Raw genomic sequence first — 72,089 nt, 5'->3', positions numbered from 1 at the left:
TCCTTGAAGGTGAGGGTTGTGCATGGATCTTTTCTATGTTTAGTAGACAGCAAAGTGTCTAGAATGCTGTAGGTAGAAAATTGTATTTCAAAGTATAAAACAGGTGCTCTGTTTATCAAAATAGTAGAGAAATCACACAGATGAATTCTATAAATATACAAGCAATATATAGAAAATTTGCTACATTGTATTCCATGATAGGCTCTGGAATAAACTGGTTTTCTGTACTCTGTAAATATTCACTCACTAAAAAACAGAAATGTAATCCTTTATTACTGTTAAAATACATAGAATACCTTCATAAAATGTATTTGTGGACCTATTTTTTCCTTAATTTCTTCCATACCTGCATTACAAAATGGCTCTAAAAGTTTCTAGATGTGTAAAATATAAACACCATCTATTTCTTTTGTTGAATTTGTACTCTAGATTGGATTTAAGTCCCTATTTCATCTTAAGGCTTAGGGCTAGGAAAAGAATAATCTCAACAAATTGTCATGCCTCATTTTTAAGGAGAGCTATGTATTTATTAAGAGAAATGTGTATTGGTCTAGGTAGCTAGGAACCTTCCAGAAACAAAATAAAAAGAACAATTCCACAGCAGTCTCAAGTATTAACATATATCTAAGTGAACAGTAGCTGCTCTTTATTCTATAGTATATTTACAAAGATATTTTTACAAGCTATTTCTCAGCTATTATCATCCTCCAGAGTAAAGTTCTGGCATGCCTATTGCTCATTATATAGATCGAAGTTGCTCAAACTCAGAATCTATTGTTTGTATAGGTTTCACCTGGCTATCTTTACCTCACTCAGTAGCACTGAGGGCTGGGAGATTTACTTCAAATATATAAATAACACACACACACACACACACACACACACAACACACACACTCACCACACACACACACACCACTAACTTTCACTATTGCTGTAAAAATTAAGTCCCTTTTGTCTCTGACCCAAGAGTATCACAAATCATCTAGCATCCATGAAAATGTTATTAACTTGCAAAGGGTTAAATTTCTAGCTTCATACAATTCTAAATACTCATATGAAGAAAAATATATACCTAGAGTTTTGGTGTGCTTCTACATTACCAAGCTCTCAATTTTCATCTTTTTTTAAAATACATTTTTAATTGTAAGAATACTGTAAGTAGGGGTTACAGTTACATGAGCAAGGTAATGAGGACATTTCCTATAAAACATCAGTGTCCAAATAAGCAACACAGAATGGGATAAAGTCATTGCAAGCATATATTTGATGAGTTTATCACATCAAGAATATACAAAGAACATCATCCTAACAACAACAAACAACCTGATTTTACAATGTGCAAAGAACTCAGATGTTTCTCCAGAGAAGACAATTAAAGTGTCAACAAGCACATGAAGAAGGTGTTTAACATTACTAATCACCAGGACAGTGTAAGTCAAAACAATGAAGAATATGACCACTTCTTATGAATTAGGATAACTACAAAAAACAAAGTAACAATACTGACAAAAGTGTGGTAAAATTGGAACCTTTCTAGGGGAAACAGTATGGCATCTTTTCAACCAATTAAAAACAGGATTATTCATGCCCATAATCCTAATCACTCAGGACAGGAAGCTGAAATCCAAGGATAGAAGTTCAAAGCTAGCCTGGGTAGAAAACAGGAAGTGGACCTGTGGTTTAAAGTAGTTGAACACTAGCCTTGAGGAAAAGTTCAGAGACAGTGACCTGGCCCTGAGTTCAAGCCCATGACAAAAAAAAAGAAAGAAAGAAAAGAGAATTGTCATATAATACAATTATTCCACTTCTGGGCATATACTCTAAAGATCTAAAAGCAAGGTCTTGAGGAAATCTTTGTACAATACTAAAACATGGAGGCAATCCAAATGGCCATCAATAAATGAATAGATAAAATAAATGTGGTTTATACATACAGTGGTATATTACTTCAACTTTAAAAAGAATTACGTTGTGACAGATGCTATATTATGGATGAATCTTAGGGACACTGCTAAATGAAATAAGCTGTAAAATCGAATTTGGAAATTCTTACCTAAAAGACCATTAGAGACTGTCACCAATGTAAAAGCAAAGGAGTCTTTATTGCAAGCTCTAGCTTGGTCCTCCGCATACCAGGTAACTGGTGATGCTAAGAGACCCCAGCCCAGGGTTATAGTACTTTTTATACACTTTTTTAGGGAAAGCAGGGACTTTGTATACATCATAGCATCTTACAACAAATTATTACACGTCGCTGGAAAATCACAATACAATTTTATAGTATGATTGGCACACTACAAAGCAGAAACAGGTTGTTGGTTAGATCAGAGGGCTGAAGTACTTTAAACTGGTTGGCTTGCACCACAGGGAGTCTCAAGGAGGTGCATGCTAAACTGCAGGGTTCCTTTCTTAAAGAAACACCACCTGTGGCCTGACTGCAGAGGGTGGATGGTCACCATGCCCTCCAGCACCTGCCTGCCTGAGGATTTTGTCAAGAATTGTTTATGTTCCTAGTGCCCAAGAATTGCTTCTGTTCATTCCTAGGCCAGGCTCATGGTCAGCTACATAACTCATACTTCAGAAGATGACAGCTACCTCAAATTGGAGTCACTCAGGTCTCAGGTTCCTCAAAGCCAGACATAAAAAGAACAAATATTGCGTATTCTACTTATATCAGTTACATAGAACAGTCAAATTGACAGTGACAGGAAGCAAAATCATTCTTGATGGAGACCTTGAAGCAGAGGAGAGTGGAAAATTATTTTAATGACTATAGAATTTTAATCTTGGAGGATGAAAAGAGTGTGGACATTGAACTTGTACAATATTGTAAATATACTTACTACTACTATGTTGTATTCTTAAAATGACTAAGAAAACCTGGGAGAGGAGAAGAAGGAGAATGATGAAGGGGTAAATATAATCAAGGTACATTGTATGCCTATGTGGATATATCAAAATAACTAGATAATGCTAATACAAAGTGTAAAAAAGATGATAAATTTTGAGTTTGCATTTGACCACAATTACTGAAAAAAAGAGCAAAAAAAAACAACCACAGATTTGGAAAACAATTTAAATTGCCAGTAAGCAATAAATCTGAGTTCAATACTATGTCTCACATAAGTGTGTGCAGCTGTTTTTTAATGTAATGGGAGAAGGTTCAGGGATATCACCCCTTTTGTACAAAATACATAGTCAATTTGCTGTAATTTGGATATTATCGTACACATTTTAAAATATAATAGCATTTGTAGCATCTGAGATATGTTTCCTCTTTTTCTTAAGCTTCCAAGTAGTTTCTAGTTGCACACAAAATGCAGGATCTATTCTCCTTACAAAACAGTAAAACATTACAGGTGAGGGCTATAGCCCTTCATATACATAGCAAAACATCTCAGGTGCCTACCATAATATCCACCCTTCCTTTCTGAATCAAAAGAGACACCTGTCCATTTAACTGAACTCCAGGCTAAGTAAAATAATGATACCATTTCCAAATAGTGATAATATTTAGATAACAATACAGAGAACAATGTTACCTGATAGCTTCTAGAATATTGTCTTAAAGGACAGTCCACACATGTTCTGTATTTCTTTCTTTCCTTCTTTCTGTTCCTTCACCTCACTTCCTGGAACTTGGAAGTGATTACTGGCATTTTAGCCATCAACTTGGGCCAAGACAGTGAGGGCTATATCCTCACGTTGGGGTCTGCCTCCATCTTCTTGGAATCTTCATACCTTTACTGTCTTCCTCTGGGGTTTGGACAGATAAGAGACTAAACCATTACTAGTTGCATTGTTATGATACATTTGAGTTGTGCTTTCCTTAAGATATCTACACTGTGGATATGCACTCACAGAAAATACATAGTATTGATTTTTAATATATATATGTATTTACATATTATCCTTTAAGTAGTTGTACAAAGGTTTATCACTCAACAAGTCAGTTATTGGTCCTTTTATGATTTTTCTTTCATTTGTTCACCAAAATAACATTACCAGTTATATAGTGAACACATTGTTCTGCTACTAAGAACTTGCTTCTTCTGCAGGTTAGATTCCTAATTATATGCTTACAGATGCACAAATACAATCCTCGGCCTGAATTCAGCTCAGAATGTACCTTCAGGAGAAATTACTTCCCACAACAAAATACAGGACTATGAAGACAATACAAGTACTTGGGAATTGTGGCTCCTACTCCACCTGACTTTAGAAATATAGTCCAGTTATTTCTCTGCCCTAGATTTTACCATGCTGGCTCAAAGTAGAACTGAATCTGCCTTCTGTAAGTAGAAATCAAGTGGCATTCAAGGTAAGTGTGCAAGTTTAAGTCAGAGGGCTTTGCTGCTTCAAAACAGAGATTTAGACATTCAGTCTCTCTGTCAGCATAGTGTTTCATGGGAGACCAGCGCCCTGTGAGTAACAAGTGTAGATGTGCCACTCAGAGGCAGTTAAACCACTTCAGCTGGGTAATTATGGATAATGGGTGATGGTTGGAATTGGCTCCAACATGGTGGGGATGAATGACTCAGCAAAAAATACACACCTTGTTCCCATCAGACTTCAGGTGCTAATACGTTGCCTGTTTCTGACTATGGTCTGGGGAGTATCCCTCTACCTCCCATCCAATCAAAAGTGTTTTCCCCACTTGTGCTGTGAGATGGGACATCCAATAAGGAAACTTCCTACTCATGCTCCGAGACTGGGAAACCAATCACGAGATGCTATGCAGCTCAAGCCCGCCCCTTGGCCAATCAATCCAGGAACAAGCCCTAAGGGGCTGAGTCCAAGGGCTCTACATATAACTCAGGGATGTGGGCTTCTTTGGATCAGCTTTTGGCTTCTCCTTTTGCTGAGGGGTCTCTTTCACTGCTCTCTTTTTGCTTTGAAGAAAAGCTGCTTTAGGGGGGAGATGGGAAGGAATGAAAAAAAAATCAAAGGAACATGCTTTAAGGGGGAAATGGGAAGGGGTGAAAGAAATCAAGAAAACAAAAACTTGCTTTAAAACCTTTTTTTCTAATGTATTTATAAGGTGATTTTTTTTTTGTTTTGTCCTTCCCCCAGGGTATAACCCCTGTTTTCACTGTTTTTGATGTTGATATAATTTGGGGAGAGGAAGGGAAAAAGAGAAATTGTTTAAATAGGGATACAGTGAGATGAGATGTACAAGACGCCAATTCGAAAAACAAACTTTACAACTTTTGAAGGGGGGGTGAAATGGGGAGGTGGGGGTGAAATGGGGAGGTGGGGTTGAAATGGGGGGAGGTGGGGGGTGAAGTGTGGGGAGGTGAGGTGGGGATGGGGGAGTGTATTCTTGGAGATGGGAAGGCAGAGATGGTAGGGGAAAAACAAAGGAGGAGACAATGCTCATGTCATTTAACCCCTCTGTAAGGTATTTTCACAAGAAAAAACTTTTTTTTAAAAAAGAATTCGAGAGCAGAAAAATTCTTAAAGAAAACAAACCTGAGACATAGACAACAGTACCGTTTGAAGATGTTGGGGGGAGGGAAGCCTTGGCCTTCAGGCCTTGGGGAGGGCGTGCAGGGGGCTGGGCCATGGCGGCAGTGTCCATGGGCCGCCAAGGCGAGGCTGGAGGGGCCAGGCCGGTGGGCAGCAGCCAGAGGGAGGGCGGGGCGGCGTCGCAGGCGCCGGGCCAGACGCCCCTCCTAGGCGACCCAGCGCCAGGCTGGGCACCCCTCGCGATGGGATGCCGGGCAGTGGTGGCAGGGTCCCGGCAGCGCCCGTAGCCACTCCACCCCTCGGGCCTGTGGAAGGGTGGCCAGAAAGGGCTCCCCCGATGCCCGGGCCGGTGACCCGCGTCCTCGCTTCCTGACGGATGCCCTTTGCATGGCGCCCACAAACCTTAGGCGTGGGAATGCAAGTTTCAGCATTGCATTGTTCCGGAACAATCCCCTCCACCTTGGACACATCTGAGGAGAGCGGCAGAGACCAAGCGCTGCTGAATGAATGGGCTGCTAGCGGATGGGTGCAGCGCACGGAGCCAGGGTCTGCGGGGCTCAGATGGCGGTCGCTGGGGCAGGGTGTGGACTCATGGTGGCAGGGCCATGGCTCTAGGTTTCTAGCTTTTTGATATAAATCCTTGTATTACAGTTTTGTTTTCCTAAGGCAATATTTTCATAAAATTTATTTATTATCATAAATATTTATTATTATAAAATTACAAAATTTATTAAAATTGAGATAAAAAAACAACTGTAAGCTTCGAATTGTGGGTAAAGGCAAGTTTCTCTGAAGTCAGAACAATGGCAGAAACTAAATGTTTAATTCAACCACGCCGGGCGCCCCAAGCTCTGGCGCAGGGCCCCTCCGCGGGTACTTCAGGCCGACCCCGGACCTCAGCCCATGGTCTCCAGGTGCGGTGTGCAGGTCTGTGATTGGAAGTGGGCAGTAAAATTCACTAAATGAGGTTCTGTGGTTGAAGATGAATCCTAACCAGGCTAATGTCTGCATTTTCTCAATTCTTCTCACTAGAATCTCTAAAGAATTAGGAAAAAACAAAAACAACAAGCACCCAGTTCTAGGCTAGCAAAGGGCCCAGGAGTTCTCAGCTTTTATTTTCGTATATGAATCTAACAATGAAAAAATAATGCAGCAATCTAGTATCTTTAAGGTGTTAAGTTCTGTAGAATGTTGTTTATTTTCTTCCCCTTGTTTTGAGAGAGAAGTTGGTCTAAAGCCAGAGGATATGCTTTCTTACCAGATAGATCAGATCCGCTGACACTTGATTTCTCCAAATGGTCTCATACTCAAGGAACCTCGGAGATCTTAATTTTGTGAATTACTCAGCCCAAGAATTTAGAACTTAATCTAATAGAATCTCTCAGCAATTTGCTGAATAATTTTTATTAATTTTTTAAACCAAAGACAATCTATATAACACCTGTGTATTTAAATTAAAGCTGGCTCTTAAAAATAAAACTGCTTTCAATACCTAGATCCACTCTGCTCTCTTTCACTGGTTGGCTACCACACTCTACCTCTCCTTTGCTCTACAGGCAAGGATTAATGACAATATCTCTTGCTTTGCCCTCATTACTTTCTTTATCCTATCTTATTCATGGGGCTTGTCTGAGGCAGAATCTCCACTGATCCCTTTGTAGATTCAATGAGGGTAAAAATTCTCTTTAAACTACTGGGTATTAAATTTTTCTTCAAGCTACAGTTTTTCTATATAAAATGGGGTTATAGAAGTACAATAATGAAGACCAATCTTACAGATAGATAAAAGGTGAGAGTTCAAAGAAAACAAATGCCCCTCTGTAGCACGTAGTAAACTATTCACAAAGTTCATCATTGCTATAAGGCTCTCCATTATACAGAATAAAAATTTAGGCTCAGACAATTTTTTAACTAAAATTTTAACTAAAATTTTAACTAAAATTAAGCCTTGTAAGTAGCAGAGCCACAAGTGAAATCCTTCCAACAAGAATCTAGTGCTACATTGTTTCAATAAGAATGTGTTACCATTTTTTTAAACCCAGAAGAATGTAATGAGCACCCTGTAGGACTTCTTAAAAGCTGCTTAACTCCCTTAAGAGGGAATAGAAGACTGCCAGGCAGGCAGGGCTGACTGTAAGATGTGGGAAGTGTTCTCATGCTCTTCATTAGAGGGCTAGAAAACATGTTGATCTGCTAGCTGCCTCAAGCAATTCAGAAAGTGGCTTGCATTTTCTAAAACCTGAATCCAAATGTTCACCTTTCCCTTCTCACCAGGAATTCTCCTTTAGGCCTCTTCCTACCATAGTGTCTTGGCAGCTTGGAAATGCTCTGCCTCAGAAATGTGGCATCAAGAGTGTGCCCTGTGGTCAGCCAAGCAGCTAGGATCTGACTGATTCATCTATAGCTCTGAAAATGCTGCAGCCCACTCTGTGCTCTTTGCTCTGTGCTCAATATGTGTGCTCAAGTCCACAGCTACATAGCTCCTCTTTCTAGTAGCAATAGGAGCAGAAGATCAAGGCAGGTTCTTTATATGAAGCAGCCACACACAGCTGTTGGTTTCATAACCACCCGCTGAGGTGAATTTGCCTAAGGGAACCAAGGCAGTATGTGAATAAGCTGTTTTCACCTCGAAGCTCATAAGCCTCCATTCCAAAGAGGGAGCTGCTGACAAAAAATTCTGTCTGGGAATGGACCCTGTAGGAGTTAGAATCTTTTTGTCTCAAAGTGATTGCTTGAAGTAAAGCAACCAAGAGTGGCCATCATCTTACAAAAAGCTATTTTAATTAAAGTATATCCTGTTACTAGAATCATTCTAGGGACTTGAGGCATGGATTAACTCATAGAGCACAAGCTGAGTAAGATTTTTCTAAAAATTTCTGGCCTGGTTGTCCTGGTTTAGTTGGTTGCTCTGAAACTGTTAACCCCTTTGAAAATAGCCAGCTGAGCTTTCAAAATAGACAACTGAGCAAGACTGTGAACACAACTTCTGATAAGGACAAGTAGTAACTCATTAAGGGTAAAACCTGGGTAGATTCCTACTCAGAGTGCTTGCTTAATTGGCTTCCTGTCAGTAACATGCCCTTTGACAGAACTAAACTTTGCCATGCAAAGTTCTTTCAAGTCGATGGTCTTTCTTTGGATATTGGGGTACACTATGGGAGTATTCCCAATAATTTGGGGACTTATCCAGGGTCCTTGTTACTCAAGGGGATCCTGGGAACCCTTCAGGAGGAGACACATCCTACCTTGTTGAGGTAGCTCACGCTTGGGTTAAACACCATCCCTTGTGGTTAATGATGAACCCAAGATGGAAAGTTTATCAGCAATGTCAGGAAGGGGCCCAAGGAAGCACCCCAATAAAAAGTAACCTCATGCATTGACCATGAGAAGAAAAATTGGACTAGAACATATTACCTTGTTCATTGGGAATTTTCATGGGCTGAGTGTGTCTTAGGCAGAAAGAGAATTTGAGTCTTGACCTGCATTTTCATTCTCTGGCCCAAGAAAGAAATGTGGGAGCTGGAGGAAGACATTTTTGACAAATCCCCAGTAAGGGGAGTGTTGAATATGAAATGGTTGCACAAGAAACTTACAATAGGGAGGATTAAGTGCACCAAAAACTGAAATCACAAGAGACCTGCTAAAATAGGGAATAAGAATTGTAGACCTAAAGGAACCCAAGAAAAATGGATCCATAGTCCTGCTCCTGATAATCCACTAGGAGAATGTTGAAAAAGATCTAAGAACACTATAAATGATTTTCATTTTTGAGCCCTATGATGTGCACTTCTCCAAACAAAAAGTTAATGTATCTGTGCTTGCATGTGTGTGTTAAATCCTATATCCAGAAGGGAGAACTCAAAAAGTCCTACTCACTAAACTCCTTCAGCTGACCCATTTTGACTCTGAGGCCTGGCTCGATCCTCTAGCTGATCCACAGATGTATGGCATTGGAAAATGTTTCAGAAGCAGACTTTCAGGGTAGACTTAAAATTTAGGTTAAAAGCCGGGTGCCAATGGCTTGCACCTGTAATCCTAGCTCCTCAGGATCTGAAGGTTGGGGTTCAAAGCCAGCTCAGGCAGGAAAGCTCTTGAGACCCTTGTCTCCAATTAACCACCAGAAAACGAAGTGGTGCTGTGGATCAAGTGGTAGAGCATTTGCCTTGAGCTAAAGAACTCAGGAACAGCACAGAGGCCCAGAGTTAAGTCCCACAACCAACAACAACAACAAAATGCGTGGGTGAAATGGATTTAATATTCTGTCCACCATTACTGTTAAGATTGTGTGGCACAGAGGCCAAAAAAACAAGTGGTCCACTTCCCACTGTGATGAACCTCTGACACCCAAGGGCATGGAGTGCATGATCTATCGGTCAAACACAGCCTGGGGAAACTTGTAAGACCCTGCTGTTGCTGTTCGCAAGAGTAAGGATCTAAGACAAAAACCCCATCTTCCCAAGGCCAACTATACCTCTTGCCTCTCTAGGTTGGGGGGACAATTGGCATTTCTGGGAAACTTATCAGGATGAGTGAAGGCAGATCCTGTGAAGATGAGCAGTAAGCACTAACCATAGCCAGGGGAAATATCTGATGGAATTGTGGAGGACCAGTGTTGGAGACCTTCTGGCCAACTAGAGAAGAACTTATGCTTTGGTTCAATTGACCATCCCTTTCACCCTAGCATTTCACCCACCTGTCCATTCTCAAACATTTTATACTAGGTAAGGAGAAACTCCTTCCCTAGAGGGTCACTCATATCTCATATTTACATGGGTGCTATTCAGGATTCCCCAAGAGTTTCCAAAACGTTCAAAGCCAGAAACCAAATAGCAGCTTATGAATCAGTTTTATTCTTATGATTACTATAAATAAAAATGTAATTTGGGGGCTGGTAAAGTGTTTAACTAGCATTCATGAAGCCCTGGGTTTTATTCCTCAGCACCACATACACAGAAGAGGCTGGAAGTGGCATTGTGGCTCAACTGGTAGGGTGCTAGCCTTCAGCAAAAGAAGCTCAGGGACAGTGCCCAGTACTGGCAAAAAAAAAAAAAAAAAAGGTTTGTAAAAAGATTTTTTTTAACCCATAAACTAAATGCTCTAGTAGGATGGCATGGGAAAATTTGTTCTAGAAATGTTATCTGACCAAAGAAACATAGGTCCCATGGTTTCCCTTATTTGCAATATCTAGTATAGGTATGAGTCAAGCGGAAAAGGTCAGATAATGTGATGTTAGGAAAACGAACCCTTAAATATGTATTTTAAAGTTTTCGTTTCTTTCATGCATGTGTTTCTAACGCATGTATAAGATTATTTCTTTGTTGCTTTGTATGTCCCTCCCCCACAGTGTAACCCCGCTTTCACTTTATTTGATGTCAGTACAACATGTGGAGGAGATGGGGACAAACAAGTCGTTTAAGGATTCAGGTGGACCTGTTGCAACAATAAGAATTACAAAATGTCATGTCAAAGCAAGCTTTACAATGTCGGTGCGGGGGGGTGGGGGTGGGGGTGGGGGAGGGGGGTATGATTGGGTGGGGGGAGGGGGGAGGCTGGGAAGGGAGGTAAAGGGTAAACAAAGAAGGAGGCTGCAATGCTTGGTAAGAAATGTATGCATTATCCTGCCCATGTAATTGTAACCCCTCTGTACAGTATGTTCTCAAATAAAATAAAATAAAATTTAAAAAAAAAAGGAAAAAAAAAAAAAAAAGAAATGTTATCTGAAAAGGGAAGAGTTTGTGTTGATTGGAGGCCAAAGCTGCACAAAGGCCTTAGAAGAAATGAACATTGGCAAGTAAGTGAACTAAAAACTCAGATGAAGGGCTAGGAAGTTGGCCCAGTGGTAGAGTGCTTGCCTTGCATGCATGAGAACCTGGGTTCGATTCCTCAGCACCATGTAAGCAGAAAAAGCCAGAAGTGGCGCTGTGGCTCAAGTGGTAGAGCGCTAGTCTTGAGCTGACGAGCTGAGTGACAATGCCCAGGTCCAGAGTTCATGCCTCATGACCGAAAAAAAAGAAAATATTAAAAACTAGGTGTTGGTGCTCACACCTGTAATACTAGCTACTCAGGAGGCTAAGATCTGAGGATCACGGTTCAAAGCCAAGCTGGGCAGGAAAAGTCCATGAGACTCTTATTGCCAATAAACCACTCAGAAAACCAGAAGTGGCGCTGTGGCTCAAGTGGTAGAGCACTAGCCTTGAGCTGAAGGACAGCACCAGGCCCATAGTTCAGCCCCAAAACTTACCAAAAAAAAAAAAAAAAAAGCTAAAGGGGTTTCCTACCAGGAGGGAGGGAGTCTAGGGGGTTTCTGTTTAGCAGGAAAGCAGGTTTCCCATCTAGTTGGGAGAGAGCTTGCCTTCTAGTAAGGAGGGGGCTTCTGATCAAATTGATTCAGTTTCATAATGCCCAAATAATTGTCTAATGTTTGTCAGGTATTGACTTGTGAAAACATCCTGCATGGGGAACTCCAGTCTTAATGACCTTATGGTGACCATGCTTGGCTCCAGGGCCTCAATCCACCTTCTAGTTAATCCTACGGTATGGTTGCAACTTCAGTCTTGAAGCAGACACTCTGTGTATGACTTCCAATTTTGAGTCTACCAGGACTGAAATTGAGACTGGATAAGCGAGGTAAATACTGTGGTTATTGTGTCCACATTCTAAGTACTGCTATGACTGTGTGGCAGAGAGGCCACACAAGTGGTCCTATTTGTGCTGTCCTGGATCTCAGACCCCATGGGCATGAAATGCATGATAGGTCAGTAAGACAACTTGGAACACCCTGTTGCTCATCTCAAAAGCAAGAGTCTATTTCAAAAACCCCTGAAACTGACCAGCTCTATTCTTCCAAGGCCAACTATACCTGGGGAAAATTTGACATTTCAGGGAAACTTACCTGGATGTAGTGAAGGCCAACCCTTTGAGATGAGCAATGAGCATTAATCATAGCCAGGTAAAATATCTGGTGGTATTGCAGAAGACCACTGTTGAAGATATTACTGGCCAACTGGAGTAGAATCTGTTCTTTGGTTCAATTGGCCAACCCACACCTGACCATTCTCAAACACCTTAAATTAGGTAAAGAGAGACTTCATACTAAGTCATTCAAGAATCGTATTTACAAATATGCTATTTAGGAGCCCCTTAAATTTTCCCAAAGAGCTTAAAGCTAGAAACCAGAAATAGCAGGTCAAATTAGTTTTATTCTGTTGATCTCCACAATCGATTATTCCAATATGTGCTTTTATTTATCAGCAGGGTTTGTTAATTGGAAATGCCACCAAGCGGGGAAAAATCTAGGAGCCACTGGTAGGATTGAATGGGAGAAATTAGCTCTAAGTATAATACTTGAAAGGGAATCTGTGTGGTGGTTGAAGGTCAATGCTATAGAAAGACTTACAAGGATTGAATACTGGCAAACAAGTTACCAAAAACTTAGATGAAGCTGAGAATAATCCTAGATGCTTAAGTGGCTGAGTTTGAGGATCTGTGTTTAAAGTCAACCGAGGCAGGTAAGATGAAACTTTCCACCAAACCAGCAAAAAGATAAACTACTGGAGTAGTGTCTAAAGTGGTAGCCTTGAGCAAAAAAAGAGATGAGATCAAACCCAGGACCACCCTAGAGTCCATTAAAAAAAAAAAGTTTTGTGTGTCTGTGTGTGGTGGCAGATCCCTTTACTAGCTTGATGATGGAACAAGCATTTTAAAAATGAGTCATGGTGTCAATATTTACCTCTTTAGTAATTGTTTTCAGAGTAATGTGTGGATGGGTTCTTTATCTCTTGTATAAGAGGTTTTGTTCAGTGACTGAAAAACTGCCTTAACCAAACACTCTTTAATCAAAATACCTTTTGGATACTGCTGAATAGGAAAGTCAGCACATTAGGTAGGAAGAAAAAGTAAAATAAGATGGGAAAATTGTAGAAGTTAAGTCTTGAAGTGCTTGACTGATATAAGCACTGCCCTTGTAAAGGTAGTCACAACCTTACCGATGCTATTGGAGAGAAGTGCTAGGGGTTGGAGTCATGGCTCTAGTGGTAGAATACCAGCTGGGTAAAAGTTGGTTATTTTTCTTTTAACATGGCCAGGTGTTCTGGGGGATGATTATTAAAGCTTTTGACTAGTTTGCAAGGGGTCAAAAGTTAGAGCTATCATGAAAGATGATCCCAAAGTTCAAATTCGGGGAGCCAGTGGTGAGCTGCCCATCCAGTGTGCTTATTCAACTTGGACATGCAGCAGACAGCAAGGCAAAGTTTACTCCTGCAAAAGGCATTCTGAGTTGGTGTTCTCAGATACCTTAATTTCCCCAGGTATTTCCAACACAAATCTTCCATGCCATTCATGAGGGATCCTAGGAGCCCCTCAAGAGGAGAGACATCCTGCCATCCTGTTGAGGCAGTCTCCTGTATGAGCTAAACCTGCCATCCTTTGTAGCTGATAATGGACCTGAGATGTAAAATTAATCCACAACATTAGGAAGGGGTCCAAACAGGCACCCTGAGAAGCAAGCAACCTCATGCATTGGCCTTGGTAAAAAAAAATGAAACTATGAATACTGCTTTAGTAGTTGTGTGTTTGCAGTGTCTGTGTGTGAGAGAATTGCTTCAGATTCAGACTCTTAAATTCTTTGTGACTAAGAGTCTTAATCTGCAACTTCATTTGTCCAGCTGGGTAAGAATGAAATGCTGGAGATGGAGTCATCTCTGAGGAAAATCTCTAGTACAGAGTTAAGAAAAGGGGTGAACAAGAGGTGAAATGAACCCCAAGATAAGTATTTAAATGTTTTTTTCTTTCTTAACGATTGTTTCTAACATATTCATAAGATCATTTCTTTGCTTTGTATGTTCTTCCCCCACGGTATAACCCCTGCTTACACTGTATTTGATGTTGATATACTTTGTGGAGGGGAATGGCAAAAACAAATCGTTTAAATCAGGTGGACCCATTGCAAAAATGAGATGTACAAGTCGTTATGTCAAAAAAACAAACTTTACAACTTTTTTGGCGGGGGGGAGGGGGAGGGAGATGGGAAGGGATTTGGAAGAGGAAACAAAGGAGGAGGCAACAATGCTTGATAAGAAATGTACTCATTACCTAGCCCATGTAATTGTAACCCCTCTGTATGGGATTTTCACAATAAAAAAAAAAGCAGTCTGAAGTGCAGAGTGCACCAAAAAAAAAAACAAAAAAAAAAAAAAACAAACTACTCCCATTTCAGCATGTCTCTGTGATTTGAGAATTATAAACCTAGGAAGCCCAAGAAAATTGGAGCTAAGAAGGCTCCCTCAGACATTCTTTATATTGTTGTCTTTTAGGGAGAATGTGGGGAAAGATACGAAAACATGTTTTAAGGCTGATTTTTATTTTTGAGCTCTATATTGAATGTGCATTTGTTAAATCTTGTATATCCCTGTCTCTGTGTAAATATCTTCAGAAGTATCTGTTACAGGCATTCAGTAATTAACTGACTTAATAGCAAAAGGTTCTTGAAATTTTGTTATTTACAATATTACAGGTCTAACAAGTTATTATTACTATTACATTAAAAAAAACTTCATATAGGATTACTTTTTCCTGGATATTTAAAAGAATGTTATATAAGTTTGAAAGTTTTATAAAGGGAAAAACCAGCAAGTACAGGAAACATGGGAATGATGAGTACATGTTTTTGGAATAGTTCTATAATAAGCCAGTCAAGATTGTTTCAAGGGCTGGGAAGGTAGCTCAATGGTAGAATGCTTGCCTTGCATGCATGAGGACTTGGGTTCAATACCTCAGCACCACACAAGCAGAAAAAAGCCAGAAGTGGCGTTGTGGCTCAAGTGGTAGAGCGCTAACCTTGAGCTGAAGAGCTGAGGGGCAGTGCCCAGGCTCAGAATTCAGGCCCCATTACCGACCAAAAAAAAGTTTCAAACAGCCTTGGGTGAGGAAAATGGGGTGGGGCGAGGGATGATTTAACATCTAACAATTGTGTAAAACTAACAAAATTTTTAATGGGAGGGCTGTTGTCAGACCTTATCAAGCATGAATGTCAGAACTTAGAACGCCAGAACAAGGTCAGCCTGGATATGTCATAACCTTTTTTTCTGTATGTTTTTTATTGCAAAAATGATGTGCAGAGGGGTTACAGTTACATGAGCAAAATAATGAGTACATTTATTATTATAAAGATAAACTCTGTTTATACCCTGGATCTTCCAGGGTAATTGAAGAGGTGGGAACCACATGACCTCAGTTGAGCCAGGCCTACTACTTAATCAGTCAGCTCAAACCTGCCAACTACTAATGAGCAAAGTTGGATCATCAAAGGAAAAAATACAATCCAAAAGCAACTTTATTTAAGTCCTAGAAAGGTGTCTGGTATTGCAGAGGACCAGTATTCGAGACCTTACTGGCCAACTGGATTGGAAACCACACTTTGGTTCAACATACATCCATTTTACTCAAGCTATTTGAGAATGGCCAGGTTGAAAAATGCTAACATCAAGTAAGGAGTGAGATTCATCCCCAGAGAGTCTTCCAACTGTCATATTTGTGTAGATGCTATTGGGGTCTCCCAAAGAGTTCCTAATCAAAACCTGCTATTTGATTTCTAGCTTTAAACTGGTAATACCTATAAAATGTAGATTGGGTTAGATCCATTAGTTGATTGGATTAGATTTATTATCAGCAGAGCCTTGGTAATTATACTAGACACCATCAAGGTAATAACAGAACAACTAAGTGCCACTAGTAGCATGGCATGGAAAGACTAGCTCTAGGTATATAGGCTGGAAAGGGAATTATCTCTGTGGTGATTAGACACCAGTGCTGCACAAAGGCCTTACATAGATTGAAAGCTGGCAAATGGTGAACCATTTACTAGCTTGTTGATCAATAATTTGGAAGACAAAGGAATGGTGCTGTCCACATTTGCATCTAGCACTTGTTTTCATATCAGTGCCTCTGTTGGTGGCTGTAAGAATGAGGACAAAACAAACACCCATTTCTTAAATATTCTCCCTTTGGATACTGCTGAATGGGAAAGTCTACATTCTCCTTTTCCTATGAAAAGATTATAATTTCATCTTCCTTCATCCTTTACAAACAAAAATTACTTATCTCAATTCAGATGATGGGGAAACCCAAACCCACTTGGTTGTTCTCCTTCAGAAGTCTCAAGTGTAATCCCAGGACTAAATTATAATGATGAATCCAAAGTAGTATTTCATTTATAGACTTTTAAAGAAAATAATCTTGTTATTTGTAATAACTACTATCAGTTTAGGAAAAAGCAGAAAAGGTCAAAAGCCATGAACATATGACCATATAAAATGATATTAAGTAAAATAAACCCCAAGATAGGGACACAAATGTTTAAATAGGGATACAGGTTGACCCATTGTTACAATAAGATGTACAGGACACTGTGTTGAATATGAACTTTACATCTTGGCCGGGGGGGGGGGGGGGAGGAGGAGTTGACGGGTGGGGGGTGGGTGAGATTAGTTGAGGACTTGGGGAAGGAAGGGATGGTAGGGAAAAATAAAAGAGGAGGCATCAATGCTCAATAGGAAATGTACTCATTACCTTACTCATGTAACTCTAACCCCTCTGTGCAGTATTTTTACAATAAAAAATGTATAAAAAACAATACTGACAGATTACTTATGGGACCCATGCTTTTCCTTACTAAATCTCCACAATCTAGGTTCCCCAGATCTTCCTTTAAGGCCAGATCTGTAAATGTTTAACTACATGATTTAATACACTGTTACTTTGTTGCCTGTGGATAAATTAGAACAGAACAGAAAAAAGTGTAATGATGTGATCCAATAGAGAAGGTTGAGCAGATTGGGAGACCAGACATCACTCCCATCTCCCTTTAAACTCCCTTTTAACACTAGGCAAACTCAGTTTGTAGGAATGCAATTTAGCATAGCCAATATGGAGGACAGTAAGGAAGTTACTAAAATACCTAAAAAGAGACATACCAGATGATTTGGCTACCGCACTCCCAGGGCAACATCTGAAGGAAATAAAGCCAAAATACAAAATGATATTTATAAAGGAATTTCTGCATATATAGATTTATTGTGATACTGTTATCATTAGCAAAAATTTGGAATTGATCAATTGTCCTAGAATCCATTAAAAGTAGTGATGAACTAGTCCATATATGTATATATGTCTCTGTATATATATATACACATATATGTATATATGTACATACACACATGTATACAACACATTTAAAGAAACATGAAATTCTGTAATCCACAGCAAAATGAATGGAACAGGAGGACATTCTGTTAAAACAGGCCAAACAAAAGGCCATTATGTATGGTCTTTCTCATTCAAACAAACTTAAAACAATTAAAATAGAAGAGTAATTATGTGGGCCTGAAAAGGGCTCCAGTTCAGGAGGCAAGTGAGTGAGCACAGGGCAAAGTAGAAGGACGTGATCAATGTACATAATAGATGTATGTGGAGAATCCCAGAATTTTATTAATAGATACTGCTAAAATATGTTAATACAATAGATATCAGAGAAGTAATGACTAAATCTGAAACAATTAATCTGTTCTTTGTATTATAAACAATTCCTGATGGTAGCTCATACATATAATACTAGCTATTCTGGAAACTGACATCTCATGGTTCTAGTTCAAAGTTGGCCTGGGCAGGAAACTTTGTGAGACTCTTAGCTTCAATTAACCACCAGAACACCAGAAATGGAACTGTGGCTCAATATGTTGGAGTGCTAACCTTGAACAAAAGAACTCAAGCCCCAAGACTGCAATAACAATAACACAAAACCATTGCTGCTTAAAATATCTATTACTTGTGTTATTGTTTTATGAATCTCAGGTGTTGACACAATTCACACTCTTCAAGTCTATATTGTCTATATATGAGCAGCTCTGTCAGCAGGTGGAGGCACCAGGAGGAGCAGCTGGGGCAGCCCAGACTCTCACTTCTGCTAACCTGGGAGGTTTTTGTCATGGCTTATATCACTGTGGGAGAGTAACCATAATAATTTTGACAGTAATAAGTGGCAACATCTTCAGGCTGCAGGCTGCTGATGGTGAGAGTGAACTCTGTTCCATACCCACTGCCACTGAACCTGGATGGCACATCAGATGCCAAAGTTCTACTATCATAGATCAGGAGTTTAGGGGCTTTCCCTAGTTTCTGCTGGTACCAGGCTAAATAGCCATAAATGTTTCCACTGGCTCTGCAAGTAATGGTGGCTGTGCCTCCTACAGATGCAGACAAGGTGGATGGGGACTGGGTCATCTGGATGCCACACCTCGCATCTGGCAGGGGAAACATGAAACAAATATCCACATTATTACCCGAACTATAAGGAGGCTCTCCTGAAGAGTAAAGCATCATGGATCACACTGAGGAATTTTAATGCCCAATATTCTTTATCCTTACCTGGGAGCCAGAGCAGCAAGAGCCCCAGGAGCTGAGCAGGGATCCTCATGTCCATGTTGTGTGCTGACTGGGACAGACTGCTATACCGACTATGAGCAGCCTATGAAGAAGTCCTGAGGGCAGTGGGCTGTGCTGTTGGCACATGCAAATCATCAGCATCTGGACAAGGTTAAACATAACTGTACAGCTGCCTCATCTCAGTAGGTCTACACATTTGGAGTCTCAGGAGACTTAGGTCAGGCAACAGACTGCATTGTAGCCATAGAAGAGAATCAGCACATTTCTTTCCTGTGGGTGGAGCAGACCACTGATCTCATTGAAGATAAAAGTCTCTTTCCTTTTTATTTCTTTATCTAAGACAAGACCTGTCCACTAAAAGGTTAGTTCCAGAAATTTATAGACGTTTGTATAACACTCATTTGGCACATGCCTTTGTTATCCAGAGAAGGAACTTTGGGAATTGCTCTGGTTCACTGATGATCTTTATGTGGCAATTTGTCAACACTGCTGTCCTGCAATGCAAACCTTAGAGGTGAAATAAGAATGTAGAGCGATTACATTGATTAGAAAATAGTTAAAACTTGTGAACTGTGCAGCACAGCCTTGTTTTCTCCTATGTCTCTGAATTTCTTGCATCAGCAGATACATAAAAGCAAGATATTTTCTTCTCTTCAAACCTGACCAATCTTTTCCACCATCCTAGGGGTGTGTATAATTTATAATGCCCATTATTGAGGTCTTCATATTCCTTCTGGGTTTTAAACATCTTAACCAAAGCTACTGGGTTTGAATCAGAGATTCTCCTTGAAATGAAATATAAATGTGGGTTATGCTGAAGCCTACTGAGTTGCCTAAACCTACATATGTTCCTTTCACTTGGTGGTCTCTTATAGTATATGAAGAGAACATTGTTTAACAGCTGTGTTAAAGATATTGGGCCCAAGTAGAACGAGTAGAACCATAGAAAGGAAGATTATGTTGGAATTTTTTAACAGAATCCAGGAGCCAGCAGTACATGGAAATGTCATTCATATTGGGAGGAAGCAACATGGGGCTTAGAAGCAAGAGTGAGGAGAGCTGATTGTCTATGCCAGGGAGAAAGAGCATTGCAGGCTGCATTGAAGGGGCTGAGGTGGAATGAGACACAAGGACATCCATATGGGCCTGTGCAGTTGTCAGGGCCCACAAGTCACTACTGCATGGGATGCAAAGTTGACTCATCTCATCAGTGTTATGCCAGTCTGAGTAATATATGAGCTAATATGTGAGGGGGATGTATGCTATGATCATGTAAGTGACAGTGACAGCTGGTGTTTCTCATCATCCAAAAAAGTTGATCATGTGGCTAAATTCATGAGGGATCAATGGAGCCGACAGTCTGACTCTTAAGGGAAAGAATTGTAATCTAACTACAGGAAAACTTTGTCTAAGAATGTATTTAAGAATAACCTATTTCTGTGCATGCAGGTGGAGAAATCACCATAAATTCACACATATATGTATGTATGTATAAGACTAGATGAATGAAAGTGTGGATGGATAATATTTTACAGCCTAGAAATAATGATGCTCTAGTTTCATGAATAGATGGCACCATCACTAATGTACCTGTAAACTTTCTCCAATAAATGAAACAATTTACCATTGTGGAAATAATTGAATTTTTTTTATCAAAACTAGGAAAGTCTAAGATAATTTTGGACCATTTTGTGCCAAAAACAAAAAAGATTCCTGGTGTGTGAGGTAAAGGAAAAAATAGAGAGAATCAGCTAGCACAGGATGCCCACTGGCCAATTTCAAGGGATTTTGAATACCATATAAATACTAATATACACCATTAAATCAATTGTAAATCATTGAATTTGTCATGATATTTTCATAAGAAATGGGATATTCTAAAATGATCAAAAACTTCACAAATTTTCATAAATTGCAAAAGGGAAAGAAATTGTTATACAGCAGAGAAATCTGGCAGCCATCACCTAGTCTAGAATTGAAATGAAGATCACTATTAATGATGATTCAAACCTTGGGTCTGTTAAGAGTCACCAGAAAAAGAACACAGTGGCACTTCTGGACTTTGCTCACATATATGCACTACTGAATATAACCTGGAGGAAAATTGCACGAATCTAGTTTGAGAGACTTTCAGAAACATGGCTGCTGTGCAGTCACTAAGAATGATAAGACCATGATTATATCGTGGTTTTTTTTTCTTACACAGTAGGATGCAAAATAACATACATTCTTCCATTAAAACTCATTCATCATTTGTTAATATTTTACTGGCAGTAGGCAGAGATTTCAGTTTACAGAAGAATGGAGAAACAAAAAGTAATTCAAGAGAGGAAGCTCAAACAAAACTTAATACAGGGTTCATTTGTTATAGCAAGATATGATTTTTTCCTACCTCTCTCCTCTGTACTCCTGTGTCCTACTTCTGTAATTAGGACAAGGTTTTTCCTTGCTGTTAACAAATTGTAGGACCATGTATACTCCTTGCCACTCACAGGCTTCTTCCTACCACTAAGATCTCAGTTTCTCTTTATGAGGTCAATACAGGTAAGGTCAGCTTTGACAAATACTGGAGACAATCACTGCCCAGGGAATGACTTCTCATACAGGCCAATCAGCTATCCTTCAATGGGATTAAATTAAACATCCTTAAAAGCAAACTGCATACAGACAGTAATAGCTGTTTGTAGTAAGGGCTCTGAAGTGCATAGCAGACACATTGGAAGAGCAAACATATATGTCCATTCTTTCATCTATGACCAAGGTCATGAGTTATAGACTGAAGAATGAAAGTAAGTTACATTTTGAAGGAAGTATCATTAGGAATTAGAGAGATATAATTGATCAAACATACTTTCTCTCCCTTTGCCTGTGAACAAACAACTTAAAATGAAGATTGGTTCTCTTCATTAACAGAGATATTAAAAATGTTACAAGGGGATCCAGGTTTGTTTTGAATAGAGTCAGGTCTGGTTCATGTTACTCATTTGGGTGTTTGCTGATTTCCAGTTGCAGGGACATGATGGAATGAAAAATTAATATCCTTATTCAGAGGATGAGTTTGTTAAATGGGCTTCAGTGAAATCACACAGGATATTTCTAATAAACCACAGATGTTCAATTTTGACTTGTTTCCTCTTGCTCTCATTCTAATCATGCTAAGAGGTGAACAGACAAAATGTGTTCCAACATGCCCACTACCCACTTCTCTTGAGTAACAGTGTTGCTAGAGAGAGTGACAAAAGGGGAGCAGGTGGGGTGGTGTGGCTGGAGTCTCAGGAAACAGGACAGCATGAGAAGTATGTGTTCATTGTCTTGCCTTTGCATTAAAATGAGTGTTCTGTAAGATCAGTGGTTTGTGTCTACAAGTGCTCATGGTACTGTAAGGAAATGTAAGAGAGCTCAAGAACTGAAGGTATTTCAGCTTTCCCCACAGAGGGAGCTGTGGCACCTTAAATCTCTTGGTGACAGAAGGACTGTTAGCATTTGAGATGTCATTGGGGGAACTAGTTGTTCTGAGGTGCAGCAATGAAAGGGATTCCTAAGTATGTGAGAACTCATTCTTGAAGATGGTGTTTGCACTGATGGAAATCTAAGAAGTCTCTTTGGATGATCAGGATGTGTTATTTAAGAACTCAAGCATGTGAGGTCATTGTGTTTTCTATTCTCTGATTCCCATTTGGTCTCTTTCATATTGCTATTAGGACCTTATTTGTTCCACTATTTTCTTCATTTATTCTTTTTTAGGTGTTTGATTAAAGATCAAAAGCTTCAATGATGTTTAAACATTCGTAATATTCATAATCCTTAAAATAACTACTTTGAAGTCTATTTAGCATTTGGTGGTTGCTTACTGATGTCATTCATCTTTTTTAAACTTTTTTTGTTGTTGTTGTTGTGAGGCCTGAACTCTGGGCCTCTTCAGCTCAAGGCTAGTGCCCTACCACTTGAGGCACAGCACCACTTCCGGCTTTTCCTTTTTGCTTATGTGATGCTGAGGAATCGAACCCAGGGCCTCATGCATGCAAGGCAAGCGCTCTCCCACTGAGCCAACTTCCCAGCCCCATTTTTTAAACTTTTCATTTCCAATTTATTGTTTGAATCTCTAATGGCTTACCTTTATCTACATAGCATGACAAATGCCACTGATGGGTCAGGTTTCCTACACTACAAGTCCATCCTACTTCTTCCATATACCCTGGTGTGTGGATTGAGAGTGCATTCAATGTGCAGCCAGGTCACCTCCCTTCCCTTTGCTCAAGGCCTCTCTTGTGTCTCTGTCACTCACACATGGAGTGAGGTTTCAGAGAAGAGTATTGAGGGGAGGCCTAGGAGGGATGGGGGAGAATGATGAAAGGGTGTCATAAACTGTACTTGTACTTACAAACTGATTGGTTGAATGGTAACCACTTTGTACAACTACTTAAAGACAATAAAGGTATAATTAAAATTAAAAAAATCATTTTGCAGGACACCAAAATCAAATACTATGGGGAAGAACAAAGAAATAAACAAAAAAGATCACATAGTACATTATAAGAACATTAAAAAGAACAGCAAGAAATATAAAAAAATTGTGTCCCTTTCTTGGGATTCATTTCACTTAACATCAGCTTATATGGTCATACGTACAGAGCTTTTGACCTATTCTGCTTTTAATTTTTGTTGCTTTTAATTGGAGTAAACATGGCCTTTTGTTTAGACTTGTTGATCTGAGAACTGAGGTTCACAGCCAGCCTGAACAGAGAAAGGTCCCTGTGATATTATCTCTAATTGGTCAGCAGAAGAGTTGCTTTGGGGTTCAAAGTGGCAGAGTGCTAGCCTTGAACTCAGGGCCTGAGCACTATCCCTCATCTCTCCAGCTCAAGTCCAGTGATTAAGGAAAATGCCAAGGTGTATGTATCCTAGCATGGAGAAAGACACTCCTGGGACCCTGGCAATGATGAAACATCCAGAGGCAGTTACAAGCCACTGCTCGGGTGGCAGAGATGGTATCAGATCCTATTTCACCCTTCAAAAATTGAGGGGCTGGGAAGGTGGCTCAGGGGTAGAGCACTTGCCTTGCATGCATGAGTCCCTGGGTTCGATTCCTCAGCACCACGTAAGCAAAAAGAAAAAAGCGGGAAGTGGCACTGTGGCTTAAGTGGTAGAGCACTAGCCTTGAGCTGAAGAGCTGACGGACAGCACCCAGCCCCAGAGTTCAGGCCCCACAACCAGACCCTCCCCACACAAAAAATGATCAGAGCCAGGAAGTCATGGGAAAGTAAATTGTAATCTTGCCTTTCTAAATGTCTGTCTGCTTCATAACTGGGCAAGAATGTGGCAGTCATCTAAGTGGGTTGTAAAATATGGGGGATAGTTTAAATCCCCAAATTAGGACTTTGAGCAGATATAGGGCATAACTGTTGGAGACTTCTTACATTACAGAAGGGGTTCATTTTACCTAACATCATCTTATCTGATCTTTTCGGGTTGTCTCAGACATATACTAGTTATTGCAAATAAGGGAAACCATGGTGAAGAGCAATAGTAACTCCATTTTAAGATCAAACCCCCTGAGCTGTGCTGCCCTCAGAGTAACTCCCAAAGAGCCATGCTGCCCTTAGAGTAACCCCCAAAGAGAAAGTTGTTGGAAAAACCCCAGGTTGCCACCAACGCTGCCCATTCTTAAGGAACAGAACAGTTGCCTAAATGTTCCATCAGAAAAAGGGAAGTTGAGCAGGGTGGACTTAAACCCCCTGAACTTGTAAACTTGCTTGTGTGGAAACCCCCTAAACTTGTTTGTTTGATACTACAAAAGCTGTGCTAATTATGTGCTCAGGGACTCTTAGCATCACGGGTTATTGAGTACGCCGAGGACCAAGCTCAAGCTTGCAATAAACGACTCTTTGCAAACAGCAAAGAGTGGTCTGTGAGGGGCATCCGAAATCGGGTACTTCAATAGGATCTATGTTTCTTTGGGCCCGGCTTACTTCACTAGATAAGGACACAAGTGTTTTTTTTTCTTTCTTGCTATTGTTTCTAAAATATTTATAAGGTGATACTTTTGTTGCATTGTATGTCTCTTCCCCCACAGTATAACCCCTGTTTTCACTGTATTTGATGTTGGTATACTTTGGGGAGGGGAAGGGAAAAAAAAAAACAAATTGTTTAGGGATACAGGTGGACCCATTGCAACAATGAGATGTACAAAATCCTATGTTGAAAAACAAACTTTAAAACTTTGGCACCTGGGGTGGGGATGTAGTTGTGGAGATGGGAGGGGAGCGATGGGAGGGGAAAAACAAAGGAGGAGGCAACAATGCTTGATAAGAAATATACTCATTACTTTGCTTGTGTAATTGTAGCCCCTCTGTATATTATTTTCACAATAAAACTTTATATATAAATATATATAATATATATAAATATATATATATATATATATATATATATATATATATATATATGAATTACAGAAGGGAACAGCCCAAGGAAAAATTCAGAACTCTTACAGAAAAAAAATGATTTCATGTACATAAGAAAAAACATGGGGAATGAAGTAAGGAGGTCAGATTTGCTGGTGCCATGTTGGCCACATGGTAGATGATAGGGTCTGGTATCTTGTCTTCATGCTGGGGGAAGGAAAATGCCTCCACCCATCATCTGACTCCCAGGTAATGGATATGCCCAGATCCCTGGAGACAGGATCAAGCACTTGGCTGATAGAAATTACCAGTCCCAGGCACTGGACTGGCAGATTTAGTAACCTGTGCACCTGTCCCCTGCTGAGACCCTATTTAGGCCCAGCCCAGCCCAGCCACCATTATGCCATGCCACATTTGTCTCTGTGATCATGTCTTGTCTTCTGGCTCATCTCCAGTCATCATGGCATCACAATTCACCTCTCCATTGGAGTTGAATTGCTTTGTTGGTATTGTTTTTGTTCTTTCTTTCCTCTCTGGCCAGTTTCTTAACCGTGTTTTGTATATTCGGGAGCTTCAGGCCTTTGTAAATATGGGTGGCTAGCAGCCTGCTAACTGTGTAATCAAGACTCCAATATTCCATCTCCTAAATGTAGCTTCTAGGATGTTTCACCTTAGAATATGCCTAGTGAAGAACGTCTTCAGTCTGTGGGCTTTCTATTTATCTTGCTAGCTATGTCGTTTGCCAGGCAGAAGCTCTGCAGTTTAATGCAGTCCAAGTTATCCAATCTCTTTTTGATGTGTTGTGATTCCAGGCCTTTATTAAGGAAGTTTTGACCCGTGTCATTGAGCACTTGTGTTTGCCCTATTCCTCCCTGTAATATTTTCCAGATATCTACTTTTACCTCAAAGTCTTTGATCCATTTGGAGTTGATTCTGGTTGCAAAGTTCTATACAAAGATCTAACTTTAGTTTAGAAAGACATTTTTTAAAACAAAAACACAGATTTCCTTTTTCTAAAATCAACTCTTGGTTCAACTCTTGTTTTACATTGTTTATATTCTTACACTGATTTATACTAGCAGATAAATGCATTATAAATTTGTTTGCTTTGTATTTACAACATTAAGAAAATGTTAACTAATTTTCTAAATTTTCCTTACTACAGACCTTGGAAAGCTATTTGCATTCTTTTTAAGTAGCATTTCTTAAAATTTCTGAGCATACAGATGAACTGTGGGCCTCTTTATAAGCTAGTGTATTTGTGAAAGTGTTTCTGTAAGGTACAAGTTCTGAGTAATCATAGTTTCTTTTGTTCTTGTGCTTTATCTCCTTTGGCATTTCCTTCAGTTGATGGAAACTATGGGAAGCATAAATACAAACTATCTTCAGTGTATTTCTTAAATCTGGCTCCAACACTTGACATCCAAAAGCAACTGTGATTTGGATCCACATCTCTTCTTCTGAGATAGGGCAGGTATCAGAATTGGGAAATAAAAATCTCATACTGAGTAGGTAGGACCAGAAGTAAGAAGTCTTTGTAGATGGCAATACTACCAAAGGCAATCTACAAATTCAGTGCAATACCTATCAATATCCCAACCTCATTCTTCAATGAAATAGAAGAAGCAACCCTAAAATTCATATGGAACAAGAAAAGACCCTAAATACCAAAAACAATCCTTAACAGAAAGAATAGAGGAATATCAATACCAAATTTCAAACTACTGCAAAGCCATAGTAATCAAAACAGCTGGGTACTGGCAAAAGAACAGACCTGAGGGCCAATGAATTGAACTGAAGACCCAGAAATGAACCCACAAACCTATTGCCACCTAATCTTCAAAGAGGGAGCTCAAAAATAGAATGGAAGAAAGATGGCCTCTTCAGTAAATGGTACTGGCAAAATTGGTTAAATGCCTATAGGAAACTAAGGCTAGATCTTTATATACCACTCAAGTCTTTGTTCCATTTTGGAGTTGATTCTGGTGTATGAAGTCAAAGGAGACACCCTGAAAACATTACACGAATAGGAGAACTCTAGGACTCCATGGCACAGGCCAAAATTTTCTTAGTAAAGACCCACAAACACAACAAATCCAAGAAAGTTTCGACAAAGGTATTGCATGAAACTGCAGAGCTTCTGCATGGCAAAGGACATAGCAAGATCAAAAGAAAGCCCATTGATTGGGAGAAGATCTTCACTAGCCATACAATGGACAAGGGCCTCCTATGTAAAATATACGTAGAGCTCAAAAAATTAAATCCTCCAACAACAAATCCTCAACCTCCTGATTAACAAGTAGGCTAAAGACTTAGAGTTCTCTGAAGAAATAAGAATGGCAAATAGACACATGAAGAAATGTTCAACTTCTCTGGCCATAAAAGAAATGCGAATCAAAAGAGCATTGAGATTCCACTTCCCCCTAGTTAGAAAGGCTAGAATCAAGAAATCTAATAAAAGATGCTGGAGGGGATGCCTCCAAAAGGGAACCCGACTATATTGTTGGTGGGATTATAAATATAAACTTGTTCAACTACTTTGGAAAGCAATTTAGAGATTCCTAAAAAGACTCCACATTGAGCTCCCCTATGACCAGCAATCCCACTTTTGGGCATTTACCCAAATGATCACAAACAAGGCCATACTAAAGTTACCAGCAAAACTATGTTTATCCCAGCATTATTCACCATAGCTAAGATATGGAACCAACCCAGATGCCCCTCGGTAGATGAATGGATCAAGACAAAATGGTATATATATATATATATATATATATATATATGTATATATACGTATATATATACGTATATATATGTATATATACGTATATATATATGGTATATATATGTATATATATATATATATATATATATATATATATATATATATAGTGGAATTCTATGCCTCCATCAGAAAGAATGACATTGCCCAATTTTTTAGGAAATGGAAAGACTTGGAAAAAATTAAGTGAAGTAAGCCAGACTTAAAGAAACATAGGTCCCTTGTTTTCCCTTATCTGCAATAACTAATATGTCTAGGACAAGTAGAAGACGTCAAAAGCTACATAAATGTGAGCATATAACCTGATGCTAAGCAAAATGAATCCTAAGATAGGGCCACAAGTGGTTTTATCATTCTTGATGTAGTTTTTAATGTACTTATAAAAGAAACAGAAAAATCACATAGTACATTGTATATTTTTCCCCCATGGTATAATTCCTGTTTTCACTGTATTTGATTCTGATACCCTGAATCTTGTATATATATTCTTCTAATTTGGGGAGGGGAAGGGAAATAATAAAATGCTGAAATAAGGATACAGGTTGACCCACTGTAACAATGAGATGTGCAAGATACTATGTTGAAAAGGAACGTTACAACTTTGGAGAGGGAGGAGGGAGGATTTGGGGAGGAGAGAAAGGATAGATGGAGAGGGGGGAAGGAGTATTTGTGGAGGAAAGGATAGTGTGGGAAAACAAAGGAGGGGGTAACAATGCTTGATAGGACATGTACTCATTTACCTTACATAATTGACAACAATGCTTGATAGGACATGTACTCATTTATCTTACATAATTGTAACACCTCTGTACATTATCTTTACAATAAAAAAACATAAATGTCTTTGTAGAGGTGGAGACCAAGCTTGTCTTTAGGAAGCCCCAAGAAAAATGTGAACTCTATAGAGGTGTGTGTTGGGGAAGAGTGTGGAAAAGATTGTCTACTGCAGTGCTGACCAAAGCTTTATACAATGTACCTGGAAGTACAAGGGTTTTCTACTGTTCTTGGTGTTCAGGCGGTGGTGCGGGAGCAGTGCAGAGCAGCTGCCAGTTCCAGCATGTGGCATCATGGACATGAAGTGGCTCATCAAGGAGCTGGACCAGTGGATAGAATAGCTGAATGAGTGCAAGCAGCTAACCGAGTCCCAGGTCAAGAGTCCCTGTGAGAAGGCTAAGGAAATCCTGACAAAAAAAATCCCATGTACAAGAGGTTCCATGTCCAGTCATTGTGGAGATGTGCATGAGCAATTTCACAGTCTCATAGAACTGTTTAGAATTGGTGGGAAATCACCAGATACAAATTACTTGTTTATGTGAGATTATGTTGACAAAGGATATTATTCACTTGAAACAGTCATACTGCTTCCAGCTCTTAAGGTTCCTTACCATGAACGCATCACCATTCTTTGAGGGAATCATGAGAGCACACAAGTTTATGGTTTCTATGATGAGTGTTTAAGGAAATATGGAAATGAAAATGTTTGGAAAAACTTCACAGATCTTTTGACTATCTTCCTCTCACGGCATTGGTGGATGGGCAGATCTTCTACCTACATGGTAGTCTCTCAGCATCCATAGATACACTGGATCACATCTGAGCCTTGATCACCTACAGGAAGTTCCCCATGAAGGGTCTGACTTGCTCAGATCCAAATGATGGTAGTGGTTGGGTTATATCTCCTCAAGGAGCTGGTTTCACCTTTGAGATATTTCTTAGACATTTAATCATGCCAGTGAATGGGCTGACATTGGTGTCTAAAGCTCATCAGTTGGTGATGGAGGGATGTAACTGGTGCCGTGACCAGAATATAGTAATGATTTTCAGCGCTCCTATTGTTTTTTTTTTTTTTTTTTGGTCCGGTCATGGGGCCTGAACTCTGGGCCTGGGTGCTGTCCTTCAGCTATTCAGCTCTTCACCTCAAGGCTAGCACCCTATCACTTGAGCCACAGCACCACTTCCGGCTTTTTTCTTTTTGCTTATGTGGTGCTGAGGAATCGAACCCAGGGCCTCAGGCATGCAAGGCAAGCGCTCTACCACTGAGCCAACTTCCCAGCCCCTCAGCGCTCCTATTGTTATCTTTATGGTAACCAAGCTGCAATCATGGAGCTTAATGGCATTCTAAAATATTCTTTCTTGCAGTTTGATCCAGCACCTCATAGAGGTGAGCCACATGTACTACTTTCATGGTATCTGAAGCCTCAGACTGCACATCTATGTTTAGTGATGTGCTCTCAGCTACAGAACCAGATCTCACAGCTGAATCTATAGTTTGAACATCCTCATTTTCTCTAGGAAGGATTTTTTGGAGAAATTTCAAGAATGATTTTTCTTGTTCTTTAAGCTGATCTATTAGATTAGTAAATGCTCAACATTAACAGATCTTTCATTTTTTCCCACAATATCTTGGATTTGATAATATGGTCAGGAACTTGAACAAGCCTACACCAAACTTGTTCTTTTCTGATGAAAAGAATTCTATTTGCCTTCTTCTGTTGGCCCCTCAATCCATGCTGTTAAGTAGATTGTCAACACACTCACTGCTCCAGTTGAGTAAATCCTGATTGTTCAAACTTTTGTCAAAAGGAACTCCTCCTGTGGCCATGTTGGCTTTCACAAATGTCTTTCTCGGTCAGTCAGTGCTGAAGTCCTGGCCGAGGGTATGATCTCTGGATCCCGCCTCTCCTGGTGCCTCTGACGACCATTCATCATGATTTTTCTGTGTGAGGTGCAGTTCAGTGCCCAGAAGGATGATGAATGCTGACATGGATGGAGTTGATGCAGAAAATCAGGTGGAACTGGAGGAAGAAAACACGACTTATTAATCAAGTGTTGGAACTTCAACACACACTTGAAGGTCTCTCAGCAAGAGTAGATGCAGTTAAGGAAGAAAACCTGAAGCTAAAATCAGAAAACCAAGTTCTTGGACAATATATAGAAAACCTCATGTCTGCTTCTAGTGTTTTCCAAACTGACACACAAAGCAAAAAAGAAAGCAAAGAAAAAAGAAAGCAAAGGATTGAGTTCATTTACGGAATTGCTGCTTCTCTTTCTCCCTCTCTCTCCCTTTCCTTCTCTCCATTTCTTCACCCTCCTTCCCTCTCTCCCTCTCCATCCCCCCCTTTAAAACTTGGGTAGATTCCGAAAGTTACAGTACCTTTGTTTGTGGCTTCATTGAATAGTTATGAAAACAATGTCAAATATAGACAAAATTAACAACTTAACAGGAGACTTCCATTAGTCTGTATATTATGTTAGTCTAAGAAAATGTGCAGATGTCTTGTAGAGACTTTATAATTAGAATTGCATATATTTTAACTTGAAGATGAATGTCTTATTGAATTTGCGTTGATATATAGGCTTAGCAATGTCTTTTGCTACATGCTTACTTAGTAAAATATACAAGAAAACCATGTTGTGAAAATGTGACCAAAATCATGTACTGAATGCACAGCTTTATGTATGTGTCTGTCCACCATTGTGTGCCTCTCCTCCATCTGCCTCATCCTCCATATTTCCCTTCTCCTAAGTCAAGATAGTTTCACATTTGTAAAAGTACTTTGAGTAGTAATCACCCAACAGTAACCTGATCTGTAGGTCCTGAAGTTAACCAAAACCTTGCCTAAAGTTTGTCAGTTGTGCTAGTAATAGATAGGACTGATAGTTTCTCTTTGATCATTTGAAAACAGATTTGGGCTATAAAGAGGATTTTAATTTGAAACTAAATTATCAAATTGAGATTTGTTTAAAACAAAAAAACTTGCTTTTGTACCAAATAACCTTCTTGGTATCTGAAAAGATAAGAATTTTGGTTATGTATCTATTAGAAGTAGAAAATTTTGGAGGAATACATAGAAATAGGTAAAAAAAGATAAAAGTAGCAACCTAGTCCAAATGTTTTCACTCTAGATTTGTATTATCTCTGGCACAGAACAGACTTTTGGGGAATATACACACACACACACACACACACACACACACACACACACACACACACACACATATATATATATATGAAAATGGGTTAAGTTTGAATGATCTTACCTATGCCACATGCTATGTTCTACCAGCTCTAGAGTTTGGTTGCAAGGTTTATTTGTTGTACTGAGTCAATTCACTGTTACCAAATTTCTTGACGATTGTACTAGTATTAGAATCCTGAATAAGAGAATTTTATATGTATAATTGGTAAGATCAGTATTTTTATCTCACTCTGTAAATTAAACTAATTGGTTTGTAGAATTTTAGTCATTCTTTTAACAATTTTTAAAAATTTAGTTCATAGATTCCATTTGGTAAAGGAATCAATATGAGGTAATATGAAGATATTATACTAGGAAAAGAGATCCACTAATATAGCTTATGGTTATTAGATTTGAACTACTTTAATCATGGGATAATCTTATGTGTTAGTATAAGATTTCATGAATGATTTTAACTATATAAAGATGTAATAGTTGGGGCTGGGACGGTGGCTCAGTGGTAGAGCGCTTGCCTTGCATGCCTGAGGCCCTAGGTTCGATTCCTCAGCACCACATAAGCAAAAAGAAAAAAGCTGGAAGTGGAGTTGTGGCTCAAGTGGTAGAACACTAGCCTTGAGCTAAAGAGCTGAGGGACAGCGCCCAGACCCCCCCCCCCAAAGAAAAGATGTAATAGTCATACTGTAAAGATTTTGCATCTCTTTTGTGACCCAATTTTACAAATATTTAAAATTGTGTTGCATTTCTGCTTTGCTGTTTAATAAAAAGATGTTTCAGAGAAAAACCAAGCTTTCTCTTATATAGGCCACATGTTATAATATACCAGCTCTAGGGTTTGGTTGCAAGATTTATTTGTTGTACCCAGTTGTAACCAACTTTCTCTTCAGAAGCTAGTTTTTGCAGCTCAGCAAGAGTGCCTTTTCTGTCCATGCTTCACATCTGTTGTCTGCTGTAAAGGAGACCCAAGCAGTGGTGGGCAGGCCCCCAGAACCCAACACCAGCAGCAGCTCTTCCTCAGAGAGCTTGGCATGGAGGCCCACAACTTCCTTGCTGATAACTTGGAGCCTAAAAATCATCTTTCTTACCTTGGCTTCTCTGTGCCAACCACCACAGCCAGTGCCAGCTTAGGACCTCATCGAGGTGGGGTCTTAAGCATTTTATTATCTAATAGTACAAATTCTCTCACAACTTACAGTAAATTATTTACTCAGTCTTCTATGGTAATATCATATTTTCTTGTTGTCTGTCTCTTTAACAGAGAAACAAAGAACACTTTGGTTCAAATGTTAATTTCAAACTTTCCCTGGGCACTATGGTGCAAGGAGACAATTAAGAGATTAGTCTCTATCTTAAAAGAGCTTAATGTAAATGCCTAAATCAGAATGAAATACTTGCTTGGTGGAGCTACAAATGTGTCCTTGTAGTTTAGGTGAAACAGTTTATCCTAATACTCTGTATTTTATTGTTACTCCCTGACTTTATCCTAATACTCTGAAAGTCAGGAAACAACAATAACATACAAAGTTTGACGAAAATGAGAAAATGACTTAAAAGTTGAGAGAGTTCAAGGATCAGAAAGACAGGTGTAGCAAAAGATCTGTACAGAAGTGGTAAATAGAAATACTTAAATAAGTCTTTCTGATCTTGAACTCATTTTTTATTATCTCCGGTTGTACATATGAGTTACCATTTAACAAAGCAATTTATAATACAACTCACTTGATCAGTGTTACACAACATTCTCACTCACCCCTCCTGACATTTTCTTAGTAGTTCTTCCTTTTCTTAGTTGTTTGGAATATACATGGAATTCTTGATTTCTCCCCCTCTTCTCTTCATTTGTCTACTGCTCTCTCCTTGGCCCCACCTACCTCTTGCAAGTACTGTTTCTTGGTGCTTATTTTGTTGGGCTATCACTTAGCCTTTGTAAGGAATTTTGAGTACTTTGAGTATTCACTTAAATTTGCCACTTGGATATCATCCATGTTTACTTACAGGTTTCATTGTTTAAATATACCACATTTTCTTGACTCACTTGTCCATTTAAGAGAATCTGTGCTGATTCCATTCCATACTGGATATCCATTTGCTATTCCTTAGGTTGCACAGCCTTTTTGTTAACTCATAGAATCCAGTCAGATATCACTTGTCTCCAATCCTAAGTGTCTGTTACTTTCACTGATCTGTTTGTTCTTCAATTTTCTCATCTGCAAAATGGGGTAATTGGACACACCCATCTTTCTAATGTTGCTAAAATTAGCAATTAAATGTCAATATACAAAATATAGTTGAAACAGTACCTGACACATAGTGTTCAATGTTATGTGAATCCATACCATAATTTGCTGATGTTTAAAATGAAGATAACAAGAAGATGGCAATTCTGACCTCTTAAGATTAAGTGAGATGTTGAAGTACCTAACATATAATAAATATAAGATCCCTTACTACTTTCATTATAAAGTACTTTTACAAAACTAGAAGCTGGTGGCTCAGGCCTTTAGTCCTAGCCTGTCAGGAGGCTGAGCTCTGAGGGTCATGGTTCAAAGCCAGCCAGGGCAGAAAAGTCCATGAGACTCTTATCTCCAATAAACAACAGAGAAAACCAGAAGTGGCACTGTGGCTCAAGTGGTAGAGCTCTAGCCTTGAGCTGAAGAGCTGAGGGACAGCACTGAGGCCCAGAGTTCAAGCCCCATGACCCACACCAAAAAAGGACTTTTACAGTTTGAAATAACATGCACGCATGTGCATGCGTGTAAACACACACACACACACAAACACACACACACACACACACACACACACACTTACTTAAAGAATACCATGGTAAACTCTCAGAATGCAGTTTTAGAAATCTGTGAAGTTGCCAGTAAAAGGATTGGCTTAAGTTTTGCAGGGCAATGTATTTATGCCTAAGGTCCAAAAGTTATCAACTTCCAAAAACTGACGTAGAAATTTACATGATATACTTGATGAACCTTTTGGAGAGACTTATTTATGTCATTTTAGAATAAAGCAATTCTATCTATGTTGATAAAGTTTTGCAGCACTCATTTATTCCACCCACTTGAACAACTTTAAAGACTGTAAGCTTGTCAAGAAGCTGTTTTTCATTTCACTTTGGAACTATCCATGATAATAAATGAGAAAGCCTACGTTAAAGGTCATTTATAATAATAGTAAAAAAAACGCTCATACACTTGGAGATAAACCAACTTTAAAAAATGAGTTTTGGCTATAAACTTATTCTTTCATATAAAAATATTTTGAACAAAAGCATGCAAATGTTTGTATGGGTAGCTGTATTTTTTTCATAAATAAGGTTTTTTGAGGTTTTATATTTCACAGCAAAAAGATATTAAGTAGAAGATACAGAGATTTCCTATGTACCCTGCCATACTATCACTATACTCTGAGTAGTATATTGTTACAAATGATACCTCATTATCACCTGAAGTGCCCCCCACAGTTTCTATCAGGGTTAACTCTTGGTATAAATTTATTCACATTCATGGGATGAACAGCACCATGAATCTATCATGATAGCATCAGTCGATCTCTTTATCCTGCTTTCTCATTGCTCCACTCTGTCCCTTTGCCCCTGGCAACTACTGACCTTTCTACTATCTCCATGGCTTTGCCTTTTTATGCCATGTAATTGGAAAGGGAACATACATTTAAAAATAGTGCAGACATATGTACTATTCTTTTTGGTTTCTTTTAACAAGTGATTAAATTTCCTCCGTGTCTATTGCTGGATACTCACTTATATTTTAGCACACATTACTACATTGGATGGGCCACAGCTTATTCATTCAGTTAGTTACTGAAGGACATCTTCTTTCCAAGTTTAGACAAGTATGGATAACCTGTTGTGAATGCCCACATTGTAATTTCATTTTAGACATGAGTTTCTAGCTCTTCTGTGTAAATAGTAGGGACATGATTTCTGACAAAATATTTTCACCAGATGACCTAGCCATTATGTTCCTTACTTCCAGTGTCCCTGTACAATTGCATTCTCAATAGAAATGAGTGAGTTTCTGTTCATGTCCTTCAGCATTTGGTGGAGTGAATGCTCTGGATTTGGGCCATTCTAATAGGCTTATAATAATACTTTTTGGTTTAATGCATCATTCCCTTGGAGCATTTTTCAGGCATATTTGTCATCCTTGCATATTTTTGTAATATACACAGTAGGATTTTTTCACATGTTTTTGCTTGGGTTGATTATTAATAGTATATTTATCAGGATATTCAGACTTTTTTCTTGCTCCTTAGTAAGATTTTATCCAATTCCTGTTAATTACTGAGTTTTTTACCCCATAATTGTCCTGTGTTTGGAATGAGTTTCATGGAAATCAGCTGCACCAATACCTCAATCTGTAGTAACACCAAATAAACTTTAAATTTTGATATGGTTTGCACGAATAAACTTTAAAAAATCTTGGTGCAGATCAATTGAAAACTGTAAGTTGAATTTTTTAAATCAAAGCTAGTTTTATTAAAAATAGCATTTAAACTAGAGATCTGAGAATCTTGATGTCATGGCTTCACAGTTTGAAGCCAGTCTGGATAGGAATGTCTGTCAGACTGTTAACCTCTATTAGAAAAAAAGAGGCTGGAAGTGCAACTATGGTTCAAGTGGTAGATGGCTAGCCTTGACAAAAACTTGGAGACAGTGGCCACGCCTTGAGTTAAACTCAGGACTAGCACCAAAAAAAAAAGGTATTTAATAGGATGGAATTTGTGCATTTAAAACTATGACATTAAGTAATTCAAAGAAAAGGTAAATGAATGAAAGTATAGTCTATGTAATGGACTTAACAAAAATTGCTGAAAATGTCCATGCAGTAGGAAGCAATGCATAGATTCAACTCAATCTTTTAAATTTCCAGTGGCACTATTCATAGAAATAGTTTAAAAAATAGAATATACAAATGGTACCACAAAAGACCTTCTATAACCAAAGCAATCTTGATAAAAAATGAGCTGGATTATAACTCTAGCTACTTAAGAGGCTGGGATCTGAGGATTACAGTTCAAAGCCATCCTAGATAGGTAGTCCCCTTATATGATTCCTGTTAGTGAAATGAGCTCCTTTCCCATAACTTAGTATACTTCTTCCCCTCTCTACAGCTTAGCATGCTCCCTTCCTAGGCAACACTAGGCCCATTTAGCAAATGCAGTAAATAATCAGACTCCAACCACTTTTATCTTGGGAAGGCACTACCATTATATAAGGCAACAAGAGCCCCTTACAGTGACCTTCAAATCTGGGCAGTTGCAGGACAACTTATCTATCATTTGGATAGCAGCCATAAACCCTAGTCTGCCATGATGAAGCCCCTGACCCACACAACCACATCAGGGTCTGCTCCTAGCCCCTTCTAGCTCCTTCTAAGCCTCCTAGGTTATATAGGTCACCTCAGACAATAGCCGGTACTTCTCACTTCTCCCTTGTGGGAAGGGGTCTTGTGGTTCCTTTCCTGGCAGGCAATAAAACTTTCTTTGTTCTCTGTACCTGGATGTCTGCATGATTTTCTGGCAAAGTGTAATTTATTCTAACAATTCCTTATAGAATCATTTTTGAAAAATGTGTTTCTGCCTAGCACTTTGGAATGTCACAAGTATTATGTTGGGATGGCATAGTTAAAATCCAGTTTATGCCAGGTACCAGTGGCTCATGCCTGTACTCCCAACTACCCAGGAGGCTGAGATCTGAGGGTTTTGGTTCAAAGCCAGCCCAGGCAGAAAAGACAATGAGACGCTTGTCTCTAATAAAATATTCAAAAGGCCAAAAGTGGCACTGTAGTGCAAGTGGTAGAGTTCTAGCCTTGATCACAAAAAGGCTCAGGGAGAGTGCCCACACCTTGAGTTCATGCCCCAGGACTGGAAAAAAATCCAATTCACTATCATCTCACAAATCCAAGGAAGTCTCTCTATTTTTGGAATGTTCTAACAATGCAAAGCATTTTATCGTACACTTATAAAACAACCCACAGTTTTCCATAGCTAGCTATGTTTAGGGTTGCACAAAGCAGCTAATTCTTGCTGGATCATTATGGTAGGTTCAACAATGGTCTCCCAAAAAAATAATTACATTCTAATTCGTAGTACCTGTGGGTGTTGATGGTAAAGAAAGAAGATTTGATTAAGAATCTTAAGACTGGATTATTCAAATAGATCCCTCATGGCTATAATCATGACTGTACTTAAACTAAACACAGAGAAATAGAGAGTACATTATTTCCTTCATTTGTGGTAGCTACAATATGCCTATAACTTTCTAAAAACCAGAGGGTAAGCAGTGGGTGAGCAAGGGGTTACAAATGAATTAACTGAAGTGTGATAGACTTTATGATAGAGAGTGCAAATAGAATAATTCTTTAAAAAAACTCTTCAAAGTTCTTTAAAAAGTCAAGTCCAACAAAATAAATACCAGGAAATGGGTACTAGTAAGAGGAGCAGGTGAGGCCAAATGGAGGGAATGAAGAGAGAAGGGGTATAATACAGGCAAGTATTAATTGTGTATTCCACAGAATTGAGAAATATAAGGGAAGGAATGTGTCAAAAGTGGTGATGATGTTGAAGTGACAACACAGATTAAGATGCATTGTACACAAACTGCTGGGCTAAATGGCAAATTTAATGCATAACCCAAAATTAAAATAAATGAGGGAAAGGTGTGTTGGGAAAGATGGATGATTAAGAAGTTTTACAAAAGAGTTTCCATTCACCAAAGCATAGGTAGATTTCATTAGAGAGGGGTGATGTGATGAAAGCAGAGTTGGGGTGATTATGGTTTGGTGATGGAAGAAGACACCACAGAGAAAGAAATACTAATGGTCACTAGAAGCTGGAAAAAAATAAGCTAAAATTTTTTCTGTAGAAACTTGGATCCATAAGTATATTTCAACAAGGAATGTGATGGTTATAAGCCATCAAGTTCTTTCCACAGAGCACACTTAATTTCCAAGAAAAAATAATGCAGCTAAGAAAAATCAAACAACCATTACCTTAGAATAGAATTGAAATGAATATCATCAGTAATGGAACTGAGTGAAAACACGGACTTTCAAGTGGATATCCTGGGAAGAACTCAGAAGTACTGCTGTACATTCCTCTAACCATGGATTCTTTTTTTTTTTTTTAAATTGTATTTTATTTTATTTGAGAACATACTGTACAAAGGGGCTACAATTACATGGGCAGGATAATGCATACATTAACCATGGATTCTTGAGTCTAACCTTGATGGAAAGTGCACAAGTCCACACCAAAGGACATTCAGAAATATAAGTGGTTGTGATCCTCAAGACTGATAAGATCAGGGGACTGAAGGGACTTCGGAAGATTTCCAGGGAAGAGGAGGAAAGGCAGATCTAGGAAAATCTGACCTAGACTGAACTATTATGTGACAAAAGACAATGGGGGGATAATTGTCAGTATTTGACATGAGCCTAAGAAAGAATTAGACTTGTATATTAAGGTTATCTTACTGGGGTACGAATGCTGATTTCTTATTTGTTGCAAGTAAATAGAAATACACAAGAGAGTATGTTTCTTACTTATTCAATTTGCTACTGATGGTTCAGGGAACATCTACTTTGTGTTATACTTTTAACATTTCTTCTTGAAATAGTTTCCCTTTAAAAACTCAAACAGCACTTGTTGAGTACAGACTGAAAATGTTCTAACACCTTTAACAAGGTGTCCTTTTCTCATTCTTATAGGTATTAAAAATAATAATTAGCCTGGCATGGGTATCTCACACCTGTAATCCTAGCTACTTAGGCTGAGATCTGAGGATCACAATTTAAAGATCATTTAAGCAAGAGAGGCTGTAAGACTCTTACATTCAATTAAGCACCAAAAAAAGCTGAAAGTGGAGCTGTGGATCAAATGGTAGAATGTTAACTCAGAACAAAATCTTAGGGACAGTGCCCAAGCCCTGAGTTCAAGCCCCAGGACTGACACTACACACAAAATAACAATATTCATGTTATCTTTTTTTCTTTTTCCAAGTACAATTTAAGACCCTGGAACTGAATCCTGCATTATGAAAAACAGGAATCCCTGGGTCCTACAAGACTCCTGACAATAAATCTTCCATTTGTGGTCTCAGAGAAGCCTATCTGGGATGTGATCCTGAGTTGCAGAAAGAACACGGAGGAGAGTGATTTAGGATAAAGATGGAGGCAGTGTGATTAATGGTGTAATCAGACTACCAGCCTGCAAGTGATAATCAGAATTTGGGCAATCATTGTCTGACTGGACAGTGTCAGAAAGTACTCTGTGCACAGTGAGTGGTCTCAGAGGCACTTGTGACTAACAACTCAAAATCAGATGATACTGATTAGCATCACTGGACACTTTCACATTTCTGTTCTCAATTTTTTTCTATAAACTTTAGTTACAAACAGCATTCTGATTTATTAAATAACATGTAATTCTCCAAAAAGAATATCTATGATGCAAAGTGTGTGGGCACATATACAGCTACTTAAAGCATATTGACCATTATCAGTACCAATTTTGATGCTATTGTCTTTCTTTGTTGGGACTGAAGTTTGTATTCAGGAATTCAAACAATCTGGGTAAATGACCACATTCCAGCACTTTGACTCTAGCACATTTTTGAGGGAGAATCTCATGCTTTGTTCTGAAGGTGCTCACAGAACATAGTACTCTTACCTCTGCTTTCCATATAATCACAGTTACAGGCTTACAAGTGTGAGGCTTGCTAAATTTCGTCCTGGCTGCTGAGGAAAAACATTAAAACAACACTATTTTTTACCTGCCTCTATTTACATTTTATTGGAAAAGTGACATATGGAGGACTTACAGTTACATGAGTCAGGTAAATAGTACATTTCCTTTTGAACAGTGTCACGTCTTCCCTCCTTTCCCGCCAGTGTTGCCTTTTGAAATTTGAAATCATCTTTGGGACTCCTCATTTTACAATATTGAGATCTCCATGAAGAGCACATGTGTCCAGTGAAATACGACATTTACGGAAGAGTGAGGCATGGTGCTTCCATAATCATAGCTAGCTGGAAACCAGTGAACCTGACAGGGCTCACTGTGACCCCAGAAGCACATGGCCTTTTGCTTGCCCTGGTTGAGATGCATTAGAAAATCTTATAGTGCAGATTTAAAGAAAAATGAATGAGACAAAGGATGCCTGTTTTCCCTTATATATGGAAGCCAGATTTAGCTTATAAATTTACTAGTAAATAGGTTAGTTGGTGTACAAATATATACAAATGTATTCATTGGAATATGGTAGATTCCAGGGAGCACTCAAATAATATAATTCCTTAGAATGGTGAAGTCAAATTTCACCAAAAAAACAGGGGGCAGGCACTTCAATGGAATGGAGTGGGGTCAAGGGCAAGGGGAAGAAGAATGAAGCTGAGAAAAGGAGAATGCAGATAAGAATTCAATGCAAAGCCAGGTGCTGGTGGCTTAAGCCTGTAATTCTAGCTACTCAGGAAGCTGAGATCTGCGGATCTCAGTTCAAAGCCAGCCTGGGCAGGAAAGTCTGTGAGGCTCTTACCTACAACAAACCACTAGAAAACTGGACGTGGCGCTGTGGCTCAAGTAGTAGAGCAATCACCTTGAGCTGAAGAGCACAGGGACAGCACCCACACCCAAATTATAAAGAGTGCACAAAGAGTGGGTAGGGATAGTGAGAATGTTTACAGGGATGACATTGATTAAGATGATTGTATTCATAACCTGCTTTTTATTAAAATGGCAATTCTTTTGTACAACTGCTGAAACATTAAAAATTGGGAAACAAAATTAATGATGGAATGGTAAAGTAGGTCTTCTCTGGGTATGGGTACTCATTGGATAGAGAGAGAAAAAACAGTTCAAGCGGGCAAATATGGTAGAAATACTATATGAGCATATAAAAATGTTTCTAATGAACATTCAGAGTTGTAATTGTGTAGTGATAGAAACCACATGACTCTAAGAAGTGATGGGTATGTAATGTGTAAAAGAGCCAGATCATGATTTTCAAGGAAGGACCACAAAACTGTTCTGAATTAAAAACAGACTGAGATTTAGGCCAGTTAAGTCAACCTGTATGTGGGTCCTTTTGTCACAAATGCTGTTACAATTGTCAAAGTCAAAATGATCTTGCTGTCCACAGGGCATGATTTAGTATACCATCATTTTATTGAGTTAGATAAGAGAATGCCCTGTTTTTAAGAAATTTTTAGGGTGTAAATCTATGAGGGCATATTCTGAAATGAGTAATAACAAAATACAATCTTTTTACTACACTTACAACCCATCTTTAAGGGTAAAAATGTTTCAAATAATTTGTAATATAAAATAAAATTCCTTAACCATATTCTGAAATTATTTTTGCTTTGTAAGAAAAAACACTTTTCTACAAATGTCCAAGATAATCCTGTTTCCTCAAGGATATGACCCTTACAAAAGCCATGTTTCTTTTTTTTATTGTGAAAATACTGTACAGAGGGGTGACAATTACAGGGGCAAGATAATGTGTACATTTCTTATCGAGCATTGTAGCCTCCTCCTTTGTTTCCTCTTCCCATCCAGCCCCCACCCCACCACCCAATCCTCCCCGCCCTCCCCCACCAAAGTTTTAAAGTTCTTTTTCAGCATAACAACTTGTACTTCTCATTGTTGCAATGGGTCCACCTGTATCCCTGTTTAAACGATTTGTTTTTCCCCTTCCCCTCCACAAATTATACTGACATCAAATACAGTGAAAGCAGGGGTTATGCTGTGGGGGAGGGACATACAAAGCAAGAAAGAAATAATCTTATAAATGTGTTAGAAACAATTGCATGAAAGAAAAAAAACATTTGAATACATATCTTCGGGTTCATTTCCCAAACATCACCTTATCTGACCTTTTCTGCTTGACTAAGACATATACTAGATATTGCAAATAAGGGAAACCATGGGACCTATGTTTCTTTGGGCCTAAAAGCCATATGTTTCTTAATGCCCACCTAATAATTGCCTAAATCTTGTTCTTGCTTTAGGGACCTCCATATTCTGGCCTTTGAGTGTGGCATTATTCAGCAACCTGGAAATTCTTACCAGTAATGCTAAACATATTTGTCAAAGAGAAATTAATTTTCACTTCTTCCAGCCAAGCAATATGACACTGGGATTAAGATAAACCTAAAACCCTGGACTAGTCATGATCTATTGCAAAACAATGACTCCCAAGTGAGATTCAAATCAATATCACATCACTGAGTTTGGAAACAGAGAGAGGAAGAGAAAAGCAGAGATCAAATGTTCCACTAGGAATGTAACAATGCCAGAAATTTCTGACACCTGATGGATCATGAAGGACCCTATGAAAAAGTCGGTGTCTTCATTCAAGTCCCTATCTTCTATTTCAATTGGAGCCTTACAATGTCACAACAATAATCAGAGCGTCTTGTCAACCAGAAAGAATTTGGAGACCCAGAGAAAGTGGTATCAATCTTTAATATATTTCATTGCTCCCAGAAATTAGACCCCTCACATAGTGCTCCTTCAGTCATTCTGACCGAGTGGACATTTCAAATATCAAATTTCCTTGGATTAATGGGGGAGAATGATGGAAAGGCTCCTTTATTCTTTTTGACTTCAGGTTTGAAAGCCTGCAAAACTGCCCACTTCTGGCAGGTCTGCTAGATAGTATGTTGATTAGCAACAAAATGTGTAGGTGATGGTCTTGGAGTAAACTTGCTGCCCTTGCTCCTGTGTGGAGTGGCTACTCTTGCTGATGATTGTAAATATGAATAACAGGCAGAAAAGTACACGTTCTAGAATGTCAATTTACACAGTCTTAGAAACTGTTATGGAGTAGATTCCTGCAAAGCTTCAAGAAACAGATCCAACAAGGCCACTGCTAATTAAGCCTGTGGAAGGATCCCCAACACCTGTGGTTTCAGTTTCAAGTGACTCCCTATGGAAGAAGGATATTCTTGTAAATCAGAAGGATTACAACTCTGCAGCAGTACAGCTACCAGAGACAAGGGCTCTTGGCCTGCAGCCATTCTGTTATCTCAAACCACCTATCTGATTTTGGATATAGATGCAATGCATATTTTTCCATATACAAATTCACATTTTGTGAAACATCAGCAGAAATACATGACCACAGAATACATTGCAAGCATATTCTTTACAAACAAAAATTACTTCCCTCAATTCAGATGATAGGAAAACCCAAACCCACTTGGTGGTTCTCCTTCAGAAGTCTCAAGTGGAATCTCAGGACTAAATTATAATGGTGAATCCAAAGTAGTGTTTCATTTATAGACTTTTAAAGAAAATAATAATCTTCTTATTTGCAATAATTAGTATAAGTTTAGGACAAGCATAAAAGATAAAAATCTATGTACATATGACCATATAAGATGATATTAAGCGAAATGAACCCCAAGATAGGGAAACAAATGATTTTTTTTCTGTCTTACTATTGTTTATAATGTATGTAAAATGTACTATGTGATTTTGTTTGTTTCATTGGTATGTTCCTCCCCCATGGTATAACCCCTGTTTTCACTGTTTTTTATTTCGGTGCCCTGCATCTTGTATATATATTTTTATAATTTGGGGAGGGGAAGGGAAAAATAAAATGTTGACCCATTGTAAAAATGAAATGTACAAGACATTATGTTGAAATGAACTTTACAACTTTGGGGGGGGGGAGTTGAGGGGTAAGGAGAGGTGGGGAGATTAGCTGAGGACATGGGGAAGGAATGGATGGTAGGGAAAAATAAAGGAGGCGGCATCAATGCTCAACAGGATATGTACTCATTACCTTACTCATGTAACTGTAACCCCTCTGTACAATATTTTTACAATAAAAATGTATAAAAAAGATAACTACTGTCAGATTACATATGGGACCCATGTTTTTCCTTACTAAATCTCCACAATCTAGGTTCCCCAGATCTTCTTTAAGACCAGATCTGTAAATGTTTAAATACATGATTTAATACACTGTTACTTTATTGCCTGTGGAAAAATTAAAACAGAACAGAAAAAAAGTGGAATGATGTGATCCAATAGAGAAGGTTGAGCAGATTGGGAGACCAGACATCATTCCCATCTCCCTTTAAACTCCCTTTCAACACTAGGCAAACTCAGTTTGTAGGAATGCAATTTAGCATAGCCAATATGGAGGACAGTAAGGAAGTTACTAAAATACCTAAAAAGAGACATACCAGATGATTTAGCTACCTCACTCCCGGGAAAACATCTGAAATAAAGCCAACAGACAAAAGTGATATCTACAAAGGAGTTTCTGCATATATAGATTTATTGTGATACTTTTACCAGTAGAGAAAATTTGAAATTGATCAATTGCCCTAGAATCAATTAGAAAGTAGTGATGAACTGGCCCATATATGTATGTATGTCTGTGTATATGTATATATATGTATATATATATACATATATATACATATGCATATATACACACATATATATGTATATATGTATATACATGTACACAACATATATAAAAAAACATGAAATCCTATAATCCGCAGCAAAATGAATGGAACTGGAGGTTATTCTGTTAAAACAGACAAAACAAAAGATCTTTCTCATTCAAACAAACTTAAAACAAAATAGAAGAGTAATTATGTGGGCCTAAAAAGGGCTCCAGTTCAGGAGGCAGGAGGGTGATCACAGGGGAAAAATAGAAGGACATGATCAATGTACATAATAGATGTATAAGGAGAATCCCAGAATCTTATTAATAGATACTGATAAAATATGTTAATACAATAGATATCAGAGAAGTAATGACTAAAATCTGACACAATGAATCTGTTTTTGTATTATAAACATACACCTAGTACTAGATATTCTGCAAACTGACATCTCATGATCCTAGTTCAAAGCTGGCCTGGGCAGGAAACTTGGTGAGACTCTTAGCTCCAATTAACCACCAGAACACCAGAACTGGAACTGTGGCTCAATATGTTGGAGTGCTAACCTTGAGCAAAAGATCTCAAGCCCCAAGACTGACAATAACAATAACAAAAAACCATTGCTGCTTAGACATCTATTACTTGTGTTATTGTTTTATGCATCTCAGGTGTTGACACAATTCACACTCTTCAAGTCTATATTGTCTATATCTGAGCAGCTCTGTCAGCAGGTGGAGGCACCAGGAGGAGCAGCTGGGGCAGCCCAGACTCTCACTTCTGCTTCCCTGGGAGGTTTTTGTCATAGCTTATATCACTGTGGGAGGATAACCATAATAATGTTGACAGTAATAAGTGGCAACATCTTCAGGCTGCAAGCTGCTGATGGTGAGAGTGAACTCTGTTCCAGATCTACTGCCACTGAACCTGGATGGAACACCAGATGCCAAAGTACTACTAGCATAGATCAGGAGTTTAGGGGCTTTCCCTAGTTTCTGCTGGTACCAGGCTAAATAGCCATAAATGTTTCCACTGGCTCTGCAAGTGATGGTGGCTGTGCCTCCTACAGATGCAGACAAGGTGGATGGGGACTGGGTCATCTGGATGTCACACCTCGCATCTGGCAGGGGAAACATGAAACAAATATCCACATTATTAACTGAATTATAAGAAAGCTCTCCTGAAGAGTAAAGCATCATGGATCACACTGAGGAATTTTAATGCCCAATATTCTTTATCCTTCCCTGGGAGCCAGAGCAGCAGGAGCCCCAGGAGCTGAGCAGGGATCCTCACATTCATGTTGTGTGCTGACTGGGACAGAACTGCTACACTGACTATGAGCAGCCTATGAAGAAGTCCTGAGGGCAGTGGGCTGTGCTGCTGGCACATGCAAATCATCAGCATCTGGAAAAGGTTAAACACAACTGTACGGCTGCCTCACCTCAGTAGATCTACACAAATTTGAGTCTCAGGAGACTTAGGTCAGGCAACAGACTGTATTGTAGCCACAGATGAGTATCAGCACATTTCTTTCCTATGGGCGGAGCACACCACTGATCTCATTGAGGATAAAAGTCTCTCTTCTTTTTATTTCTTTATCTGAGACAAGACCTGTCCATTAAAAGGTTAGTTCCAGAAATTTACAGACGTTTGCATAACACGCATTTGGGACATGCCTATATTATCCAGAGCAGGAACTTTGGGAATTGCTCTAATTCACTGATAATCTTTATATGGCAATTTATCACCACTGCTTTCCTGTAATATGATCATTACAGATGAAATAAGGATGTGGAGCTATTACATTGATTAGAAAATATTTAAACTTGTGAATTATGCAGCACAGCCTTGTTTTGTCCTATAACTCTATATTTCTTGCATCAGCAGATACATAAAAACAGACATTTTCTTCATTTCAAACCTGACCAGTCTTTTCCACCGTCCTTTGGGTGTGTATAATTTATAATGTCCATTATTGAGGTCTTCATATTCCTTCTGGGTTTTAAACATCTTAACCAAAGCTACTGTGTTTGAATCAGAGATTCTCCTTGAAAAGAAGGATAAACTCAGGTTATGTTGAAGCCTACTGAGTTGCCTAAAGCGACATATGTTCCTTTCACTTGGTGGTCTCTTCTAGTTATGAAGAGAACACTGTGTTTCACACCGGGGTTAAAGATATTGGGCCCAAGTAGAGCAACTAGAACCATGGAAAGGTTCTACATGGAAAATTCCCACATTGGAAATTTTTTTAACAGAATCAAGGAGCCAGCAGTACATGGAAATGTCATTCATAATGAGAGGAGGCAACATGGGGCTTACAAGCAAGAGTAAGGAGAGCTGATTGTCTATTCCAGGGAGAAAGATCATTGCTGGCTGCATTGAAAGTGCTGAGGTGGAATGAGACACAAGAACATCCATATGGGCCTGTGCAGTTGTCAGGGCCCACAAGTCACTACTGCATGGGATGCAAAGTTGACTCATCTCAGCAGTGTTATGCCAGTCTGAGTAATATATGAGCAAATATGTGAGGGGTGTTGTATGCTATGATCATCTAAATGACAGTGACAGCTAGTGTTTCTCATCATCCAAAAAAGTTGATCATGTGGCTAAATTGTTGAGGGAAAGAATTGTAATCTAACTACAGGAGAACTTTGTCTAAGAATGTACTTCAGAATAACCTATTGCTGTGCATGCAGGTGGACAAATCACCATAAATTCGCACATATATTTATGTATATGTAAGACTAGATGAATGAATGAGTGGATGGATAGTTTTTTACAGCCTAGAAATAATGATGCTCTAGTTCCATTAATAGATAGCACCAAAGCCGGGTGCTGGGGGCTCATGCCAGTAATCCTAGCTACTCAGGAGGCTGAGATCTGAGGATCACCGTTCTTCCCAGCCCGGGCAGAAAAGTCCTCGAGACTCTTCTCTCCAATAAACCACTCAAAAACGGAAGTGGCGCTGTAGCTCAAGTGGTAGAGCCCTTGCCTTGAGCTGAAGAGCGCAGGGACAGCGCCCAAGCCCAGAGTTCAAGCCCTCCCTCCCCCCGCGATTGACAAAAAAAAATAGCACCATCACTAATGTACCTGTAAATTTTCTCCAATAAATGAAACAAGTGACCCTTGTGGAAATAATTGATTTTTTTAATCAAAACTAGGAAAGTGTAAGATAATTTTGGACCATTTTGTGCCCCAAACAAAAAAATTCCTGGAGTGTGAGGTAAAGGAAAAAGTGGAGAGAATCAGCTAGCAAAGGATGCCCACTGGCCAATTTCAAGGGATTTTGAATACCATATAAACAGTAATATACACCATTAAATCAATTGTAAATCCTTGGATTCACCATGATATTTTCATAAGAAATGTGATATTCTAAAATGATCAAAAACTTCTCCACACATTTTCATAAACTGCAAAAGGGCAAGAATTGTTTTACAGCAGAGAAATCTGGCAGCCATCACCTAGTCTAAAATTGAAATGAAGATCACCATTAATGATGATTCAAACCAGGGGTCTGTTAAAAGTCACCATAAAAAGAACACAGTGGTACTTCTGGACTTTGCTCACATATATGCACTACTGAATATAACCTGAAGGAAAATTGCATGAATCTAGTTTGAGAGACATTCAGAAACATGGCTGCTGTGCAGTCACTAAGAATGATAAGACCATGATTATATCATGTTTTTTTTCTTACACAGTAGGGTGCAAAATAACATATATTCTTCCGTTAGAACTTACTCATCATTTGGCAATATTTCACTGGCAGTAGGCAGAGATTTCAGTTTATAGAAAAATGGAGAAACAATAGGTAATTCAAGGAGGAAGCTCAAACAAAACTTAATCCAAAGGTTCATTTGTTATAGCAAGATAAGATTTTTTCCTACCTCTCTCCTCTGTCCTCCTTTTTCCTACTTCTGTAATTAGGAGAAGGTTTTTCCTTGTTAACAAATTGTAGCACTGTGTATACTCCTTGCCACACACAGGCTTCTTCCTACCTCTAGGATCTCAGTTTCTCTCCATGAGGTCAAGACAGGTAAGATCAACTTGGCCAAATGCAGGAGACGATCACTGCCCAGGGAATGTCTTCTCAAACAGGCCAATCAGCTGTCCTGCAATGGGATTAATTTAAACATCCTTAAAAGCAAACTGCCTACAAACAATAATACTTGTTTGTAGTAAGAGCTCTGAACTGCATAACAGATGCATTGGAAGAGCAAACATATATGCCCATTCTTTCATCTATGACCAAGGCCATAAGTTATAGATTAAAGAAGGAAAGGAAGTTACATTTTGAAGGAAGTATCTTTATGAATCTTAGGAATATAATTGATCAAACATAATTTCTCTCCCTTTGCCTGTGAACAAACCACTTAAAATGAAGATTGGTTCTCTTCATTAGCAGAGATATTAAAAATGGTCTAAGATGCTCTGTTACAATGGAATCCAGGTTTGTGTTGAATAGAGAGTCAGAGTCTGGTTCATGTTCCTCATCTGTGTGTTTGTTGATTTCTAATTGCAGGGACATGATGGCATGAAAAATTAATATCCTTGTTCAGAAAATGAGTTAGTTAAATCGGCTTAAGTGAGATCACACAGGATATATTTAATGAACCACAGATGTTCAATTTTAACTTATTTCTTCTTCCTCTCATTCTAATCATGCTAAGAGTTGAAGAGACAAAATGTGTTCCCAGATGCCCACTACCCACTTCCCTTGAGTAATAGTGTTGCTAGAGAGAGTGGCGAAAGGGAAGCAGGTGGGGTGGGGTGGCTGGAGTCTCAGGAAACAGGACAGCATGAGAAGTATGTGTTCATTGTCTTGCCTTTGCATTAAAATGAGTGTTCTGTAAGATCAGAGGTTTGTGTCTACAACTGCTCATGGTACTGGTTCTAAAAGTGGTTCTTTATAGTTAGTGTAAGGAAATGTGTAAGAGAGCTCAAGAACTGAAGTTATTTCAGCTTTTTCCTCTAGAGGGAGCTGTGGCACCTGTGACAGAGAAATTGGTTAGCATTTGAGATGTCATTGGAGGAACTAGTCCTGAGGTGCAGCATGAGAGGGATTCCTAAGTATGTGAGAACTCATTTTTGGAGATGGTGTTTGCACTGATGGAAATCTAATTAGTCTCTTTGGATGATCAGGATGTGTTAGCTAAGAACTCAAACCTATGAGGTTATTGTGTTTTCTATTCTCAGATTCCCATGTGGTCTTTCATATTGCTATTGGGACCTTATTTGTTCCATTATTTTCTTCATATATTCCTTTTTAGGTGTTTGATCAAAGATCAGAAGCTTCAATGATATTTAAACATTCCTAGCATTAGTAATCCATAAAATAACTACTTTGAAGTCTATTTAACATTTGGTGGTTGGTTACTGTTGTCATTGATCTTTTTTAAACTTTTCATTTCCAATTTATTGTTTGAATCTCTAATGAATTACCTTTATCTACACAGCATGACAAATGCCAGTGATGGGTTTCCTACACTACAAGTCCATCCTGCTTCTTCCATACTCCCTGGTGTGTGGATTGAGAGTGCATTCAATGTGCAGCCAGGTCACCTCCCTTCCCTTTGCTCAAGGCCTCTCTTGTGTCTCTGTCACTCACACAAGGAGTGAGGTTTCAGAGAAGAGTATTGAGGGGAGGCCTAGGAGGGATGGGGAGAATGATGAAAGGGTGTCAACTTATAACTGTACTTGTACTTACAAACTGATTGGCTGAATGGTAACCACTTTGTACAACTACTTAAAGACAATAAATGTATAAGTAAAATTTAAAAAAATTTGCAGAACACCAGAATCAAATACTATGGGGGAAGAACATACAAAGAAATAAACAAAAAAAGATCACATAGTATATTATAAGTACATTAAAAAGAACAGCAAGAAAGATAAAATGTCTTGTGTCCCTATCTTGGGGTTCATGTCACTTAACATCAGCTTATATGGTCATATGTACAGAGCTTTTGACCTCTTCTGTTTGTCGTAGGCATAGACTAGTTATTGCAGATAAGGGAAACCATATAACCTATGATTCTTTGGGTTTAACTTATACCACTTAATATAAATTTTCCAGGTCTTTCCATTTCCTAACAAATGGGTTGATGCCATTTTTTTATGGAGGCATAGATTTCCTTTTCTTAATCCATTCATCTACTGAGGGGCATGTGTGTTGGTTCCATAGCTTAGCTATTGTGAATAATGCAGTGATAAACATAGTTGTTCTGGTAGTATGGTCTTGTTTGTGATTGTTTGGGTATATGCCTAAAAGTGGGATTGGTCAGTGATAGGGGAGCTCTAGTGGAGTCTTTTGAGTAACCCCCATAGTGCTTTCCAAAGTGGTTGAACAAATTTACATTCCCACCAACAGTGAAATATGGTTTACTTTTTGCCACATCCCCTCCAGCATCTGTTGTTATTAGAGTTCTTGATTATAGCCATTCTAACTGGGGTGAGGTGGTATCTCAATGTTGTTTTGATTTGCATTTCTTTTATGTCTAGAGAAGTTTAGCATTTCTTCATGTGTCTAGTGGCCATTCTTATTTCCTCTTCAGAGAAGTTTCTCTTTAAGTCTTTAGCCCACTTATTAATTAGGCTGTTGTTTCTTTGAGGATACATTGTTGGGGGATTTAATTTTTTGAATTCTAAGTATATTTTAGATATGAGGCCCTTGTCCATTGTATGGCTAGTGAAGATCTTCTCCCAATCTGTGAGCTTTCTATTGATCTTGCTTGCTATGTCCTTTTCCATGCAGAAGCTCTGCAGTTTCATGCAATCTCTTTTGTCCAAACTTTCTTTGATTTGTTGTGTTTCTGGGTCTTTAATAAGAAAATTTCGGACTGTGCTAAGGAGCCCTAGAATTTCTCCTATTCTTTCCTGTAATATTTTCAAAATGTCTCTTTTTATATTGAGTTCTGGGATCCATTTGGAGTTGATTCTGGATCTGCCTTTAGTTTAGGAAAAGGTTTTTAAAGATCACTTTGGTGAAGAAAAAAAATCCCTTGACAACAAGAAATTGATAAATGTTTAGGTTGATGAACTAATTTGTTAGTTACATTGTTTAGATGATTGGACAATACATGTACATACCAAAACCTACTGTACTTCAAATATATTATAATGTGTCAAGCACAAGTTGTTTAAAAAATTAATGACAATTTTTTTTTTTTTGTCGGTCGTGGGGCTTGAACTCTGGGCCTGGGCGCTGTCCCTCAGCTCTTCAGCTCAAGGCGAGCGCTCTACCACTTGAGCTACAGAGACACTTCCGGTTTTCTGGTGGTTTATTGGAGATAGGAATCTCATGGTCTTTCTTGCCCGGGCTGGCTTTGAACTGTGATCCTCAGATCTCAGCCTCCTGAGTAGCTAGGATTACAGGCGTGAGCCACCAGCGCCCGGCTTGACAATTTTTTCTTTACAATGTTGTTTTTCAAAAATCTTTTGTAAAGACTATATTGTCCTGCTTTTAAAAGGTTACTTTGACATATCTAGAAAGGCCTCTTCTTTATTGAATGACTACAAATTTTTGCACAACCTGGACTACACATAAGCACAGATGTGTGTTTTTTGTATGTCAGAAGAGGCAATGTCAGATATGTGCTGCTTGCCTGAGAAGGAAGACAGAGTTAGGGTATGCAGATGTCTCCAGGACCTTCCTCCCAATACTTTTTAGTGACCTTAAAAGACTGACTCCATCTGAGAAGCTCTGTCAGCAGGTGGAGGCACCATGAAGAGCAGCTAGAACAGCCCAGTCTCTCACTTCTGCCTCCCTGTGAGGTTTTTGTTATGGCTTGTATCACTGTTGGAGGTCTACTATAATCTTGTTGGCAGTACAAAGTGGCAATATCTTCAGGCTGCAGGCTGCTGATGGTGTGTGAACTCTGTTCCAGATCAACTCCCATTGAACCTTGATGGAACCCCAGAGGCCAATCTATTAGCAAAATAAATCAGAAGCTTTGTAGTATTCTCTGGTCTCTGCTAATACCAATTTAACTCATTGCTAATGTGCTGACTGGCCCTGAAATTGATGACAAACAAACTTATAAGCAGTGTTGGTTACAATGAAGTGGGTGAATCTATGCATTTTCTTTTTTTTAATTCTTTTTTTTAATTGTGAAAATACTGTACAGAGGGGTTACAATTACATGGGCAAGACAGTGAGTACATTTTTTATCAAGCATTGTAGCCTCCTCCTTTGTTTACCCTACCAATCTGCAGCAGGAGACCCAGGACCTGAGAAGATGCCTTCCTGACCATGCTGTATGCTGATTGGGAGGATTGATTTCTGCATAAGATGTGAGCTGCCTTCCAAGAAGTGCTCCAGGCAGTGGGCTATGCTCTGGACAAGGGCAAATCAGGGTCTGGGAAGGAGGAGCACAGCTGCAAGGCTAATTGACTTTTGTATCTCAGCACAGACCTGTATTCTTCAAGGTGCCCTAGACATGACCAGGGTAGCACAGCTTTGCTTGCAGAAGATGTTTTTCCATGGAGTCCAGAGAACCAACTGAATTCATATCCTATAAATAGAGTGAATTGTGATTTAATTGTTGCTTATGACTAGCTTTTCATACTAACTTTTTATCTCAGCCAATCTTTTCAGTGAAAAATAGATCCAGAAATGTATAATTCATTATTTTGATTAGATTTATTTAAATTATTTCTATAAACTTTTTAATTGGTAACTATGAACACAATTATCCATTTGCCCAGAGATGGAACAAAATTTAAAACTCATGATAGCTAGCAAGCTAGATAGTTATTCAGCTAACAAGGTAGATGGATGATGGATGGATGGATAGATAGATAGTAAGACAGACAGATAGATAGATTAAAATATGATGGTAGAAACCCAATTATTTTCAATTGAATAACAATGAAAAGTATAACAATATAGTATGTGAACTATAATGTCATGGTCTGCAATTTACAATTTACCCAGTGTATATCTGCTATCAACTCCATATAAATGACTTGCTGTTTTCCAATCCTGAATGTGCCTTCCCACCACCAAGGTCTAGGACAGTTAACATCAGATATTTGCTCTGTTAGCCCAGAAGCCTCCTCTCTCATGGCTTGGCCTGCTTTTTCCCTGTCAACACTAGGCCCATGTAATAAAGGCAGTAAATGATTAGCCCCAACCCTCTTTCCCCACAGAAAACGATCCTTTTGAATAGCTATAACCATAGAAGGCAGCAAAATCTCCTAGACCTCATAGGTTCTATGGTCTCCTGAGAACATTTTTTGCTATCTTTTTATCTAAGCAAATCTTACAGGAAAAGACAGCTCCGGATATGGGTAAGTAATTTTTTTTTTTACCAGATAACCTGATTCATTAGCCTGTTTTCTTTTATAAACAAACTTTATTTAGTGATGATGAATAGAATTACCCAGAGATATAATGAGACTTAAGACTGAAGATAGATGGAGAGATGGAAAATTGATTAGAGAGAAACCTGAAATATTTCAATGAATGATGAAGACATATGTGAAAATATACTTTGTGAAATATATTATGTTCTGCAAAGTACAAACTACCTATTGGGTATCTGCTATCAGCTCCACATAAGCCATTTGTTGTCCTCCACTCCTGAAAGACCTTTTCCATAACCAGGATTTAGGACAGTTAATATCAGATTTTGGCTCTCTGTATTCTGAAAGGACATAGATTCATGAACAGCTTTGTGATCATTCCACATGCCTGAGCTAGAAGTCTCCTACACCTTTGGATGACATTCATGTTTCTGTCCTTTCATATTGTTCCCATTCAGAAACAGATATTCTTTATCCTACAAACTGAAGTCAACTCAGATTACTCTGCTCTATGAACATGTGCATTACTATGTTACCCATCTCTTTTAGTGTCAAAGTGAAGAAATCTTTCGTGACTTAACTACTGTCTGGGCTTGGAACCCAGACAAGCAGAATCCCAAAACCCTACTTGCAATAAATGACCTTAAGCAAAAAGATCTGGATATGTTGCAGCAATCGAAGAGTACTTGTGAAGTCTTGAGTACAATCCTCAGTAGCACAGAAAAAAAAAAACACAAAAAGAAAGACCAGCATCTTAAAATAATATCATACATTTTCATGTGCAGAATTCCCTGGTGCTGACAGGACTTCTATGTGGCTGCCCTGCAGAACACTGAGATGACCCCCATATTATATCTGAGCTAAGGCTGAAGAACCATGAACACTCAGATCCCAATGTTATGATGTCATTTATAAATGTGAAAATTTCCCAACCCAGTGACTACTCAAGCTGTAGAAGTGAATGCATCATTATGGTACTGGCAAGTGTTAAGTGTATTATTCTTTCTTTGAGGACAGTAACTTCACACATTTCCAATCTAATTGTCTGTTAATACAAACATATTAGCATATGGACAGGCACTACTAGCATTTCGATGTGCCTTTTCCACAAAGTCTGTGTAAGAAGGATTTTCCTCAGTGGAACCCTGTGTATCTATGCTAAGAGCTAGAAGACCCCAAATGTCAGTGACTTGGGGAAAGTGCTTAGATCACTGAAGGTGCTGCCTTTGGGAGGGTTAAAGGAGTAAGTCAGATCTCTTAAGAGTCAATTGCTATGACATGAAGACAACCAAATAATCAGCCTCTTCAACATGTGGCTTTCTAATAACACACCATGTCCTGATACAGACATGACAGCCCTCACCTGAGAACAGACAAATAAGGACACTGCACCTAGGACTTTCTAAATCTAAAAGTGTGGATTAAACAAAACTGTTCTTTGTACAGTGCTCAGGTACTTTGTTTTAACAAGTAGGAATGAGCTAATGAAGGTATGTGTATGTGTATGGGCATCTGCATGTATATGCAGATGCACATGCATATGTGTTTAACATGTGGGTTAAATAGACATATTCTTAAAAGGGACTAATAGAGAAGTAAGGAGAATCTCTTACCCTTGATACTCATCCTGTAAACAGAGCTGATTTTTTTTCTGCCAGTCCTCATGCTGGAATGCAGGGCCTAGGCACGTTCCTTGCACTATGTATACTCAAGACTAATGCTCTACCACTTGAGTCAGGGCTCTACTTCCAGATCTTTTTGGTTAATTAGAAATAAGAGTCTTCATTTCCTGTCTGGGTTGGCTTTGAACCACAATCTTCAAATCTCAGTCTCCTGAGTAGCTGTAATTACAGTTGTGAGCCACCAGGCCCTGGCTTGCACCTAACAAGGAACACTTGTTATATTGCTGAACTGAATATTCACATTCAGTAGATCTGAAATGGTTTATAATTTTGCCTTTGTCACATGGTCTTCATGATGTTGTTGATGTTGAATTCTATACACACTCTGAAGAGAAAGAAATAATACTGCATCCCTATTTAGTTGAGTTTCCTTTTTATATTGTTAAGAAAGATTTTCATTTGTTTATGAAGAGATTCTTACATACTTCATGCAAAAATTCCATTTGCCATTGACCTGTGACTTAATGAAACTTTCCAGTGTTGCTTGCAATATTTTGATGATTCTTAGAATCAATATGGAAATGTTCTTGGGTAATGAAATCCTGATCAAATCCTTGAGTTTTGGGTCATATGACCACAAAGGGTGGCCAGCTCTCAACTTCTATTACACAGTTTCTACAGGAAGTGTATTTCCCAGAATGCTTTTCCCTCTCTGGTTTCCTGTGGATATGCTAAATGAGGGCCTTACATAGGATTCTAGGCCCTAAGATGACTCAGTCATATCCATCCCCAGATATACAGGAGGAAATAGTTGAGAGCTGTAGACAACTGAGGATTCATACATTTTTACATATTTTAATGTATTCGATATGTTTTATATTTTATTGTACAAATACTGTACAGAGGGTTACAGTTACATGAATAAGGTAATGAGTACATTTCCTATCCAGCATTGTTACCTCCTCCTTTGTTTTGCTCCTACCATCCTTTCCCTCCCCACCTCCCAACTCCTCCCTCTCCCCCAAGCTGTAAAATTTGTTTCCAAGATAGTGTCTTGCACATCTCATTATTTCAATGGGTCAGCCTGTATTATATGTTTTTATACATTATGTGTGTCTAAGTATCTTTTTTCTGTTAACATATACATGTGAATATCTATCAATAATTTCATATATGTAAGCCCATTTCTAATTCCTCTGATATTTATTGGTGTTCATGGGTCAATTGCAAATTGTTTCTTTTTCAGAAGATTCTTTGGTAGATGCAACTGCATTACTTTTATTTACATAATCTCATATTTCTCTGTATTCTATCACTTCATATTTATTTTATAAATACTTTTATTATGCAATCAGTTCTCATAAAAATGCATCCTCTCTGTTTGTTCATGTTTCAGTCATCATTTCAACAATAATAAAGTGTAAGAACTCCTCAAAATCTAGGGGCTGGTAACACAAATCATTTATGTTACTGCAAAGACAAATTCACAATTGCACTGATGTGCCCAAGCCAGGCAGGGCTCAGCTTCTTCATTTTGTTGCAGATACCTGGTCTTGTCTCCATTGTGTGGAATTTTTTGAGCTGGAACAGAGACATAAGAGGAAATGATCACTTAGGATTATATACATTCTGTTGTGGTCAAGCTATTGTAACAAATTTATGTCCAAATATCCCCAGAACAGGACCATGAATTTTTATCAAATTGTTAATAAACATTTATTCCATTATACTTTCAAAGGACTAGATCTTATAACTGAGAAATAATCATGAATTTGCAGTTTGGCATCCAAGAACAAAAATTCGTTTTTGTTAATTAGACAAAGATGTAGTTGTTTTGCTACCATTTTTTTTTTCTTAAATGGTCTTCTTTGAGGTAAGAATCTTCTAAAGCTTAGATTCCAAAACACCCCATGGAAACCTGTTAACTTGTTGAAATTCAGAGCATCATTCCTTGAAGTAAGGTGAATCAGCTGTTTTGCATTTGCATTTGTAACCAGTGCAGAGAGATGATAAGAATATTTCTGGTTTCATGAAAAGAATGAGTAGAAATGCTTAATTATATGTATTTAGGTAAACAAATATTCCTCCATTATATTCCATATGTGTGTTTGCCTGTGCATGTGCTTTTCTTTTCTTTTTTTTTTTGTTGCTGTTGTTTTAATGTACTGTGTTTTTTTTTGTTTCTTTTGTATGTTCTTCTCCCATGGTATAACCCCTGTTTTCACTGTATTTGATATAAGTGCCCTGTATCTTGTATATACATTTTTCTAATTTGGGGAGGGGAAGGGAAATAACAAGAAGCTGAAATAAGGATACAGGTTGGCCCATTGTAACAATGAGATGTACAAGACACTATGTTGAAAATGAACTTTACAACTGGGGCAGGGTCGGGGAGTTAGGGAGGGAAGAGTTAGGAAGGTGGGGAGGGAAGGGATGGTAGGGGAAAAACAAAGGAGGGCTAATTATTATTGATAGGAAATGTACTCATTACCTTACTCATGTAATTGTAACCCCTCTGTATAGTATTTTAACAATTATATATATATATATATATATATATAAATTATGGTATTGGTGCATGTGCATGTGCTTTTCTAGAAAGGTATTCCAGTGTTAAATTGACAACAAATATTTAATGTAATTTCTCCTTTTGTAATTACCATTACTACAATGAATTTTTGTTGATATGATAATAGACTCAATAATAATATCTGGAAATAACTCCACATGAGCTCCAGTCATAACTGTTAGATAGGAAGTAATAATAACAGCTGACTTGTCAATCATACAGCAATAGCAGTGTGCAGAGTCCCAGTGAAACCTTATTTTTCTTTTCTGATGAGTCACAGACTTGTGAGGAGACAATGAGGAGCCCAGGTGAGAATTAGAAATCTGATGGGAACTTCTGTTAAAATTCCTGAGAAGAGAGGAGAACTGAGATTCAACTCTGACATTTCTGGCTGGTCTTCCACAAAATGCTACAATTGTGGGTAAACATTGCATTAATTGTTCCTGTTAAGATGTTTCCACAAGGGCTGGGAAGGTGGCTCAGTGGTAGACTGCTTGCCTTGCATGCATAAGGCCCTGGGTTCGATTCCTCAGCACCACATAAACAAAAAGAAAAAAAAAGCCGAAGTGGCGCTGTGGCTCAAGTGGTAGAGCGCTAGCCTTGAGCTGAAGATCTGAGGGACAGCACCCAGGCCCAGAGTTCAGGCCCCACGACTGGACCAAAAAAGAAAATGTTTCCATAAGTAACTTAAAGCTATTCCATAAGTTCATATACATTCCAGACCTACACTTCTTCTATGAATGATACCTTGATGAAATCAGAGCATTTCCAACTTCATGCCACTTTTTCCCAGATGAATTGGAGAGCATCATGGCGAAACAATTTATAGCATCTGAAGCAGATGCAAACTGGACACTGGTGGAGACTTGAGAATTCCCCAAGTCCTAGCCTGTGAGATGTCATAGTTCCAGGTGTCTAAGGTGATAGAAGTAGATACAAGACAAACAAGATGAAGGATGCCCTCCTGAATTTTTTTTTTAAATATAAAGCCACAGAGGTTGACCAGGTTAGATTGTGAATATAGCATTCATTGAAAAAGGGTTCAGTCTCAGACTTCTGGGACCTATGAACCATATTACAGAGTTTCACCACACACCATTCTCTTAAGTAGAGCCAGAGCCACAGGACATACAAGGCAGACATTACTGTGCTTTGTGCAATTTTGTATGTTCCCCAGGTTGATCCAGCCGAGAGACACTGATAAAACTCTGGTGATGGCTTGATGGTCAGGCAGGGTGTGATGAACACACAGAGCAGAAGCTAGAAAAGGCACAACTGGGCTTCCAGGTTCTGAACAGAACGCATAGCAAAAGATCTAGGCTACCGTGTGCTGAAAGGTAGCATTATAAATTTCATCACAGAGAGAGAATAATCATCACAGAAGACATTTGGTTTTTAGAGTAAAGGTTGGCTATAATATTACTGAAGAGAAAATTGAATTTTCAATAAATACCTAGTGGTTCATCTGGTCTTTATATTCAGGTAATTATTCTGGTTGTTATAGATTGCATTTTGTTGTATTTTCATATATTCTTCATCTTTACTCAGAGTCACTCTTCTATTGACCTCAATATCTTCCTCCTAGGCAGACTCACACAATCTGCTGGGCTGCTCCCCAGACCAGCCAGCAGCTGGGTGAGGGCAGTTCACCCAGCCAGATGGGAGGTTTTTGTTCAAGGCTGTATCACTGTGGGAGGAACATGTGTACCTTGAAAACAGTAATAAACTCCAACATCCTCAGCTTCCACCCTGCTGATTGTCAGTGTGAAATCTGTGCCTGACCCACTGCCACTGAATCTCTCTGGGACCCCAGATCCTCTTTTGGAAACCAAGTAGATCAGGCGATGTAAAGACTGGCCTGGCTTCTGTAGGAACCAGTACAAATAGGTGTTCCCATCGCTATACAGAAGGCTCTGACTAGACCTGTAGGAGATGGAGGCTGGCTCTCCCAGGGTGACAAGCAGGGAAAGTGGAGTCTGGGTCATCACAACATCTCCATTGGATCCTGAAATTAGAATAAGGCAGAGTGCACGATTATATATAAATATAGAGAGCCATGCATACATTACTTTTACTTCACTCAAGCACAGGTTCTTACTCTTTTTGGAGTGTTCCTCACTCTCTCAGACCTAAACCTCATTGCCCTACTATGAACATCTAACACATGGCTAAATTACAACTGGTAATTCTTGACACCCATTCTCATTACTCCCTTTACACTTACCAGGGATACAGAGCATTAATAGCCACAGGAGCTGAGAGACAGACTTCATTTTTAAGAAGTGAAATCAGGAGTCTTGACAGGTCAAGGCAAGTTCAGAGCTGAGCCTTTATTTCAGACTTAGAAATTAAAGTCCTCCTTAGGGAGCAATATGCAAATAGCCAGGTGGATGTAACAGTGTAAGTAAAGAAAAAGGAAGGGTGTCTAATGGCCATCTTTTTTCCTCTTCAAAGCAGTTTCTCTGTAAGATTTTAGCCCACTTATTTATTGGGCAGTTGTTGCTTTGAGGATTTGCTGTTGGGAGATTTAATTTTGTGATTTCTAAGTATATTTTAGATATGAGATCCTTGTCTGTTGTATGGCTAGTGAGGTCCTTCTCCCAATCCATGGGATTTCTTTTGATCTTGCTAGCTATGTCCTTTGCCATGCAGAAGCTCTGCAATTTCATGCAATCCGATTTGTCCAAACATTCTTTGATTTGGTGTGTTTCTGGGTTTCTATTAAGAAACCCAAGGAGACCTAGTGTTTCTCCTATTCCATCCTGTAATGTTTTCAGGGTGCTGACTCTAAGGCCTTTGATCCATTTGGAGTTTATTCTGGTGCAGGGTGATATATAAGGATCTAGCTTTAGTCTTCTACAAGTGATGAACCAATTTTGCCAGCACCATTTAGTGAAGAGACTGTCTTTCTTCCATTCTATGTTTCATCGAAGATTAGATGGCTATAGGTCTGTGGGATCATTTCAGTGTTTTCATGAAGAAATGCTCAGCTTCTCTAGTCATAAAAGAAATGCAAATCAAAACAACACTGAGATAACACCTCAACCCAGTAAGAATGGTTATAATCAAGAACTCTAATAACAACAGATGCTGGAGGGGAGGGATGTGGACAGAAGGGAACCTTACTGCATTGTTGGTGGGAGTGTAAACTTGTTCAACTACTTTGGAAAGCAGTATGGAGTTTCCTCAAAAGACTCCACTTAGAGCTCCCCTATGACCCAGCAATGCCATGATAGGGCATTTATATGAATGATCACAAACAACACTATACTACAGCTACCAGCACAACTATGTTTATTGCAGCATTGTTTAGCATAGCTAAGATATGGAACAAACCCAGATGCCCCTCAATACACAGTGGAATTCTAAGCCTCCATCAGAATGACATTGCCAAATTTGTTAGGAAATCGAAAGATTTGGAAAAAATTATATTAGGTAAAGTAAGCCAGGCACAAAGTAACATAGGTTCCATGGTTTCCCTTATTTGCAGTAATTAGTATAAATGTCTGAGACAAGCAGAAAAGGTCAGATAAATTAATGTTAAATGAAATGAACCCCAAGATAAGGACACAAGTGGTTTTTCTTTCTTGATAATGTTTCTAAAATATTTATAAGGTGATTTTTTGTTGCTTTGTATGTCCCTTCTCTGCAGTATATACCCCGTTTTCACTGTATTTGATGTTGGTATAATTTGGGGAGGGAAAGGGAAAAATTTGTTTAAATAGAGATACAGGTGGGCCCGTTGCAACAATGGAATGTACAAGATACTATGTCAAAAAATGAATTTACAACTTTGGTGGGGACAGCACAGGGCGGGGGTAGGGGATGGGAGGGCAGGGATGGTAAGAGGAAACTAAGGAGGAGGCAACATGCGTGATAAGAAATGTGCTCATTACCTTGCTCAAGCCATTGTAACTCCTCTGTTCAGTATTTTCACAATTAAAAAAATAAAAATAAATATGTATATATACATATGTAAAATTATAAAAAAGATAGGTAAAGCCTGCTCTTCTGAGAAAAGTGTCATCAAAAGTGTGTGTGTTTAATGATAATCAATAACAATCCATGATGCCTGTGGTACTAGGCAGAGGGACCCCACTGTGAAAGTCAGGAATTGCAGGTTCCAGAAGGTGAACATGTTTCCACCACCATACTATAATTAGGTTTATGTCCCAGCCTGTCTTGTCTGACTTCCTTCAACTAGTGTAAAAACATAGTGCCCACCATCAACAGCTCTGATCCTCAGGAATTTGACCAATACGAACACAGAGTTGAGGGATAAGAAGAGGCATCTGACACCATACTTACCTAGATATCTGTTTAGGGATGTTAGTTACTAGTGGTAGAAACCCTGTTCCCAAAGAACTTCCTATTAAGACCTAGAGTAAAAAATTGTCAAGGAGAAGACACTTTTCTCTTACAGATAGTGATCTAATGGAAAAGGAAAATGGTAGAAATGTTTATAATTAAAAATGAATGACAAATTGAGGTGAAACCTCTTTGTGTAACTTTTTAAGTGAGAAGAATAATAATCTAATGATATTATCTAAAATTTGCTAGCTTTTTTCTTAATGTAAGTCACTCAGAGATAAACATTTCCAAGGCAAGTTAATTTTATAATTCCTCTGCATTTGGTATAAGTGGATTTTATGAAACACAATTCCTAGAATATGATTAAAGAGTATCATTATTATCCAGACACAAGTGTTATAAAAGTGATAATGCATGTGGAGAAAGAAAGATAGTCAAGAAAATGCATATGTAGATAAAGAAAAATATACAAATTCTTAATGAAAGATCATATTTCAAAAGTATATTTGAATTTGTATTGTCAAAGCTCATAGAATTCACAAACTTTATAGACCATGATAATGACAATTTGCCTTGTGTAGGTTAAAATATCTGTGATTTAACTAAGTATCACTATTCCACAATACTGTGAAACTTATATAATCACCTAATCTCAATTTAAAAGAATAGTGAGAAAAGGGTTGGGTTTGGAGGGATGGATGACAATGTTGTCAGACACCTTGTACTCATATACTGTTTTGTAGAATAAGAACCTCTTTGTACAACTACATAAAGATATAATAATAAACAATATTTAAAAAAGGAGTTAAACCATATGTCATTGGGAAAATGCTAACAAAAAAGTATATGTGCAAATAGGTTTCATGATCTGAGGTGTATAGACTATCTGCTGGTGTTTTGGTTGGTGCCCTGTACATTACTTATAAATAAGTGGTTTCCTTTTCTTCTGAAGGCTCTTCATCATCACCTCCCTCTAGGACAGGACAGCTCACATTAGACATTTCCCACTTACTCTTAGATAGATCCATAACATCATAGACAGCTTTGTGTGCATATGCACTTTATTGCTAGATATTTAATGAATTTGTAGAGGACATTTATGTCTGTTATCTTAATGGAAATTGTCCGCTCTCAGATGCTGAGGTGTTCTCTAACTCAAGGGCTCAACCACTTTAACTTCACTGTGCTCCTTTAGCCTAAAAATCTTTCAAGTTACATTTTCAGGTCCTAAGTAAATCTATCTATCTATCTATCTATCTATCTATCTATCTATATGTAAATGTGTATTTTATATATATATATATATATATATATATATATATATATATATATATATTGTTGTTTTTGTTGTTGTCATTGTTGGTTATAGGACTTGAACTCTGGGCCTGGGTGCCGTTCCTCAACTTTTCTGCTCAAGTCAAGCACTCTACCACTTGAGCCACAGTACCACTTCCTGTTTTCTGGTGACTTATTGGAGAAAAGAGATTCATGGTCTTACAATCATGATCCTCAGATCTCCACCTCATGAGCAGGTAGGATTACAGACATGAGCCACCTGCGCCTGGCTACTAAAGCAATATTTTGAGTGCCAGGACTAGAGTTTTAACTTGGGGTCTAAGAGGTTTCCTGAGCTCTTGTGCTCATGGCTGGTGCATTCCCCCTTGAGCCACAGCTTCACTTCCATGTTTTTTGGTAGTGTATTGAAGGTAAAATAATAATGGACTTTTGTACCAACGTGGCTTCCAGCCAAGAGCCTCAGATCTTGAATTCCTGTGTACCTGGTGGTTCGGGCATAAACTACCACCAACAGACAGCAAAGCAGTTTTTAATGATTGTTTAGGGCCATAGGACCCAAGAAGATTCAGAAGGTATAAAACACACTGCTGTCAAGGGTGAGGACAATTAACTGAAGCCACACAGTAGGGAGACGACATCTTCATCCTGGTAACAATTGACCAGAGGCAGTGAAACTATAGTGAAGTAAATAGCCCCCACCCACATGGAGATCAGCATGAAGGGCACATCACCCCATACTGCAGCATCTCTCTTCAATATCATTCACTATATAATCTGCATCTGAGTTGTGTTTTGATTGTCCTTAGCTTCTGCAACATTGTTGCTCTCTGCAGTACATACTAACATAACTGATCCAAGAAGTACTTTGCAACAATGATTTTATCCTACTAAAACTTTTGCCCATCCTTTCACTCCTCTGATATTTCACTTCTGATTTTATCACATGGCTCCCCAAGTAGCTGCTATTGACGTTAGCTCTACCATGCACTGTAAGACAAAGTGGGTACTCAAAAAACAAGAAGAATCAGCTGGCTGCTGGCTAAGAGTAAAGGCCACCTGGTAAATTATAGGGGAAATATAACTGGATAAGGAAGGAGATCCCAAGCACATCTATTTGAGTGGGCTTGAAAGAAGCCAGTCTCTAAAATCTCGAGAGCCTTTTAAAATGCTTGATAGGAATTATTCATTACTTTACTCTTGTAACTCTAACCCCTTTGTACAGTATCTTTACAATAATCTATTATTTATTATATTATATACTATATATATGTACATAAATATGTATATATAAAATTTCATGGGCCATGCTCCAGGGCTGGTTTAGCAAGTGTGGACTTCTGGCTGGTGAATTTCAAGTCCACACAGACTTCAGGTACTGGAATACATGGAATAGTGGTCTCAAACCAGAATTGTAGTTTGGCTTACCCTGACCTTAGTTGTGAGGGAAGGAGCTCCTGGCTGAGAAGCGAGGGTAAGGATGTGGGAACAGAAGGAGACCAAGACTGCTTTCTATGAGGCTTATTGGCAAGAAGGAAGTGCTTATAGGCTGAGCCATGAACCTGAATTAGTTCTGGGACCTTGGTGAAAATCTGAGAGACCCAGACTTCAGAGAAGGGCTGACTCAGTGGGAAGGATGCTGAGGGTGGTGGGGGTGACTACGATAAGGTGGACCATCTTCAGTGTGGTCAGGATGGTCCAAAATCCACTGGAGCCAATTTCATTTTTTTATTGTGAAAATACCATACAGAGGGGCTTCAATTACATGACCAAGGTAATGAGTACATTTCTTATCAAGAATTGTTGCCTCGTTTTTTGTTTCCCCTTTCTTTCCCAGCCCTCCCATCTCTGCCCCCCACCAAAGTTGTAAAGTTCGTTTTTTGACATAGCGTCTTATACATCTCATTGGTACAATGGGTCCACCTGTATCCCTATTTAAACAACTTGTTTTTTCCCTTCCCCTCCACAAATTATACCAACATCAATTACAGTGAAAGCAGGGGTTATACTGTGGGGGAGGGACATACAAAACAACAAAGAAATGATCTTATACATATGCTAGAAACAATAGCAAGAAAGAAAAAGCATTTGAGTCCTTATCTTGGTGTTCATTTTGCCTAACATCAACTTATTTGACCATTTATGCTTGGCTCAGACATATACTAGTTATTGCAAATAAGGGAAAACATGGGATCTATGTTTCTTTGGGCCTGGCATACTTCACTTAATATAACTATCAGAATAGAAAGGAGAACTATTGTTTAAATAGGGATACAGGTGGACCCATGCAGCAATGAAATGTACAAGATGCTATGTCGAAAAACAAACTTTCAACTAGGTGTGTGTGGGGGGGAAATGGGAGGGCAGGGATGGTAAGGGGAAACAAAGTAGGAGGCAACAATGCTTGATAACAAATGTACTCATTACCTTGCTCATGTAATTGTAATCCTTCTGTATGTTATTTTCACAATAAAAATTATTAATAATAAAACAGAAAGGAGGACTTTACGTAGAAATGAATGCAGAAACTATATGACTATTTTATATGCAATAAAAAGTTATTAAAATATTAATAATACCAATTTTAATTATATAACTGGTCATTTTAAATTTTGATCTGAGAAAACACACTAGGGCACAATGGATAGTCACCACCACATGGCCTTTCCTCACTCTCATCCTGAGCATCATGAAGATCAGGATACAATCTGTGTCATTGATGACAAGCAGTGAACTGCTCACTGCAGAGGACTCTGGGGACCCACTAGGGTCAGCACTGACACTGCAGCCTCTTCTCATCTCCCACAACTGGGCATGGTGTGTGCATATGATCCCTTGAGGGCTTTATATCAGCAAAGTCCACCCTCCTTCCCTCACCTTACTGACCTGTAAGTAATGAGCTCCCTATAAGAATCCAGGTGGAAGTGTCAGCCTTGTAAAGTGATTACAATTCACAAAATGAAATATGGAATAGTCAGCAACCTGTACATTAGAAAACATGACACACACACTCCCCCCGTAATTATAGTCCCAGTTGCCATAAGTGTCATGAAAGCATGGCAGAATGCTCCCTAGCTTCAAACTCCTTTTTACAAGGAGGCAGCATCACCCATGCTTTCCCAGGGTTTCTAAAGTCAAGGATCATTTTTTTTCTCTTTGTGGAGTTTTATTTCCCACTAGTGGCAATGTCATGACATAACACCTGGCAAGATTTTCATTTGATGTTCTGGTTTTGTTTTGTTATGTTAAATGTTTATCTCAACAGAGATATGCAAGAGAGTCTCAGTAATTTTATATGCAAAATTATGCCATTTTATTTACATTACATTTAGATTAAAGCAAACAGAAGTTTTTCTTGATGTCTGCTGATTCCAGCTTAAGTAACTATCAGTGCCCTGACTGTTCCTGAAAGTGATGACTGTCTCCTAGAGCTGCAGACAAGGATAGAGAGTGGGTCAGCTGGATGTCATATCTAACACCTGGCACTGAAATCATTAAAAAACAACCTATAATTATGCATTACTTAGAGAACTTCCTTGAAGCAGTGTTGGTTACAATAAGCTGGGTGAATTTATGCATTTTCTTTCCTTACATGTCAGTCAGAGCAGCAGGAGACCCAGGAGCTGAGCAGATGCCTTCCTGACCATGCTGTATGCTGATTGGGAGGATTGATTTCTGCATAAGGTGTGAGCTGCCTTACAAGAAGTGCTCCAGGCAGTGGGCTGTGCTCTGGGCATGGGCAAATCAGGGTCAGGGAGGGAGGAGCACAGTTGCAAGGCTAATTTACTTTAGTATCTCAGCACAGATCTGTATTCTTCAAGGTGCCCTAGACATGACCAGGGTAGCACAGCTGTGCTTGCAGAAGATGTTTTTCCATGGAGTCCAGAGAACCAACTGAATTCATATCCTATATGTTAGGTTCTTAAAGAAGAGGCAAAGTAAAAACCACACCACACACGTGGTATTGAGGTAAGGGGCAGATTTTTTTTTTTATTCATCGTTCCAGCTGGCACTTCCATGTGGCTGGGAAAGGCCTGGGAAAGAGAGGGTCTGGCCCTGGGCTAGGCCTTATCTAGGGTAGGGCAGGAAAAGTGTGGCCACATCAAATCCAGATGTGACCTCAGTGGATGCAGATGTTACTTCTTCCAGTTGTGTCAGTTGCCTAGGTAATGCAGGTACTGGTCAGAGACTTTGCTGCTAGGAAGGTGGAGTCTGCTCGTCATCCAGGATCAGACTTTACACTATAAATAGAGTAAATTATGATTTAATTGTTGTCCATGACATGCTTTTCATACTAACTTTTTATGTAAGCCAATCTTTTCAGGGAAAAATAGAACCAGAAATGTATAATTCATTATTTTGATTAGATTTCCTATTTAAATTGTTTCTATAAACTTTTTAATTGTTAAATATGAACACAATTATGTATTTGCCCAGAGATGGAACAAAATTTAAGACTGATGATAGCTAGCAAGGTAGATAGTTATTCAGCTAAAGAGGTAGATGAATGATGGATGAATGGATGGATGGATAGATAGATAGATAGATAGATAGATAGATAGAAAGATAGATAGATAATTAAAAGATGATTATAGAAACCTAATTATTTTAAATTGAATAACAATGAAAAGTATAAAAATACAGTATGTGAGCTATAGTGTCATGGTCTGCAATTTACAATTTACCCAGTGTATATCTACTTTCAACTCCATATAAATGAATTGCTGTCTTCCACCCCTGAATGTGCTTTTGCACCACCATGGTCTAGGACAGTTAACATCAGATATTTGCTCTGTTAGCCCAGAAGCCTCCTCTCTCATAGCTTGGCATGCTTTTTCCCTAGGCAACACTAGGCCTATGTAGTAAAGGCAGTGAATTATTAGCCCCAACCCCCTTTCCCCAGAGAAAGCTCCTTTGGAATAGCTATTACCATATAAGGAAGCAAGATCTCCTAGACCTCACAGGTTATGTGGTCATCTGAGAGGGCACTCCGTTGGGATAGCTATGAACACATAATGCAGTGAGGTCCCCCAAACCCAGAGGTTATAAAAGTTCACTTGATATAATACTGGCACTTCTCACCTCCTCTCACCAGCAATAAACCTTTTCTTTGTTCTTTGTACCTGCATGTCCCCATGGTTCTCTGGCAAAGTTTAATTTATTCTAACTGGCTCTTTATATCCTGAAATACTAGGCTACATGTACACCTTTGTGATCATTTTAGCTTTCTGAGCTGAAAGGCACCTAAGTATTTGGATAACATTCATGTCTCTATCTTAACACAAATTGTTCATGTTAGAAAAATGGAAAATGGAAAAGGAATAGGCTGGACTCAATCATTAACAGGTGAGGACTATATTCAGGAACAGCGAGGGGCACAGACCTTCTGCATTTGGAGATTGTGCCAAAGAGTTGGGACAGGAGCTGGGTTTTTATAGGAGTTCTGAGCAAGGAGACAGAGGTGAATGAAGAAGCCACTAGGTCAGGGAAGGTGGGGGACTTTCAGTTGGGCCCACAATGGGATGTTTACAGCTGAGCTTAGGTGGATTGCCCTACCTGCACTTCAAACAAGTTCACACATACCTGTGATTTTTGCCTGGCATATGTATGGGCCTGGGACAATAGGGTGTGTGTGTGGGGGGTCAATCTTTCAGTTCACCTTCAGGAACTGGGATATTCCCTAACCTAAGAGCTAAAGCCTACTTCAGATTACTCTGCTCCATAAACCTGCATATTCCTACATCAGCCATCTTTTCTAGTGTGGAACAGAAGAAAATTTTAATGACTGAACTAATGTCTGGGCATGGGACACAGACAATCAAAACCACAAAAACCTATGGAAGAAAACACACACACACACACACACACACACACACACACACACACACACACACACACACACACACACACCTAATGACTGAACTAATATCTGGGCATGGGACACAGACAATCAAAACCACAAAAACCTATGGAAGAAAACACACACACACACACACACACACACACACACACACACACACACACACACACACACACACACACACACACCTAAAGTGAAAAGATTTGGATGTTTAGCTGAAATGGAAGAGCACTTGTGCAGTTTTGAGTTCAAATCTCAGTACCAGAGAAACAACAGCAAGGAAAATATCAGTGAAAATATCAGTTTGTAGAGAACTTGGAGCTGTGAAACCTGGAAAAGTTTTGAAATGTTGGAATACTGTCTCCACAGGACTGAGATCGCTTAGAGCTGGCCATGGAAGGGATAAAACAGACAATTCTGAAGAGGGTTGAGACTGGAAGGCTGCCTACTCCCTTTTCCTTAGGCTGGCAGCTATGCTGGAGACCTTGTAGGTTGGACTACAGACCTTGACAGCTTAACCTTGGGTTAGATAAGTAGACTTCATGTCTGGACTTTCCCTTGGGCTTCAGTCTCATGTTTCAATAGAATAAGGGGATCAGTGTCTCTTACAAATGCTGCTTTGTAATATTAATTGTAATATTAATATAGATGCTTTACTTTTGCATGTTTCCATGGTAACATTCCTTGTGTGAATTCAAATAAATATGCTTTCAGTGGGCATTTGGGGTTCAAGTGCAGGTGGGCCTTGGGACCATTGGGCTTCCCCCTTATCTCTCTATCTGTCTATGTCTCTGTTTTTTTCCTATTGTTTTTCTTTTCATCCCAGAATCCCATCACACTGCCTTGGGTTGTCTTTAGCAGCACCAGTGCCTTTTAACATGTGGCATAGATTTTCATGTGCATAATTCCAGATTTTTGGTGGACGTTAAGAGAATTTCCTGCCTAGTCTAGATTTGAACCATAATCCTTAGATCACTGTTGTTTCCTAAGTAGCTAAGTTGTAAGCCACCAATTTCTGGCAAAATTTCTTAAACCTAACAAAGATCACCTGATAACTTGCTGAAATAAAGACTCACCTTCACTGGATCTGAGGTGATTTATAATTTTACATTTGCAACATGCTCTCAGTGTTGATGATACTGTAGAATTCTGGATAAAGTGAATAAGAAAAAAATAATACTGCATCCATGTTTAGTTGAGTTTGCTTTTTATTTGTCAGAAAGAATTTTGTTTGTGAAGAGTTTCTTACACATTTTATGCAAAAAGTTTATTTTTTCATTGGCCAGTGATTTAATGAAACTTCTTAATTTGATTGCAACTTACTGATGACATTTGGAATCAATGTGGAAATGTTCTTGGGCAATGCTTCCTGAGAGTTGGGCCATATACACTCAAAGGGTGGTAAGCTCTGAACTTCTATTACCCAGTATAGTCAGGAAGTGCATTTCTAAGCACCCCTTTCCCTTTCTGGGTTCCTGTGAATATGATGAATGAAGGCCTCCTAGAGGAGTCCAAACTCTAAGATGTGCATTCCCAGAGACAGGTGGACGGACGCAAGGCAAATCTATATGTATAAATATGCTTTTTATCTTTTAATGTGAATATTAATGTGAGCTTCTTG

At 38.8% G+C, this 72,089-nt stretch overlaps 1 pseudogene and 2 gene segments (V, D, J or C); 1 reads left to right on the top strand and 2 right to left on the bottom strand.

The window, feature by feature from the left end:
- Positions 1-18,455: 18,455 nt before the first annotated feature.
- On the bottom strand, positions 18,456-19,047 carry LOC138833384 (immunoglobulin kappa variable 1-27-like). The segment is given in 2 exon segments: positions 18,456-18,766; positions 18,891-19,047. Coding segments are annotated over 2 exon segments (366 nt in total).
- A 10,114-nt stretch (positions 19,048-29,161) lies between these two features.
- LOC138833383 (serine/threonine-protein phosphatase 2A catalytic subunit alpha isoform pseudogene) lies at positions 29,162-30,789 on the top strand (annotated as a pseudogene).
- A 15,451-nt stretch (positions 30,790-46,240) lies between these two features.
- On the bottom strand, positions 46,241-46,810 carry LOC138833354 (immunoglobulin kappa variable 1-27-like). The segment is given in 2 exon segments: positions 46,241-46,624; positions 46,798-46,810. A coding segment is annotated over 1 exon segment (291 nt).
- Between the last annotated feature and the right edge of the window lie 25,279 nt (positions 46,811-72,089).

Source organism: Dipodomys merriami, unplaced genomic scaffold (assembly GCF_024711535.1).
Source record: "Dipodomys merriami isolate MVZ:Mamm:240054 unplaced genomic scaffold, mDipMer1.0.p SCAF_204, whole genome shotgun sequence".
Lineage (NCBI taxonomy): Eukaryota > Metazoa > Chordata > Mammalia > Rodentia > Heteromyidae > Dipodomys > Dipodomys merriami.
This window is presented reverse-complemented; position numbering and strand designations above follow the sequence as displayed.